General features: G+C 35.9%; 1 protein-coding gene across 1 annotated transcript; it reads left to right on the plus strand.

Annotated features, from left to right (window-relative positions):
- The first annotated feature begins 23687 nt into the window (after window positions 1–23687).
- On the plus strand, window positions 23688–55408 carry LOC131070928 (rop guanine nucleotide exchange factor 1). The gene is made up of 7 exons (XM_058006615.2): window positions 23688–24517; window positions 26784–26900; window positions 52641–52795; window positions 52931–53005; window positions 53180–53476; window positions 53592–53954; window positions 54470–55408. The coding sequence occupies exons 1-7, from the start codon at window positions 24181–24183 to the stop codon at window positions 54977–54979; spliced, it is 1854 nt and encodes a 617-aa protein (XP_057862598.1). The 5' UTR covers window positions 23688–24180; the 3' UTR covers window positions 54980–55408.
- The last annotated feature ends 16681 nt before the right edge of the window (window positions 55409–72089 follow it).

A 72089-nucleotide genomic window follows, 5' to 3' on the forward strand; every position in this document is an offset into this window, starting at 1 on the left:
GATGAAAGGGGGAATTTAATCAAATTGTTTAATGAATTCAATTAAATTAGGAAGGGGGATTAATTTAAATGATTGCTTATTTAATTAATTATCTTCAGACCATTTTTTAGGTGTATACATTTTGCCCCTCTTTGAAGCAAGGTGTGATGACACGTTGATTCAAAGAATAATCTCATTTTGATGATAATATTGTTTCGATAGGATGCCCCAACTATTGATTGATAAATTGCGATACGATGATGCCCCCTCGGGAGATCAATTAAGATAATTGATCTTTGGAGTTTTTGGATCTTTGCGAAATTGATATCCCGATTAGAAATGATTTGATGTCTGTAACTGTGGCTAATGAAAATGCGAGTTCTACGATCATGGTGATGTGGTTCTTGATTATTGATAAAGATTGATAGATTAGATTGATAATATCGAGATTCAGTCTAGTTTCACGAATGACACCTTCTGTATAAGACAAAGATGATCAAAGCGTCTGGTTACAGGAATGATATATCATGTATAAGACATGATCAGAATGTCTAGTTCAGGAAAGATACATCCTATGTAAGACATGAGAGAATCGATTCAGATGTGATTGATTAATAGAATTGATAAGGTTGATTGAGTAAAGAATTGACAATTTGTTGATATCAAGTTGCAGGAAGATTTAGATAAGCTGATGTTGGTTCTATTGAGGGCAGAGTAGTTTAAGATTTTCGCTGAGTCAATAATATCTGGATAGAGATGAGTCATCATTCTGATTACGTATACATTTATGGTGATACCTTGATGATTCTTGTGATAGATTTAACCTTAGATAAAAGGAGCATGCAGGATCCCATGCAAGAATGAAATGCAAGCTAAATGTAAATGCCAATGTAAATGAGATGCAACGCGATGATCAGATTAGTCACTGGGTTATTGTGTTTTGTCATCATTGAGCTTTTTAAATGCGGGAAGTAAGTGCAAACATCGATGGTATAATTAAACCAGGATGACTTGAGCACGACTTTTCTGGATTTTGATATGGCAAGTTAGCACAAGCATCGAGGCATAATTGAACTGAGATGACCTGAGTGTTGCTTGCGTAAAACATGCAGTATTAATCATTTCAATACACAAATCAGAAATGTCTTCGATGATACTCCGATGATCATGTCCTGAGACAAATTTGCACATATTAATGATTAATTTACAGACAACAGACAAGAAAAATATCATGTTCCTTCCTTGTTTCTCTAGTCAAAGACATCCTGGAGTCACTCAGAAATCATGATAGCAAAAATTAAGATAGAAAAATTGAACAATCATGTTAAAATTATTATCCAAAAGATATCATCCATGTGCTTAGACTGACTTTGTGATAGTTTGATGTTTGATAATTTGATCTCGTGTTCAATGTTGGATATGTCTCAGTTTTCACTTGATAAGAGTTGTCTAATTGTTTGTTCTACCTGTTTGATTAAGCTCAAAATGGTCAAAAAGTTTGCCCCCAGCTAGGTGTAGGATTTTGCCCCAAGCCTAGAAACAAATTCAGTATGATATACCCAATGATCCAAACCATGGCAAGAAGCCACCCGGGATGCCTGCATATGTACAAAGGCTTTATTATGCATATGAACAACACTGAATTAATGCAAGTGGAAGGATGCATGAACTTATAGATGGAAGAGCTAGCTGACAGATAGCGCTTGTTTGCCAGGTTTTCTCCATCTATTTTTATTGCACTTTTTCTCATATTTGATTTTTTTTTATTTTCTACTTTTTCACTGTTTTTTATTTTCTGCTTTTTCACTATTTTTTATTTTTCTGCTTTTTCACTTTTTTGAGGGATTTTTCTACTTTTTCAATTTTTTGGGATTTTTCTGCTTTTTTACTTTTTTTGGATTTTTCTGCTTTTTCAGACATAAAACTTCTTCAGATGCATGTTATTGATGGGTTCCTCGAGCTGATCTCCATCCTGTGTTGATAGCTGATATGCTCCTGACCCAAATACTGTTGTGACCATAAATGGACCTAACCAGTTTGGTTCAAACTTTCCTTTCTTTTCTCGATCTGCCTGGTTGCGTGAATTTTCTTATAGTACTAGTTCCCCAACTTGAAAGATTTGTGGTTTGACCATGTGATTATAACTTCAGCACATTCTTTGTTGATATACCTTTAAATTATCAAAGGCATTCTATCCTCATTCATGGATCAATTCTAGATACTCGTTGTTCTTCATCTGGGATAAGACCTTTTAATGATACTCGTAGAGAAGGTATCTCTACTTCTATTGGCAGTATTGCTTCTAATCCATAAACAAGAGAGAAAGGTGTGGCACTTATTGGCGTGTGGAAACTGGTATGGTAGGCCCATAGAGCAGGGTTTAATTGAATATGCCAATCTCTTCCAGCATCATTCACTATCTTTTTGAGGATTTTTAGAATAGTTTTGTTTGATGCTTCTGCTTGCCCATTCCCTTGTGGATAGTAGGGTGTGAAAAATCTATGTTGGACCTTGAATTTCTCACATAGCTCTTGTACATCCTGATTCTTGAATGGTCGCCCATTATCAGTGATAATGGTCATGGGTATTCTATAACGACATATGATGTAGCTCAAGATAAATACAACAATTTGTTTTCCTATAATATTTGTGAGTTGTACTGCTTCAATCCATTTTGTGAAATATTTTGTAGCTACCAGGATGAATTTGTGACCATTAGATGAAGACGGATTTATTTTTCCTACTAGCTCAAGACCCCATTGACAGAAAGGCCAAGATGTTGCCAAAGCATGGAGTTCTTGTGCCAGTGCATGAATCAAATTCTCGTGGATCTGACATTGTTTGCATGTTCTAGCTATCTAAAAAGAATATCATTCCATAGTTGGCCAATAGTAGCCCAAGCATATGAGTTTTTTCGAAAGGGTAAGACCACTTGAATGAGTGCCACAAATGTCATTATGGACTTCATGTAAGGCCTTCTCAGATTCTTCTTGTTTTAGACATCTTAAAAGAGTACCGTCTCAACCTCGTTTAAACAAGGTTTCCGCGACGAGAGTAAAATGGGAGGATTGGCGAATAAAATTTCTCTTTTGATTTTTCGATAAGTCAGGAGGGAGGATATTATCTTTCAGGTATGTGTAAGTTTGGCCGTAGCGGGAGGAATCATGCCCAACAAGGTGACTTATAGTTTGGGAATCAAGACAATTATGAGCTAGGTAAAACAACTTGTTGAGCATTGAATTTAAATAAATAGAATTTCGTGGTTTCAATTGAAGCTACAAAAGTTTTCTTAAAAAATAAATGAAATCAAGCATGCCCTTAAGAATTTCGATAGAATCCTTGGCATTTCCATCAATGTCAGAATCCTAAAGATTATCGCTCAAACCAAGGCCATCGGATATACATGCTAATCCTTCACCGAGATATCTAGTTTGACTGAAATGGTACACCTGTTGTATCGAAGAAACCTATCAGTGTTTCATCAACAAGATGACTTATCAAATAGACTTGGGCCTCGATAAGTTCCAAGAGTGGCTCATGGAAAACATTTTTTTTATCGATAGGTGGTATGTCGAGGAAACCACAGGAAGTTCTCATTGATATGAATTTTTGAGAAAATGAAGGTGACGAAGAGGTGCAAAAGTTATTGGCCGACGATCACAGTTTCACCAAAAAATGAGAAGTCGAAGGAGGATATTCTTCTTTCGTCAACATGAAAGATTTCATCAATGACCTGTGCAGAAGCCAGATAACGAGGGACCGTTATCGACATGCTAAAAAATGATAAGACAGCTACAAAACGCGATGGTGAAAGGATTCCCACCGAAAATGGGGTTTTGATAAGCCAACGGAGGATTACATTGACATTGACGCGTGAGGTAGAGCCTTTCAATGAGAGTGAAGAAATCGATGAAGCCACAAAGCTCTTTAACGATGACGGTAGTTTCACCGAAACTAAGGAGACATTGATGAAACATGACATTTCGAGGAAGGATAAAGTTAAGCGGCCGAAGTACATGATTCCATCGAAAAGGGGTGCAACCATAGAATTGACGAGCATCGATGGAGCGACTTTGCGATAAAAGGATTTTCATCGAAAAGGAAGATTTCGATGAATTGATAAAACATTACACCGATACAAACACTTATAGCGAGGCTTCGATGAAATAAAGATATCGATGAGACCAAGAGAAGTGTCAATGATGATGTCAATTCCACTGAAATAAGGAATGATGTCGATGGAATATGTTGTTTCGGGGAGACATAAGATAAAGCCATCGAGACATATGATTTCATCGAGATACAACACAGGTGTAAGGTTGAATAAACGTTGGTGAAAAATTCAAAGCACTGCTAGACAAATGATTACCTGTTGCCGCGAAGAACAAAACAAATCTCAGTGAAGTCACATTACCATAAATTCAAAAGAAATATCTGTGTGACCGTTGCTTAACTGGAATTATTAACTCATGCAAAATGAATTAATGATGAAGGGACATGACTTCTCATAGAATAGGTGTTGCTCGTTTATTTATATGAGCATATTTTATAAAATGAAGAGGATTAGAATATTAGAGACTAGATAGATACTATAGCCTCTGGCATACTATTGTACCATTTTGAAGTTTTAAAAGAATCAGTCATTTTTCTTTTGTATATGTGTTGTGGATTATCTCATTTTTTGTAGGCAGTTGTTTGTGATATTATCTAAGGGAGATAAGGTTATTTGTATTCTTACAGTGAAGTTTATGTTTCTATATTATAAATTTGGATTAAAAAGATCTACTCGTGGATTGTAATTGTTCCTTTTAGTTCTTCCTTGAATGGTCCCTTAAGGTTAGGGTTAAATTCATTCAGGCGGTTTATGATATAAATATTTAGCAGATCTCATAAGAAACAGTAACTGACAGATTTACCAAAGGGGGTAGGTTTAAAAATTATCTCACAAATCATACATTAAGTCCTAGAGAAATATAAGACTCTGTAGCCCAAACAACAAAGAAGGCACTGGTCATCCATAAGCCATAATTATCATTATATGAACACACCTTTACATTAAAGCAATAGGGATTAGTTGAGTAAGAAGTATAGAGTTAGTTAGTAATAGTGTACATATATAGGAATTTCAAGCACAAAGATCAAATAGCTTCCATATCAACAATCTTAAACTCGTCTAAAAGACATATATTCTAAAAACTTGTGCCATTCTAAGATAGGGGTCAGTTAGATCAAAATAATCAATCTGCTATAAAAACATTAGTTATCAAAAGCCACTAGTGAATAGGTATACCCGTCTAGGTTTTGCAGAGCCTAAAGTGAGAGAATTAGTAACCAAATAGGTTCACTCTATAAGTTGGCCAAGTCAAATTGGAGGGTTTGATCATAGGATTTGAGATCCAACATATTGGCGACTTTGCTGGAGAGAATATTCATTTAAAAAGACTCTGCTGGGGAAAGAACTCATATAAAAGAAACAAATTAGTTCTCTAGAGAGAGGTGGCGACTCTGAAATAAAGAGAAGAAGTTTTATGTATGGGAGGAAGTCAATAACACAAGGCCATCCAATAATACAATTGAACTTTGATTAGAAAAGAAACAAGAAAAAACCAAACAAAGAACCGACATACAATCCAATGGAACACATGAATGATTTCATAAATGAGAGATATAACCAATACTACTCTGAAAATAACTCACATCCAGCTTGGAATAGACAGGATCATACAATTCCTTCATGCCTAACAAATGAAGATTCCTCCAGAATGTTCATAAAAGAAGTCAATAAAGTATCTAAACCAATGAATAAAATGATTAATACCCAAGATAGGGACTCAAGGAAAATCAAAGAGAAAGAGGTTCAGATAACAAAACTGCAAAAGGGAGAGAGGGAGAATATGACAGCTACTTCCCCAATACCCATTGCCACATCGTTTGACATTGCCAATGCTTTGACACAAATGAAGGTCTATGTACCATTACTTGAGATGATGAAGTTCCCAGAATACAGAGAGAAGACTCCAAGGATGGTCACATATGTCTCGGGAGGTAAAGTGAAAGAACACAAGTAGGGTGGTCAGGATAATAATGGTGAACATGATCCAGCTCCAGCCATGTATTTGGGGTCAACAATAACAAAAAATCCTTCCCAAGTAGATCCCTTTTACCTAACTCTATTAATCAATAATAAGATGATAAAAAATTGCATGATTGATTCAGGAGCAACAATAAATGTTATGCCTGTGGGAGTTATGAAAGAGCTTGGAATAGGGGTGGATATGACGTTTGGCAAATGTTATGCTATGGATAACAAATCTGTTCCAGTTGTGAGTGTTATGAAAGATGTAGAGTTCAAGCTAGAAGCATGCCCCGAAGAATCCTACAAGACAAACATCATGGTGGTGGATGTCCCTCCAAATTATGGAATGTTATTATCCAAACAGTGGTCAAACCTGATAGGGGGACATGTCCAATTGGATTTGTCATATGCAACCATACCAGTGAACGGACATGAAGTGAGAATTGAAAGAGAGCCTCATTCCTCATATATCATTGAGGATGTGGAAACGCCTGAGCCAATATGTTTTATTGAGTCAGACATGGATAATTATAAAGTACAATTGATGAAGCCAAAGACTGAGGATTTGTCTCCAGTTGAGTCTTGCATCAAAGAAACAAATGATCGAGTGTGGCACATGTACTTTGATGGCTCGTGCAATAAGGAAGGAAGCGGGGCTGGGATTTTGTTCATTTCACCAAGTGGAGAAACATTTAAGTATTCTTTCAAGTTAATGTTTGAATGTACCAACAATATTGTTGAGTACGAGGCTTTAATCACAGGACTGAACCTAGCAGTTAAGCATGGAATTAAAATCCTTAGTGTATTTGGGGACTCAGAATTGATAGTGTCCCAAATTAAAGAAAAATATGCCTCTAAACATATATGATTGAAGCAATACAGGAATACAGTCTGGGACACCATTGAATTGTTTGATGCCTTTTAGAAAAATTGGATTGATAGGTCAAAGAACATAATGGCTGACTTTCTGGCAAATGTTGCACTAAAAGAAAGTGATGTGACATTGAATGGGATATCAGAAGTGGAGATAAAAGTCAGACCTTCTATCCCTAATAACCTATACAACTGGCAAATTTTTCAAGATGATGTTGACTTGCTAAACTTCTTGCAGTGTGTGGATCATTATCAGGCATGGGCTATTAACTTTAATGACTTTGTGGAAGAGACTGATGGGAAAGAAACCTTGTTTGGACAGGAGATCATACAGTTGAAATCGAACAAACTACCAAGAGGTTTGGTTGCATTAGAAAGAACCTTCAATGCATAAGACATAATAGAAACTAAAGTGACTCTAGCTAGAGAAAGTGGCGTTGAACAAGTTAACTTGGGAAATGAGGAGTCACCAAGGCATGTGTTTTTTGGAAAGAAATTAACTCCTGAAATGAAGCAACAACTGATAAATTTACTCAGAAAGTATAGGCACATTTTTGCATGGTCATATGATGACCTCAAAGCCTATATAGAAAAGATCTTTTCCAGCATGAAATACCCCTTAAACCTGATGCCAAGACATTTAGACAAAAAAAGAGACCTATAAATCCAACCTTGCTACCTAAGATGAAATAAGAAATAATAAAAATGAAATATGCAGGGATAATCAAACCCTGTAGGTATTCCACTTGGGTTTCAAACCTAGTGCCTATCAAAAAAAAGAATGGAGATATAAGACTCTGTGTAGACTTCGAGAACTTGAATATATCATCTTTGAAAGATAACTACCCATTACCAAATATGGATATCATGTTGCAAAAGGTAACTAGATGTGAACTATTATCTATGATGGATGGATTCTCAAGTTACAACCAAGTAAAAGTGAGGGAGGCTGAGCAATACAAGACAACCTTTACAACACCATGGGGTACGCATGTGTATGCAAGGATGCCATTCGGCCTAACTAATGCTGGAGCAACTTTCCAAAGAGAAATGGATGTAGCATTTGTAGAGCTAATAGATGTGATAATGGTAGTATATCAGGATGATCTAACTGCTTACTCAAAAAGGGTTGAAGACCACTGCAATCACCTTGAAAGGATATTCAAAAAAGCTTTAGAATATGGAATCTCTATTAATCCAAAGAAATGTCATTTTGGAGTTGAGGAGGGAAAACTCTTAGGACACATAGTATCTAAGGAGGGAGTAAAAATTGATCATGAAAGGGTGGTTGCAATCAATGAAGTCCCCATTCCAAAAACTGTTAAATCCATTCAGTCATTTATGGGACAAATCAACTTTGTCAAGAGATTCATCTTAAACTTTACAAATATTGTAAAACCTATAATGCAGATGTTGAAGAAATGAGCCAAAATAGATTGGGATGCAGAAGCATTGGAGTCCTTTGTAGTAATCAAGAGGGCAATATCCGAGGCACCGGTACTGATATCACCAGATTTTAGCAAACCATTTCTAATCTTTACTTTTTCCTCTTGTCACACAGTAGCAACAGTATTATTACAGAAGAACCAAAGTGGTTGTGAGCAACCCATTGCATATTTTAGCAAATCGTTGAGCCCATCTGAGATCAAGTATGATATAAATGAGAAATAGGCCTATGCTCTGGTAAAAGCAATAAAACACTTCAGACCATACCTGGTAGGGGCAGAAATCACAACTTATGTTCCTAGTGCAATAGTGAGATATTTTCAGGCAAACAAAAGTAATAGGAAAAAGGTGCAAATGGATCAATCAAATCTAGGAGTTTAACATTGAGCTCAAGATTTCACAAGTCGTTAAGGGTCAGGGATTAGCTAAACTCATGGTAGGAGCAGATTCTAAAGGATTTCAAATAAATGAAGTGGGGCTTGAGGAAGCCAGTTTCAGTATCGAGCACACAGTATGGTACACATATGTTATGTATTATCTTAAACATATGAAGTGTCCAGACAATATGATTGATAGTCAAAAGAGGACCTTGAAGTTGAAATCATTAAAGTATGTGATCATTAATGGTGACTTGTATTGGAAAAATAGAGATGGAATATTACTACTGTGTTTGGATGAATGTCAGGCAGACAAAATCTTGCAAGAAATGCATGGTGGAGTGTGTGGTGGTCATTTTTCTACTAGAACTACAGCTCACAAGATATTAAGGGCAGGGTATTATTGGCCACATGTGTTTAATGATTCCTATCAGTATGTTAGAAAGTGTGAAGCATGCCAAAGATTCTCAGGAAAAATGAAATACCAAGTGGCACTCCCATTGAGACCAAAGCAAGTTGAAGAACCATTTCAACAATGGGGATTGGATTTCATAGGGGAAATATGGGATAAATCTAGTGGAGGACATAGATGGATCTTGGTAGCCACTGACTATCTAACTAAATGGGTGGAAGCAATCCCTACCAAATAGGCTACTAGTAAAGTAGTGATTAAATTCTTGATGGAAAATATCATTGTCAGATTTGGTGTCCCTACAAGAATCATTAGAGAAAATGGTATGTGTTATAGATTTGAAGAATTCAACACCATTTGTGGAGAATATGGCATTGAGATATCTCATTCATCTCCCTATCATCCCTAAGGCAATGGACAGGCCGAGTCTAGTAAAAAAAATATTCTCAAGATTATTAAGAGGATGTTAGGACAGAATAAGAAAGCATAGGATTCTAAATTGAGTCTGGCAATCTGGGCAGATAAGATAACAATGAAGAAATCTATAGGAAGATCTCCATTTGAGTTAGTTTATGACAAGAAAGCTATACTTCCTCTGGATAACCTCTTACCTGTTCACAAATTCATAGTACAGGAAGAGATTGATATCATTGATCCTATGCAAGAAAGACTTGTGCAATTAATAGAGTTGGATGAAATCAGGACAGAGGCCCAGAGGCAAAATGTTAAGGCACAAGAATCAAATGAAAAGGTTATATGACAAAAAGGCAACAAATAAGAAGTTTGAGATAGGTGATTGGGTCCTGATGGATGCCAAAAACTAGGACAAAGGTAGGCATGGAAAGTTTGAGGCCCTTTGGCTTGGGACATATGTGATTATAGAGAAAGCAAGGGAGGATACTTATTACATACAAAGTGCAATAGGAGACAATCAAGAATTGCCAGTACATGGACGGTTCCTGAAGAGATTTTTCTCTTAAAATATTATTCCATGTACAGTAGGTTAGGGTTCATTTTCCATTGTATATACCATTAGTAGGTCCCTATTCACTAGAGATTCTAGATTCTTGAAGGCATCCATAACATACCTCCATCCCCAGTCAGAGCCACTGTTGAGCATTGAATTTAAATAAATAGAATTATGTGGTTTCAATTGAAGCTACAAAAGTTTTCTTAAAAAAATAAAGAAATCGGGCATGCCCTTAAGAATTTCGATAGAACCCTTAGCATTTCCATAGATGTCAGAATCCTAAAGATTATCGCTCAAACCAAGGCCATCAAATATACATGTTAATCCTTCACTGAGATATCTAGTTTGACCGAAATTGTACACTTGTTGTATGGAAGAAACCTATCAGTGTTTCATCAACAAGATGACTTATCGAACAAACTTGGGCCTCGATAAGTTCCAAGAGTGGCTCATCGAAAACATTATTTTCATCGATAGGTGGTATGTCGAGGAAACCGCTGGAAGTTCTCATCAATAAGACTTTTTGAGAAAAGGAAGGTGTCGAAGAGGTGCAAAAGTTATTGGCCGACGATCACAATTTCACTGAAAAATGAGAAGTTGAGGAGGATATTCTTCTTTCGCCGACATGAAAGATTTCATCTATGACCCATGTAGAAGCCGGATAACGAGGGACTGTTATCGGTATACTCAAAAATGATAAGACGGTTGCAAAATGTGGCAGTGAAAGGATTCCCGCCGAAAACAGGGTTTCGATAAGCCAACAGAGGATTACATCGATATAACCACGTGAGGTAGCCTTTTGATGAGAGTGAATAAATCGATGAAGCCACAAAGCTCTTTAATGATGACAATAGTTTCACCGAAACTAAGGAGACATCGATGAAACATGACATTTCAAGGAAGGATAAAGTTAAGCCACCGAAGTACACGATTCCATCGAAAAGGGGTGCAGCCATAGAATTGATGAGCATCGATGGAGGGACTTAGCAATAAAAGGATTTTCATTGAAAAGGAAGATTTCGATGAATTTATAAAACATTACACCGATACAAACACTTATAGCGAGGCTTTGATGAATTAAAGATATCAATGAGACCAAGAGAAGTGTCGGCGATGATGTCAATTCCACCGAAATAAAGAATGATGTCGATGAAATATGATGTTTCGGGGAGACATAAGATAAAGCCATCGAGACATATGATTTCATCGAGATACAACACAAGTGTAAGGTTGAATAAACGTTGGTGAAAAATTCAAAGCACTGCTAGACAAATGATTACCTGTTGCCGCGAAGAACAAAACAAATCTTAGTGAAGTCACATTACCATAAATTCAAATGAATATCTGTGTGACCGTTGCTTAACTGGAATTATTAACTCATGCAAAATGAATTAATGATGAAGGGACATGACTTCTCATAGAATAGGTGTTGCTCGTTTATTTATATGAGCATATTTTATAAAATGAAGAGGATTAGAATATTAGAGACTGGACAGATACTATAGCCTCTAGCATACTATTGTGCCATTTTGAAGTTTTAATAGAATCAGTCATTTTTCTTTTGTATATGTGTTGTGGATTATCTCATTTTCTATAGGCAGTTGTTTGTAAGGGAGATAAGGTTATTCGTATTTTATAGTGAAGTTTATGTTTCTATATTATAAATTTGGATTAAAAAGATCTACTCGTGGATTGTAATTGTTCCTTTTAGTTCTTCCTTGATTGGTTCCTTAAGGTTAGGGTTAAATTCATTCAGGCGGTTTATGATATAAACATTTAGCAGATCTCATAAGAAACAGTAACTGATAGATTTACCAAAGGGGGTAGGTTTAAAAATTGTCTCACAAATCATACATTAAGTCTTAGAGAAATATAAGACTCTATAGCTTAAACAACAAAGAAGGCAATGATCATCCATAAACCATAATTATCATTATATGGACACACCTTTACATTAAAGCAATAGGGATTAGTTGAGTAAGAAGTATAGAGTTAGTTAGTAATAGTGTACATTTATAGGAATTTCAAGCACAAAGATTGAATAGCTTCCATAACAACAATCTTAAACTCGTCTAAAAGACATCTATTCCAAGCACCTTTGCCATTCTGAGATAAGGGTCAGTTAGATCAAAATAATCAATCTGCTATAAAAAGCATCAGTTATCAAAAGCCACTAGTGAATAGGTATACCCGCCTAGGTCTTGCAGAGCCTAAAGTGAGAGAGTTAGTAACCAAATAGGTTCACTCTATAAGTTGGCCGAGTCAAATTGGAGGATTTGATCATAGGAGTTGGCATTTCCTTAGAACCTATCCAATCTATTGATTTGAGATCCAACACAACTCTTCTACCAGGAATTCATAATGTTGTTGATTTTCTTGTGTTTGAAGGAGAGAAGCGAGTGTAGCCATGGCGTCTTCTAATTTACTGTCATTTCTTGGAATCTGTTGGAAAGTTATTTCTACAAAGTATTTCTTGATATCATCAACCATCTTTTTATAAGGCATCAATTTTTTGTCCTTTGTTTGATAATCATTATTGATTGATTGATGATGAGCTGAGAGTCTCCCAAGACTTGAAGTTGTGTAATGTTCCATTCTATAGCCATTTTGATACCTCTAACCAAAGCTTCATACTCTGTTGTGTTGTTGGTGCATGGAAAGCTTAATTTGTATGCTTTTGGGATTGTATGACCTTGTGGTGTGATAAATAGAATACCTGCTCCTGATCCATGTTGTGTATATGAACCATCAAAGTATAATTACCATGTTTTTGTTGTGACTGTTAGGATATCAACATTAGGAAATTCAATTCGCAAAGGACGATCATCTTGAAGTGGTGCCTCGGCTAGTTGATCTGCAATGACTTGTCCTTTTATAGTTTTTCTGTCAACATACTCAATATCAAACTCACTCAGGATCATGATCCATTTTGCTAATCATCCTATCAATGTTACCCTGCTAAGTAAATACTTCAGAGGATCGATTTTAGCTATCAACTTGACGGAGTGAGATAGTAGATAGTGTCTTAATTTTTGAGAAGCAAAAACTACCGCCAAGCATGCTTTTTCTGTTGGAGAATAGTTGATCTTGCATCCCACTAATGTTCTCCTGATGTAGTAGATGGCTCGTTCCTTTTCTTCATTATCTTGTTGTGCAAGCAAAACTCCTAATGATGCTTTGGTGGTCGATACATAGAGTAATAATGACTTTCCTGGAATTGGTGACATTAGGACGGGTGGTTGCATGAGATATGTCTTGATCTTGTTGAATGCGTCTTCACATTGATGGTCCGATTTGAAATGAACATTTTTGTGTAATAGATGAGTAAATGGTTGACATTTATCTGCCAATTGAGCAACAAATCTTCTGATTGACTGGAGTCTTCCTTGGAGTGATCTGAGTTGACTTATATTATTGGGAGATGTCATCTCCATGATTGCTTTTACCTTAGCTGGATCTACTTTGATACCTCTAGCTAAAACAATGTATCCCAATAGCTTTCCTGAAGTGACACCAAAGGCACATTTCTTAGGATTGAGTCGTAGCTTATATTGTTCTAACCTGTCAAAGATCTTTTCTAGTATTCCTATATGGTCTTCTCTATTGTATGATTTTGACAAGATGTCATCCACATAGTCTTCGATGAATGTATGCATCATGTCATGGAATATTGTTGTCATAGCTCTTTGATATGTAGCACTTGCGTTCTTTAGTCCAAAAGGCATGATGTTCCAGCAGAAATTACCCCACGGGCATGTGAAAGCTATCTTTTCTTGATCTTCAGGTGCTATTTTAATCTAATTGTATCCGAAGAAACCATCCATTTGAGAGAACATGGAGTGTCCAACAGTTAAATCTACAATGATGTCAATGTTAGGCAAAAGAAAGTCATCCTTTGGACATGCGTTATTAATATTTCTGAAGTTTGTGCATATTCTGATGCTTTTATCTGGTTTTGAAACAAGAACGATGTTAGATACCCATTGAGGATATGCTAAAAGTCTGATGAATCCTACATCCAATAATTTCTTTAGTTCTACTTTGACTAGGAGAGCGATATGTGGATGCATTCTCCTTAACTTCTATTTGACTCGTTTAGCTCCGGGACTAACATTCAAGTGATGCATAATAAGCTCTGGATCCAACCCTGGCATGTCTGCATATGACCAGGCGAAATTGATTTGTCGTCATTTGAACAATTTTATATATTATTGCATTTCTTCTTCTGATAGAGAAGTGGCTGGATGTCGGATCTTTGGTTGCTCTGTTGTTCCAATGTTAATTGCCTCTGTTGGTTCGATCAAAATTGATGACCTTTCTTGATAGTGTGCAGGTAAAGTGTCAAACCTCCCATCTTCCGATGCCTTGAGGAGGTTTTCACCGTTAGATGCATCCTTTCTTTTTACTTTTTTCTGATCTAATGTTGCAAAGCAATGGTTTTCAGCATTAGACTTGATATTGTTTTCTTTATTTTTCTTTTTGCGACTAGGAGGTTTGGCAACCCACTTGACTGGAAGATGCGTTACTGAAATTCCTGATGAGAGTTGTTGCGGGTTCGATTGCATTAAGATATACAGATATGGCATGATCATTTGGAAAGGTATCAATGGCAGTATGCCCTTCATTTTCCCAATCAATAAGTTTGGGGTGGATTAGAGGTAGCGGGTCATCGGGTTGAGATGTTTCAAAAGTATCAAGAGTCATGATGGATGTATCGAAGTTTTCAATATGTATGTCAATATCTAGAACGATATTCTCATCAGAATGACCTCGCACAAGAAGTTATTACTCGTCCTCAATTAAGTTCAAGTCAGCTGAATGTGATTCTAATTCAAGTGAACTAGTTCCTAATGTTTTCCCTACATACGTGCGAGCTACATCGACTCCTACATCTCCTTCAAAGTAATTTTCTTCAGCTGATTCTTCAGAGTGATAGGAATCCCATTCCCATTTATTAGAATCTGTATCACTTGCAACCTGCAATCTAGAGATTTGTTCATATAGTATTTGATTTGTTTCTTCAACTTTTCTTGTTATATCTTTTCTTCTTTCATATTCAACTTCTTCGGGACTGAGATTGAGTTCTGTTAACTTTGCTATGAGCTCTCCTTGACTTATATTAGCTTCTTTCTTGTTTTGATTGAGATTTAATGTTGCTTGGGAGGTATCATTGGTTTGTTTCTCTTGTTGATTTGAAGTTTGCTTCTTTTCCCATTTCATATTTGCTTGTGTTTGTTGCTTAGTTGATGTCTCTTCTCTTTCAATTGCCAATTGTTCTTGTTTGTTTTCATATTCCTCTTGTTGTTGGCTAAAAGATGTGTCTTCTAGTAAAGTAACTTGTCCATACCCTAAGCTTGTTTTGTCTGTAGCTTGTTGAGTGTAAGGTTGGATAGGTTCTGATATACCTTCTTTTCTTTTCCCTATAGGACCTGTTCCAATGTATCCCATTTTTCTGAGAATGTTAAATCCTTTTCCATACTTTTTTGTAGGTATCCAGACATTGTTGATTTTTTGTTGAACTTCTTCATCCTTATATAGCCACTGTAGCACATCTTTGTCTTTTGTTTCCTCTGATAAGGTTCCAGCACTAACAAATGCTCCATCAAATATTGGAAGATGTTTTACAATTGGTTGTTGTTTAGAGTTTGATGGTTTTCCAAAGGATTTAGGAGAAAGTGGTAATTGTGATATTGAATATTCTCCATTCCCTCGATCTCTTAGCTGTATTTGTTTTTCCATACTTGACAAAATTGAGGCAAATGATTTTTCTTTAGATTGTGTTTTGGAAGATGATGACTCCCTATTATGAGGAGCAATTACTTCTTGAGCTAGTTTGAGATTACTACAGTACTGAAATGGATTTGAATCTACTGAGATTGTGATTTCCTACCCATTGTAGGGAAAATTTAAGCATTGATGATATGTTGATAGCACAACTTGTATTTCATGTATCCAGGGTCTCCCCAAGAGTATGTTATATGATAAATCTAAGTCTAGAACTTGGCATGCTGTGTCTTTTTGCAAATGTCCCACTCTGATGGGTAGCATCACAATTCCTTTAGAGGAACGCTCTTCTTCATCATAGGCTTTTATGGTGATCTTTTTTCAGTGATCAACTGCATCTTCTGAATAACCCAAAGCACGAACTAGACTCAAAGAGCAAATATTTAAACCAACTCCTCCATCTATTAGGACGCGTTTAACTCGCGTCTTATGAATGATGACTCCGATGTGCAAGGGAGCGTTATGGCAATGTTGCAGGGAGATGTCATCATCTTCAGTGAATGATAAGCAGTGAAGGGTTGTGAGGTGTCCCACCATGGTTTGGAATTGATCTATATCCAGATCTTTAGACACTGTGGTATCTATTAATGCTCGTTCAAGAATTTCTTTGTGTGCAGGTGAAAGATTTAAAAGTTCCAAGATGGATATTTGGGCTGGAGTTTTCTGTAATTGATCCACTAGATTGTATTGTTTGGTAGTGGATGATGTGTTTGTCATTGGACCTGATAAAACAACTTTAGCTTTGCTTCTTGTGATAGCATGAGCAGGTTCTTGATTTTGCTTTTCTTTAACTACAATCATATTTACCACATTATCATATGTATGAGCGTAGTTTACCTTCACTTTACCCTTACCATTATTTGTTGTTGATGATTCACCCTTCTCATAGTTTGGAAGCAAAGTTTTAAAAGCTATATGAGATTCATTTGTTGTATGTCCATCCACAGTTATTACTCCATTATCAATTAAATATTGGATGACATGTTTCAATCGCTGACAATTATCTGTGTGATGTCCCTTGTTTCGATGGAAATCGCAATAATGGTTATCATTCCACCAAAGTGGTTTTGCTTGAGGTTCGTAGTTCCTTTCTTCTGGTAAAGTGATCAATTTGTTTGCGAGAAGTGTCTTTAGTGCTGACCCAAGGGGTTCACCAATGTTTGTAAATTGCCTTCGAAAGAAATTTGTGATAGTTTCTTTTTGGTGATGATTGTTTTGCTCAACCGCTACTGAGTGATGGGATAAATTAAAAATCGGTTGCTTTGGTTTCACATTGTTGTTATCCACTATTCCATCGTTGACGACGTTACGATTTCTATTCCAAAACTTTGGCTTATCATTGTGATTGTTGTTATTAGTGTTGTTAGGAGAATGAACTCCATCTTTGTATATTTTAAACTCACCTTTCTTTATCATGGCTTCCTCCATTTTGATTCCATTATCAATCATCTTTCTGAAAATTTGATTTCCTTGCATTTTTAGATGATAACTCATTTGATCATTTAGGTTGTCGATGAATATGTCCATTTTTTCATACTCTGGCATTTTACGAGGATATCGTGAAGCTAACCATCTCCATCGTTGTAAAAATGTCATGAAAGGTTCTCCACTCTTTTGTTTGGTGTTACATAGGTCTAGCATTGTTACTCCATGTTGTATGTTTTAAAGAGTATTGTGAAACAAACTTACCTCCCAATTCTGAGAATGATCTGATTCCAGGTGGAAGTTTGGAGAACCATTCCATAGCTAGTCCAGTTAAGCTTTTCGGAAATAATCTCATTAAGTAGGTATCCTCATGTGCAAACTCCATACTCATTGTGCAAAATTCTTGTATATCATCTTGAGAGTCAGTGCTTCCATCATATGTTTTTGTATCTAGGAGTTTTAAAACCTATAGGAAATGGTTTCATGTTTAGATTTTTGTCGAATGGATAAGGACAAATTTCTTGAAGTGAGTATCTTCTAACATTTCCTCTCTGCATATCTTGAATTTGTGTTTGCAGTGTTTGTAGTTGTTGCGTGAGAGTTGTGATAGGATTATCAACATGATTTGTTCTTGCATAACCATGATTTTGTATTCTAGGAGGATTTGGATCTCTTCTTGTGTCATCTCTAGTCCTTCTTGTATCTTCATTGGGTTGAATGGTATTCAAAATTTCCACTTCATCTCTTTTGGGAATGTAAGTTTCTTCATTGGTTCTAGTGTTACTAGGAATTGATGTGTCATTCATTTTAAGACCAAAAACATCCTCATATTGTTGATTGCTAGGAGGAGGGTCACTTTTCTTTTGTGTCAATTTGTTCACATAAAAATCTTGGGGAAGTGTAGCACCAATTCTTGCTAACATTAGGAAGTATTTTTCTTTGTCTCCCTCCAATATTTTCTCCATAAATTTATCGAATTGGGGATCTTTTTTGATGTCTCAACATGTTGTTCTATTATTTCTTCTTCAACTTGTATTTCATCTTCGTGTTCCATGGTTCTATGCTCTTTAGTTATTTCCAATGTTTCGGTTTCCGTATGCGATTTTTTCATCTCTGAGCTCTGGTTAAAACAGGCATACACGTGTCTTAGATATTGTGCTAGGATTCGAATGTCTAAAAGTTGTTTTTGATAAGTGGTCAACTATTAATGTAAATGTGATAGAGTGATATGACACGAAAAGATGGTTCAAGTGTTAAAAGTTTGCAAGTTTTTCGATCTTCAATTTTTTGAGTGCAATGACGATGATTTGATAAGAACCAAGTCCAATAGGAATGATATATCCTACGATGTGGGACAAGATTATCCTGACCAAACATTGTAGTTTCATGATAAAGGATGATAGATCCTGATGAGAAACTATGTTTTGAGTGACCAGTTTATCAAAGGGGGTGATGATGCACTTTGAGATGTTTAGACCTTGAACTTGTTGAGGGTGAGTACTTGAAAATATTGAGGTGTTTATTTCTAAAGTCTGATTTGACAGATGATAACTCGACCAAGCTAACCAAGAAGACAATCCAAGCATAAAATGACAGATAACAAGTGCTTATGATCACTGCAAATTGACCGAGCAAATATGACAGACTTGAAAAAGATGTGCAAGAAGACAACTCTGGACAATTAGAGACAAAAATTCGTACGACAGGCTACACAGCCTCGAACAACAATTTATATAGGCTCATACGACAAACCAAAAATCTCGCATGACAAAAGACATAAACTCGTATGAGCTTTCTCACAGAACTAGACGACAAATGATGGCATAAAATCCTCTGATAAGATGACTCGTATGACAATTATCACTGGACCGGACGATGAAAGATAACATAAAATTTTCTGCTAAACATGCTCGTACGACAATTTCCACCCGACCATACGACAAAGTAGATACCTCGTACGACAAAATAACAAACTTGTACAATAGAGGACATAACAGATATAAAAATGTTTGTTTGGATAGATTTTTGATCATTAAAGTTTGATGTTTTGCTTTATGTTTTCCAGTTTTAAATGTCTGATTTTCTTGTTTAAGGGATGAATTCACAACAAACACACGATATGATAAGTGACCTCAAGCATTATGTTACCTAAGGAAGTTGGCTGAGAGAGAAAACCTTTGCTTGCAAGCTTAGGTACACACCCAATAGCTAATCAGAATATGACCATTGAGTCTCACGCAATGGATTCTCAACGCCGTATTATCCGACTCCAAACACTAATGGGGGCACGATATGGCAAGTGTCTTGAGAGAGTTACTATCTCTCTTGCACAAAGATTATCACCCTTTCAGAGGTGAATTGGGTAGCTTCTAATTTAATCGGAACTAGTAAGGGATCTGTTTGGCACGTCGGGGTATAAACTCAATTAAGAGGTCTCCCAGCCTTGAAAACCAAGGTTTGATATACCCGAAGGTACGAAGGAGAGCTATTCCCGAGCACTTCCGTTGACTTGATTTTCATCAAATCACATTTATTTTATAGTGGGTTAGATTACTTAGCGTTAGTCGTTCCCACTTAGGTCGTTCCCCTCTCACCGACCTTAATGGCTAAGAGTTATTAGCTCCTCGGGAGGGCAGGCCCGCTAAAGAAATGCACTAATGAAAGCAAAGGATGAGTCTAGCTTTCTGATCACCTAAGAAAGGTGAGAGCATACTCGCCTATCATCAAAACACATAAAACATGATTGTTCATTTCCATTAGCAAAAACAAGTGTGCCTAGAAAACTTAAAGAAGACATAGAGTTTACTTGAATCCTCCTAGGCAACCTGCAAAATAGATGTATTAGTAGTCATGATGTGTTGTTGAAATGAAGCTTTTGACAAGCATAATCTTCGATAATCTTCCTGCAAAAACCAGTTAGGCTACCAAAAAACTCACAAAAAGACCAGGGTTAGCATTAGTAATAACCAAATTGAAGCATGAAACCCTTAAAATGCAAACTGCTTTGAAAAGACAGAAACATAATTTTGTACGACACAATTTACCTGACCGTATGAGTACCCTTCTGGGATCGTACAAGTGTAGAATAGAGTTCGTACGACACTTCAGTCTCCTTAAAGCTTGTACGAGTCAAGATGAATTATCGTATCACTGCATAAAGGAACTCGTACAAGACTAAAAAGGAGCTCGTACAAAAATTTAATTCCAACCCGACCAAAAATGAAGATTTGATGATGCTTGAGAGGCCAAAAATGAGATTTCCAGCCCTATGGTGGGTGCCAAAATGTCGTGCTCTGTGAAGTGTGATACTTGCAGCTGCAACACAAAACACTCAATAGATCATTACAAGCATGGTTAGAAATATAAGACCATGACAAAGCGATCTATCGCCTCCTAAGAGATGCGAGTATGGATTTGCTCTCAAATCTGGATAAGCAATCCTAGTGACTTGGCTACACCTAGATGGAGGATTTAAAATGATAATGATATGCAAGGATGAGATTGATTATGATAGATTGATCCAAGAGACTAATTAAGCTAATGATATGCATGATTAAGCTATGATGATGATGCAATTAGGATAGAAAAGAGATCAAATTAAACTAAATCTAAGATGCAATTGCCTATAATAACAATGCTCAAATGATATGCTAGGATGGGAAATGTCTATAGTAACAATGCATAAGATAAAAATGAGATGGGATCCTTATTGCTCCAAAATGGGGGATATTTATAGGATTTCCAAGGCTAGGGGTGAGGTGGCAGGAATCAACGATCAAGATTGAGTATGAAGATATCAAGGGTGAAATTGGAGGAGGTTGGAGGAAGAGACACTTGTCATCTCTGTGGTGACAAGTGTCAAGGAGCTTTGCTCATAAAAGGGCAAGTGTCAAAGAGAGGAGACATGTGGCCAAAGTGCCATGTGTCTCAAGAAGAAAATATCCACACCATAGGAGGTTAGGATGTGCAAGATAGGATAGGGTTAGGCAAACCCAAGGTTAGGTGGAATGAGTTAGGTTAGAGGGATGGTTAGGTTAGGTGGTTAGAAGTTAGGAGGCATGTGGGTAATTTGAATTTAAAAATTCAAATAATAGGAAAAGACTAATTAATTCTCAACAACTCATAAATTGATTTGTTTTAATTAATTAGGGGATTAGAAGAATTAATTGAAGTGGGGGGAGGATTAATTAATCAAAGGGGACTATTGAAATGAACCTATTAAATAAATCCTTAGATTTATTAATAAGTAGATGAAAGGGGGAATTTAATCAAATTGCTTAATGAATTCAATTAAATTAGGAAGGGGGATTAATTAAATAATTGCTTATTTAATTAATTATCTTCGGACCATTTTTAGGTGTATACAGGAATGATCTAAAGTGTGGAATTGATCCATAACTTGTGGATCATCTTGGTAAAATGTAATTTTTTGTAACCTTTGATATTTGAATGTACATAAGAACACCAATATTTAAAATGTCTTCAAGGAAGAAGTTGGATTGCTATGGTTGAATTCTTGATGGGCCAACTTGACGACCTAGGGTGAATATTTGAAAATAACATACACGAGTCTACAAATAGCCTACATGTGGACTATGATGCAATTGATTTCTTTTGAGTTCCAAACCAAAATGTTCTTGTAATGACCCGCTTCTTGTAGTTCCTTATGAATTAATTGTACATTGAATGTCTCTAAATACCAAACATAACATGTCTTATAAATGCACACCAAGTTGACTCCCAATATAGTGATAAATACAAAACTTAAGAATTTAAATTTTTTAGAGTCAATCTTGAAGCTCTTGATTTAATGTAGGGAAATGAAATGAAGATCTCAAAATAGAAATCAAATAAACATATATTTGTATGAGTACTAGCATACCTATATTTTAAAAAATTAATGTAAAATACGCCAAGCAATACCAATTTAAAGATCATTGTTAAATTATATTAAATTTATTTAAAAAATTATAGAATTGTATTGCATTAAAATAAAATTAAGAGTTTAAAATTTTAGTTGAATAGATAATTTGAATAGTTGTAAAAACAAAAAAATCTAATAGAAATCACCATTGGTGATAGTTGAAGCATTTATCTAAACTTTGTGATACAACTATTTGTTCAACATCAATTAAGAAGACAACTAAGGACTTATGTCCACATTACTTATTAAAATAGGGACCTTTAAAAAACTCCGGAGATGCATTTTTAACAAAGATTCACCATTTAATATATAAAACCATTTAAGGCATATTTGTAATGTTCTTCTTGAAGATGATCTCAAAGACTTCATTTTTGGCATCCTAAAACAAACAGGCTTAGGAGAATAGTACAAAAAAATGCAAACATAACGTTTACAACTTTGATAAGAATCTATTTCAAGAAGAAACTAAAATCTCGAGACTGTGAAGCCGCATGACAATCTGGAGGTCATTGTGGTTCAACAACAAATGCTAAGATTTCCCTCCACATGTCTGAAGTCTAGCAATGATATTCTTGTGACTTTCTAATGTGAAGGGGGGTTTAAAATGAAAATGCGAGAAAACTATTTTAAATAAACATGCAAGAAGAGAAGAGCATGTGTAGATTATAATGGTGGTCTCTATGACTTGCACTTGCACAATTTTAAGCATAGATTTACGAAAGTTGAAAGGTTTTACCACACCTATAAGAAATGCTCACATAAGGATGTTTCAAATGCTCATCACTATCATGTTACAAAATTGACTGTTACGAAAAGTGACAAAATAACAAATGTCAAATTTTCACAAACTTCAAAACGTTCACACAAAATATTTCAGTAGGTCTCTCAACATAATAAATTCAACAAATAAATAGTAATAACAATACAATATATGAATATTTCTAAATTTTACAATTCTAATTTTTTCCCACAACATTTAACATTGTACTTCATAATCGACCACGAATATATATATATAGAAAAAAAATAAAAAAATAAAAATTAGACTCCTCTTCCCATGTTAAATCAGTCCATTCCGAGAAGTAAACAAGAATCAAAATTGAGCTTTGCCCCGCAGTGATTAAAATATCTTTTTTCATTTCATTTCAGCGATACAGCAAAAGAACTGCTGCCAGTTGCCCCACCACGCCTTTATTCCAAAGTAGCTTTCCATTCTCCCAACACAAAACCTGGCCCACCGAAAATATTTCTGTACGGCACGATGCCTATGTACCCCAACTTGTTTGGAATGAATCGCCACCTCACATTAGACGGTTATGTGAGCCTCTTTATTGAAACGCCTTAGAAAATATGCATCAGAGTGTAGTGCCACGTACATTTGGTTGTCGCTTCTAGACGATTTATAAACCTCGGCTGACAGCACGGAAGAAAGCGAAATTTCCTTTTTGCTCCATAGCGGAATACGGTTTCCATGGGACCACTGGCCCGTAAATTAAAACAATGGCAGACTACCTACATATGTACATATACAGGAAGACAGAAAAATGCGATACACGACTGTCTCCTTCCTTTCAAAGTATAGTTAGGTGTATGTAGGGCTCAAAGAAAATCATGTATTCTTGTTCTGGTTGCTTGCATTTTCCTCCGGCATCGAGCAGCAGTGCGTCACACAATTAAATAGTCTACATATTTTAGTGGGCGGCCCCCCGGAGAAAAGCGAGTGTGCGTAAAATGGAGGAGACCTGGCACAGGCATTGATTGAAGTCGCAGGTCGCGACCTTCCCACACATTCTTTATCATTACAACGGTAATAATGGCGCCACCACTACCATTAACGCCAGCAGAGTAAAAGACGGCGTGTGCGGCGATGGAGTAAAACTGATTATCTCGTGTTGAAGTTTTGGTAAAGCGAAAATGGAGAAATGCAGGGCGTGTGGGAGTGGCGAGAGTGAGAATGTATCAAGTTGTTCTGGGGAAAGGCAGAGCTCTACTTTCAGTGCGGACGTGAGTGGTGATGGCGATGGGGATGGCTTCAGCTCTGAGACGCCGAGCTTCAGGCGGGGAGACGATGAGCTGGAGGTCGGGATGGGCACGGGCACCACTTCTGAGGGATCATCGCCCTTGGGATGGCCTCTGGGAAGGTCGGATACATCTAATTCCGGCTCCTCCACGGCTCCTTTGCCGCTCACCGGGGGCCGAGACACGGTCATATGGGAGGAAAGAAGTGACAAGCTATACAATGATTTATCAGGTGCCTTCGCTGTGTTTTAACATTTATAACTGTCAGATGTAAATATTCCATTATTTTGGCTTTATTATATTCTTTTAATGCCATAAAATTGTAGATGTTTTAGTTTTCCGCTGTATGTTTGATCTGCTGGCTGTGTATTTTAACATTTCATTTCTTCGACCAAGCGAAAACGGGTTTACAAATTATATAAGCTTAGTGTAATTAGCTAGATATTTCACAGCATTTTGACTTTACATGCATGTTTACTGCCTGGAAATTGCAGTTGTAAACATTTGCGTTTCCAAGTCCTTTTCTTTTTTCTCTTTGTGCGCCGTGACATTAATTTTCAGCATTTTTCTTTGTTTTGTTTCAATTCCTGAAAAATTTATGTGATCTTAACATTTCTTGTGTTTAGAGGAACATAAGCGTGTACGTTCTGGTGCCTTTTTCCCTACTTAATCGTATTTCCAATTTTTCATGCCAGAAATCTGCATTCGATTTGTCATCGGCGCGCCGTAATTTTAGCAATCCGCATTTTTTGGACTGAAAGCAAAGATTATACATTTTTCGTTTGGCTCCCCTTAATAGTCCAAAATTTTGAGCGTTTTGCCTTCTTTGTCCTGTTATAGTCAGGAAATTGTGGAGGTCTTTATTGCAATTTTTGTTTCTTTGTGCTGTGAATATTAACATAGCTTCCTCCTGTCAGTGTAAATGGACATAAATTCTTCAGCATTTTGCTTTACTATGCGCTTGTATTGAGACAAAATCTTGTATATTTGGTTGCACTTGTGAGTGTTCCTTGTACGCTACGATCCTTAAAATTTTTATCACCCGCATAAATCATCACAAGATTTATTATATTTTGATCTTTATGGCGCAGTAAGTCGCGAAGGCATATTACTGGACTCAAAAAATTAAAAGGGTCGAATGATTCTACCTCAATTTCTCTTGTTAAATTGCAAAAAAATTGTATAGTTTCTGCAATAGCGCCAAAATCTCTTTCCCTAGGTAGCAGACTTATTGGGGGAGTCACCACAAGGACTAGAATCTATTGCTCAACAATAAGTAAGCTATTGTCTGCTCACAGAAGAACTTCAGACCTCAAGCTTTGTTTTGCTACTTCTACCGCGATGTAAAGTTAGGCGGAATTTATTCCCGTATTGCCTTTATGGTAGAAATTGTATGCACCTAAAATTATTCCTCAACATTTGTCGGTTTTATAGTCTATCTTTCATATTGTCATTTAGTAACCGGCGGGCCTGGCTAACGTTCTGATTTCATCTAAATAATGTTTCATGAAATATTTTACCCATACGTTTGGATCGCTTTTTCTTCGAGGGACGTTCTGATTTCTTGTAATCAGGTTTAATCTAATATTTTAACAGCACTCCTACTTGGCTGTTCTTGATATCAGATAAGGAAATAAATTATAAAATTCTTGTTAATATTAATTGATGTTTGAATATGGGAGAATTCTACTTTTCTCCGTAAGAAAAATTCAATATAAATAAAAAAGGTGGGATTCGCTTTCTTTTTGTTTAATATAATAATGTTGAATCATTAGCTTTTCAACTCTTCATCGTCGACTGGAATTCTTTTCTTTTGTGTTATTGTTGTTTATATTGTGCGGTGAGAACTAGAAGCATATCGTACCTGAAAAAGCAGAGCTTGTATTTACTATTTTTTACTCGATTGGATCATTTGCTTCATTATAATTGATATGAGTCAGTAACTACTAAGAAACTTACGAAGTTTCTTTTATATGCTGGTCTATTTCGTTGAATAATGGTATGTCCACATTCTTTTCTTACCTTTTTCTCTTTTTCATTTCACGCATTTGAAACTCTGGTACATCTTTCCTCAAAATTTAGCTTTATTTTATGATATTGTTCCGAGAAAAAGAGATGAGGGTTCTTAGAATTAATTTGTTTTGTTTTTTTCTTGAGTTGACAATTGTCTTACTGACAAAAAAGTGATTCTTAAGTTGAAGCGCCAGGAAGAGCTTTAGTGTCTGGTTAGTAGTATTATTTATTGTTTCCGAATTTCTTTACAGGAATAGGATGTTTGGTTTTCTAAAATCTTGTATGAAAATAAAGAAAACTAGTTGCTCACTATTTTTTTTCCCCACCTTTGTTTATGGCTACAAACTTTCTTCAGATATGTAAAATAATAAGTTTTACATTTTTGCCTCTATGATGAGTTTTCCTTTTTTTTTTCTGTAATATGTGAGAGGGTAAGGTTTAGATCATTAACTTTAGTAACTCTTGTTTACTTTTATATGTTGCAGAAGTTGAACTGATGAAAGAAAGGTTCGCTAAACTGCTGCTGGGTGAAGACATGTCTGGTGGTGGAAAAGGGGTCTGCACTGCACTTGCTATCTCTAATGCGATTACAAATCTTTCAGGTATATTTGTTCTTGATGCTCTTAATATTATAGATTATATTCTCCAGTAGGGTAAGCCATTGTTGCTTGTTGGCAATTGTTCCAGAAATACAAGTTCTTGGGTATGAATTTGCTGAAATTTAAAAGAATGTGCAAGCTACAGCAATTATATAAAATTTCGGTTACCTATAACTAAAAACTTTTCCGATCAAAATGTAAGGTAAGCAAAATCTTTGGTATTGACAGATTTTTTAACAGATGTTATTTTGTAAGGCAAGCTGAAGCCAATGAATACTTTTCCAATCAACATGTAAGATAAGCAAAATCTTCAGTTGACTAATTTTTTACAGATATTATGTTGTAAGGCAAGCTGAGGCCAATGGATATACTGGAGACTATTTTTCCTGGTGATCATTTATAGGATAGAAAGGAGGTATCTATCCATCATCTTACGATGTTGATGCTCAAGCTGAATGCAGTCATGGCCTCACTTCCTGTCAGTTGAACTATAGAGATATATTAGGAGGTTTATTTTCCTAAAAATAAAACTACTTGTAACTGTCCTGTTTTGGGGGAAGAGAGCACATGACTGTTGCAGAATAGCTTAAAAATAATCTGCTAGTTTTGGTAATAAATGTATTAATTGATAGCAGATGATTCTGCGTGTATTGCATCTCCTTCTATGTATAAGGGATTTATTAGAGATTTGAGCAGTATTAGTGCCACGTTGACAGATTACACCAAGGGGAGCCATTTGTCTAAAGCAGTTGAAAGGAGTTTTAAACAAATTAAAGGAAGGTGACGGAAACTCCAATCCATCCAATGTTTGACAAAATCTTTATCATTGAGTGTGATGCTTCAGTGGTGGCAACTAGAGGGGGATGTTGAGTCAAAGGCAAGCCAATATGCTATTATGATAAAGAATTATATGCTGTAATGAAAAAACTTGCACAAGAGAAGAATACAACAGCAAATACTTGGAAATATAATAGAAATTACAAAAAAACTTGCAAAAAAAACCAAGGGACATCCCAAAAACTTGGAGATGCCCTTGAAAATTAAAGGGTTCAGCTGACCGCTCCCCATAAAAAGTAATATTTTACCAAAAAAATCTTTAGTGCATGAAAAGAATAATTTTTTATTGTTTGTTGGCAGGGCCCCTCACCCCAGCTTGCCCTTCTTGAGGAAAAACAACCTTGTTTCTCTTCTAACTTCATTTTTGCATGTTCAAAAATATTGCAGCGAAAAAGGAGGAAATATATTTTTTTTTGTAATATTTGAAGGAGCAGTTGGAAGAGAAGTTGAACCTAGGGCATAATTTATAGTGAGACAACAAAGTAGTGAAAAATGTAAGTCATTCTATCATTTTATTTATCTTTTTCAAAGTTTAAAACAAGAAAATTCTGATTTTTTAATTTATGTTTTTAGTTTATAAGTTTAAACTTGTATCATATTTCATAAAAGAACATGAGCAGCATTAGCAATGTGAGTAGGGGCAATGAAGTGGAAGAAGTGAAATCAATATAAGAGTTTCAGCTGAAGTGTTGGGGGTGGAGGAGAACAGCCACCAAATCCATTTGAGTGGCCTTTCCTTGTCTTGAAAACAAAACTTATGCAAAGGGCCCTTTTAACTCAAAGCAGCATCATCTCCAACTTGTGACAACTGACAACCATAGATGCCAAAAAGAAAATTCAGGGGGGAGTAGGGTGTGGTTGTGTCACATTCGCAAGAAAGATTTTGGAGGGAGCTTCACAAGGGTATAGTCTCATTAGCAATGTGAGTAGTGATAATGAAGTGGAAGAAAATGAAATAAATATAGGAGTTTCAGCCAAAGTGTTGGGGGGGGGGGAGGAGAGCAGCCACCAAATCTATTTGAGTGCCCTTTCTTTGTCCTGAAAATAAAAGTTATGTGAAGGGCCCTGCTAACTCAAAACAACATCTCCAACTTATGACAGCCATAGATGCCAAAAAGAAAATTCAGTGGGGAGTAGGGTGTGGTTGTGTCACATTCACAAGAAAGATTTTGGAGGGAGCTTCACAAAGGTATAGTCTCATTTCTTGGGTGTTACAAGCTGTGGAGTCAAACATAAAGAAGGATGAGAAGATAGAGTCTCATAGATTTCATATAGGCAGAAAAAAGGTCTTCTTAAGGTGTGACAATGCCAATACATTCTTTTGGACAATCATCTATGCCTATGTCATCCATGGTTGGTAGTGGTACTAATGATATTGCCATAAGAGGAAAGAGGAAGATTAGTGGTAGGAGAGGCTAGGGACAATTGCAATTGTGTTCAATGTGTAGGCATGAGATTGATAGTCTTCCATTGCCAAATTGTTTTATGAACATGTCATCCCATTTCATGTGGCCCGTTCCTCTTCAAATAAATGACCAAAGATGTAGCCTCTATTGGTCTCTCATTTGACCCCCTTAGAGATTATAAACTATGCACTACCCTCCTAGACAAAGAATATTTTAAGGTTACCCTCCTAGACAGAGAATATTTTAAGGTTAGTTTGCTAATGTAGGATATAAGGCAAACTTGGATTAGGACGAGTTGTTTTATTGTGATGGATGGGTGGATCGATATTAGACATCAATCACACATCAATATCATAGTTACATACACAATTGACTCATTTTCTTAGAGGCATTTGTTTAGGAAAATGTAATGATGTAGACTTCTAGTTTAACATTCTGAAATAGGCCATAGAGGAGTTTAGGGCCTCAAATGTCACGTGTGCAAATTGGTTGTTACAATAGTGGAGGGTGTTTACAAGTACATCTTTTGGGCCCCATGTGTTCATACATTGAACAATGCATTGAAAGACATAGGGAAAATAGACTGAGTGGCAAGCAGTGATATAAGCTAGAGATATTAAAATGTTTTTTTTGCAACCACCACTCTTCATTTTCTTTCTTTAGGACTTTTTCAAATAAGGAATTCTTCAAACTTCATTTTGTTAGAGAGGATGCTTGAGGTGCGTGAAGGTGCTTGGGGATAGTTGATATGGTGAATTCAGAGTGGAGTAGATGGCTTAATTCAAGCTTTTTTGAAAGAAAAGCCATTAAACAAAGAATTCTTGATGATGATTGGTGGTCCATTGTGAGGTAAGACATTGCTGATTTCATTAAATATAAATATAAGAATGTTGATTTTATTATTAATTTTTTTATTTTAATAATTTAATTTTATTGTTCAATGTTTCTAACTCATCAATTATTTTTTTTTGAAAATTTTGCTTGCATTTTGCAAATATGTTTGCTCCTTTATCTCACCTATTATAGATGTCATTAGATATGTTGAGACAATTTCTCCTAGTCTTGGAGAGATATATGAGACATTTGATAACATGCCTGGAAAGATAAAGCAAACAATTTTAGCTAAGGATCCTAGTTTGGAATTGATGCTCTGCAAAAAGGATTAGAAAATCTGTTTGATGGCAACACACACAAGAGCACAAGAAACAAACATTAGTGTTAGCAACAAAAGATTATCCTAAACAGGCATATCAAAAGAGATATTAAGCATGAAATAGAAAGCATATAAACATAGAATAAAATAGCTAATCAAGATGCTCATAGTTGCTCCTCCCTTGTTCCTCTCCTCTCCTCTCCAAGTCGCAAATGAGTGTAGCTCTCAGCTTTTAGCACTAGCCATGGATGCCATATGGAGATTCAAGATAGTTGAATATGATAAGCAAATGCTATGCAAGTGTAGATAGTGATGCTATGAGAAAGCTCTATGCTAATGTCAGTATAACAACAATACTCTAATGCTTCTCTCTTTTGCTTGAGGAGAAGGGTTCTATTTATAGAAGAAATGGGGAAATGAAGGGTTAAGATTGAATGGTTTAATCAAGGGCCAAGTTTGAAAGTTGGGGATCCATGTGCACAATTGGCACCAATAAAATGGTGACAAGTGTCAACATAGGATTGGGTTGAGAGAAGAGGTTGGAGGCATTAAAGGCCTGAGAAGACCTCATGGTTATCTAGAGGCTAAGGGTCAAGTCCAAATTAAGATTACCCACTGGATTAAGAGTTAATCCAAGGATAAACCTTTGTGCAAATGTTTAAGAGAGAATCATGGTCAAAGCATTAATGGCCTGATGAGACCTTTGGGTTGGGTAGAGGTTGAGTCAAAACAAATGTTTTAACCATGTGGGAGGGTTTGAGGTAACCATTAATGGTTATTGGAGACTTTGGGGATTAAGTGGTTGAAGGTTGAAAGCCTTCAATGGTTATCAAAGACTTTGAGCCATTTAGTGGTTGAAGGTTGAAAGTCTTTAATGGTTATCAAAGACTTTGAGGGTTTGAGAAGTGACTTCCCTTTTGCTTAGGAATGCGACAGAGTTTAGAGAAGGGGTTAGGTTATTTAGAAGTGATTAGAAAATTCTAGAAGGGGTTTAGGCATGCAAGTGGATTTTGTAGGAAAATGCAAGTGGGAGAAATTTTGGTATTTTCAATTAAAATAAAATTATTTATTTCAATTAAATGGTGTAATTTGCATTTGGATAAATATTCAAATAAATATTAATTTATTTAAATGAGAAAAATGAAGATAAAGCATTAAAATGCTTGAAGACTTTGAGGGAAACCATTAAAGGCTTGAAGACTTTAAGGAAAACCATTAAAGTCTTAAGAAGACTATAGAAGGAAGCCATCAACTTTGAAGACTTTAAAGCCATCAAGTTTGAATACTTTAAGGGAAACCATTAAAGGTTTCAAGTGGGTGAGGATAAATAGGATTTTAAATAAATAATTTATTTAAAATAGTTGTGCAACTTGCTTTTGTAGGAAAATACAAGTGGGTGGAGGATAAAGGTGATTTAAATAAATTATTTATTTAAAATAATTGTGCAACTTGCTTTTGTAGGAAAATACAAGTGGGTAGAGGATAAAGGTGATTTAAATAAATGTTAATTTATTTAAATGTGAGAGGTGGGATTTTGGGGGATTTAAATAAATATTAATTTATTTAAATGTGAGAGAAGATTTAATTAAACAAATATGATTTATTTATTTAATTAATGGTCTGAATTTGGTTAAGTGAATTAAATCAAATAAATTGAATAATTTATTTAATTAATAGGAGAAGAGGGTTAAGATGAATTAATTAAATATTAATTTAATTAATTATTAATTGATGGTTAAATAATTAAATAAATACTAAGTATTCATTTAATTAAGTGGACAGATTTATGTGACTATAGGAATTATATGAGCAACATATATTAAGTCCATTGTGATGTGGAAATAGAACACCATGAATGCTCCATTTCATATGACAACCTTTGCTCAAAATTCCAAAAGATATGCACTAAAGGTTGGAAGGTTGCCTCCTTGTGATGACAAAGAGGTGAAAGAAGGGTTAATCCTTTCAAAAGCTGTATTTAGTTGAGGAGTCTAAAATACTTTGCTCACAATGGCTTTCCTTCACAAATCTTAGTGATCCAAGATTTATTAAACTAGAGGCAAAGATAGATAAAGTTACATTAGCTCAAACTGACCCTATTGGATGGTGGACATCGAATGAGAATGATACATCCGAGTTGAGAATGCTTGCCATTTGTCTCCTTTCATTGGTTGCCAGTTCCTTTGTTGGAGAGAGGAATTGGTCCACATATGGTTTTATCCACTCCCTCAAGATGGATAGGCTTATCTCTAGACGACTGGAGAAGCTATTGGTTGTGCATAGTGCTCCTCGACTTTACTATCGTAAAATTCCAAAGTATCAATAGACTCTAGCTTTACGATGGGACGTTGATTCTGAAGACGCCACTCAAGTTGATGGGGAGGAGGCATATGAGGGGTTGGTTGGGATTCCATTGGATGAGGCAGACCCTCATACTGGTAGTGACTTAGATGCAAATTAGGGGCAGTGCTGTACTTCCTCTGCTTTTGTATTTTCATATTATAGTTGAAAGTGAAACTTGCAGCCTTTGGGCATTTTGTTGTAACTTGTATACTTCTTTTAAAATTGCATGCATATTGACAACGAATTATGTAAGTAATTGAGTTATGACAATCTATCAAAGACACACTTGGAAGACAAAAGTTTTCCAAGTTTTAGTTGATTTTCCTTTTGTGGTGCAATGTTAGAGGACGACAATGCCATCCTTTTTGGGGAGCATACCTCATACCTTTTGGTCTCCATAGATTTTGGGGACCAAAATGTTTTGCATTGGGGAGGTGTGATATGCAAAATGTGGTTTGATTTCATGGCAGCAAGGAAGAGTTTTATAATCAAGTTAGGAGCCATCTTGCCATCTTTGGGACCTTGGGACACCTTGGCGATGGCATGATGCCTCCTAGGGTTGTTGAAAAAAATTTAAAAATTGACTTCAAAAAAAATTGAAGAACAAAAAGTGGTCAAAACTCTAAACCAAACCTAATTTGGCCCATGCTCTTTTGCATTCTCTAAAGTAGTCAAAACTCTAATAATAAACACAATTTAAAGTTCAAACTAAATGAAAATTGTTCATGAACTTGTTTTCTTAATATCATCAAGTAGTAACTATTAAAAATGGTAAATGTGGTTCTCCACTAATAGTTTAGAATCTAGTTAATCATAAAAACAAAATGAAAATCTCTATTTATGTATGACTAGTGATTGTTCAAATTTTTTAGTTGCAATGTGCTAATCAAACATTTGTCTTAAGATTCTATATAACTCAAAGGATTGCAACTTTTGTGCATCCTCTACTTTTGCACTTAATGTGACCTAAATAAGGTAAGCAGGAGGAAAACACTTGTCATAGTGTTTAATTGCAATGGCTAATCAAATAATGTTCTAAGATTCCTAGATAACTTATAGAAAGCTTGTAACTTCTGTGTATACTGTACTTTTGTGCATCATATGACCTAAATTAAGAAAAACAAAAGGAAAACATAAATCAAGAAAAGCAAAAGAGAGATTTGTTTTTTTACAACCAATGATTGTTTTTAATTTTTGGTTGATGGGAACAATCAAACAATAGCATAGGCGTCTTAAATAACTCGAAGGATAGTGACTTTCACGTATCCTTTGTTTCTTTTGTCTAAGTGCAATTTGAAGTTAGAAGAATAGAAGGAAAATCTTGGGTTTGACATGTGTATGACTAGTGATTGTTTTTAATTTTTAGTTGTAATGGGTCAATCAAATTTTGTCTTAGGAGTCTTTAGATAACTTAAAGGATTGGAATTTTTGTGTCTACTTTGCTTCTACACCTTTGTGTGTTTTGAAGTACGAAAAACAATAAGTAAACATTGTGTCTTGGGGCCTTATTATATGTAATATTTCCTTTAGCTTAAGTGACAATGATTAAGAGTTTACTATGATGGAAAAACCAAAAATTGGTAGTGGAAGTGGGAGACGGGAAGGAAACACTAAGATTAAATTCCAACAAAACTAATAATTTAAGTGGGAATCGTATATGAAAATGCTATTTTTATGACATTGAATACCATGACATCATTACACGAGTGATGCACACCTCCCTATATCTTGCTAGCAAGGGGGGGTTGGGGTACATAGTCAACTCTCACTTCAATAGAGGGCTGAGATAACGAGGTTGTTAAATGGTGACATCTCCACACCTTAGTTACCTTGACATTGACACCCATTTTTATGATCACTAGTGCTCAAGATGTTCAAGTCTCTTTTTTTGCATTGAGTGCAACAAAGCATAAGTTGAAATGCAAGGCCGTATATTTAGCTTCAACATAGTGGTAGATGAGTTAGATGATGGTATTGATGACCTACTTTTATTGGCAATGGCATCACATTCCATGTTACTTGTTTTTTAAAAGTTTTGGAGGCCATGTCCAAGGTTGCACAAGTAGGGCCTTTATATGTGGCACTAGGGGAGACAAAACCAAGGACCACTATTTTGGGTAAAAACCATATTTTTAAAACTCATGATTATGCAAAACTTGGTAGATTCAATTTTAACTTGAACTTGACAAAATTTTCAAACATTAAAAACCCACAAATTTGTAAAAACAATCTTTAATGCATACATAAAACCGATTTTACATAAGTCACAAGTAGTTTTTCTTTCAATGCACATCATAGTGTCATGTGATTATAAATTACAAATTTGTGTTATTACTTTTACAAGATTCATTTGTGGAAAATGTGGGCCCAAATCAAATTTAATTTTTTGCTTTTTAAAACTAGACTAGGGGCTTAGGGGTGGTTGCCCCTAGTAGTGCAGGGTCGAGGAGTGCCACTCCTTTGCAAGTGTCAAGGGGCAGAGCCCTTCGTAGGGTTGAGGGGCATTATACCTCATGGGGCTTTGTGAACAGATCCCCCCATCCAAGAACATCCCTCAATGTGATATAGTGTAGGATTGAGCCTTCTTCACCAAGCCCAAATTAAGGCCTTCAAGATCACATGGACTTTCAAACTCACTAGTTTTTGATGATTTTGTCATTGCATTGAAGAAATCAAAGCTGGAGGAAATACTATGAAAAATGATTGCCGTGATTATGATGGTTTTTCCCATTGATTTACAAATTCTGGCAAGTAAATAATTGACAATTTCCAAGAATTCACCTGGGAGTGACATGTCAAAGTGTTTTTGCCTTGTGAGTTTTGTAACTGTAGACTAAGAACCATTCCAAGATGAATTTATTAATGGAGGAAATGAATGTGATCTGTCTCTCATGGGTACAATATTGTCATGAATGATTGAACAAACATTAGAAGCTATTGTCTAATCATGGTCACATGTATGGAGGAGCCTTACTCTCTTATGGCAATTGATTGTTTGAGGAACCTCAAGGATGTAGAGTTTCCATTAGAGATTCTTAGGTATGCCATTGAAGAGATTAACCTTGACAATCTGGTGTAGGTTGTGACAATGTAACATGTCTAAAGGCCATCTGGGAAGTTGGCTGATACTGCCCACAAGCATATCTATTGGATCTCTTTTTGTGTATGCCATGCATAAATAATTGATGCACATTGGCAAAATTTAGTTAATAAAATAGGTAGTAGCTAATGCTAGAGATGTGTATTTGTTTATTTGCAATTGCATACGTAAATCAGCCTCTAAGGGCAGTTATGTACATTGATTTCATGCACCAAGAAAAAATCTTGCTACCAATAGACATTTTAAACAAGTCAATGGCATAATCGAATTTATCAGCCTTATTGAACACCTTTTTGTTCTCAACCATTTCTCAAACAAAATGATACTATACATCAGAATGCTTTGTCCAAGCTTGATAAGTAGGTCTTTTTGCCAAATAAATTGTATTTTGACTGTCACTATCCTTACAACTTTCTGTGTAAAACCAACTTTTGAACACAACCTCTATAGCTATTTAACTTCCTTGGCTGCCATGCATTTGATTTTTGTAGTTCAAAGTGCAACAATTTCTTGCCTCTTGCTTATCTGTTCCACCAAACAAATTAAAAACATAGCCATTTATAGACCTTTGACAATCAATGTCTTTTGCCTAATCAACATCATCAAAACCTTGTAATCTACTAATTTGTTCTTCTCAGATTTTGCTTGGTAACAGATTACATAATTTGAAGTACCATGTAAATCTGAAGATCCCCTTTACAATTGTGCAATGTTCATTTCTTGGGTTTGACTTTAACTTTGACATACATTTGCTTGACACTCCCACTACATGACTGATGTCTGGTTTGACACATACCATGGCACACATTAGATTTCTAATATCACTTTCGTAAGTAAGATGATACATGTTCTTTATATCTTATGTCTTGGGACACTGCTCTATAGATAATTGTAAACTAATAGCAATAGGAATATTAACAGGTTTGCATTCATGCATTTTAAACTTTCCCAATTTAGTCTCAACTTATTTCCTGTAATTCAACCAGAATTTAATGTTTAAATGGTCTCTTTTAATTTCAGTGCACCCACAAAAGTTTGAAATACCAAGATCATCTATATTAATCAAAGAAGACAATTGAAATTTGACATCCTTGAACATTTTTCTATTTGTTTCCAATTAGCAACATATCACCAACATACACCACTATGAAAACAAAATGGTCAACAATCTGTTTGAAACAAAGTTGCATGGCCTCGGATACGGATACATATATGGATACGTCCATTTTTTAAGACCCCCAATATGGATACATCTGGATACATCATTCATAAAACACATAATTGCTACATAAATGAGATAAGTTGATTTAACATTTTACAATATGCAAAAATAGTAGAGTTGCATTGGAAAATAACCCAAAAAATGGGTCACTGAAATAGAAGAACATTTCATCTGTTTTTCTTATTTGGTGTAGGTTTTGTTTATACCATTTTAAAAACAAAATGCATGAATAAAGTTTTTAATTATTCAATTTATAGGAAGATTTATGTCAAATTTTAAAAAAATCAGATCACATAGTATCCGACGTGGTTGGAAATTCAAGGTTTTTTGGGCACACGTGGTTACAGTATTTGATGTGCATCTGGGATGTATCAGATATGTATCCATTTTGGATGCGGCGATACGTGTGCCCAGGGAGGGACAAAGGAGTTTCCGGCTACTCTGGTTTGAAATATACAGTGATCAACTTTGTTTCATACAAATCAAATTGTCAAATTTTTGGCACCACATCCTTGGTGATGTTTTAGGCTATAAAGGGATCTTTGTAACGTGAAAACTAGATCCTTCTTTCTATTAATTATAAAATTTTCATTCTGTGACAAATATTTCTTCTTCAAGATCTCCACATGATTGTCTTCACATCCGTCTATTTTACATCAAGATCAAAAGTAACAGCAATAGCCAACATAAAATCAGAATGCAAGATAGACAAACACAAAATCAACACATGACACACAAATACCTTGGGAAAACCTCCCTCTTGGAGGTGAAAAACCCAGCAACAGTTCCTAATCTTTATTAGCAATAATCTGTAGGTATCTTTACACTCAGAACAACAATATATATTCACAGATGAAACCAAGCTAGGGCACAACAGTGTGATGAACTTATCTGGTGATCACGAAGGATATAAATATAGTTCGCTGATACTGGAGTACCTGCTGCCCCTGAGTAAATTCGCTATCTCTTGAACTGGTTTGCTGTCCTTGGAATATGTTTGTTGTGCCTCTTATGGTGTTCGCTGTGCTGCTAATGATGTTCGCTGAAGTGCAAGGTATATTCGCCAGTGATTGCTGATGTTAGGCTGCGGATAACAAGTTTGTTATGTTCACCAAGAAAAGTCACAAATTCGCTGATGGCAGATCGCATATATGCAGAGATCATTCGGTGATTATAATTGTGTTGTAATGCATCAATGTGCCTTTGTTATATACAAGACACAAGTCTTCTTATCTCCCAAGTCTGCCTTGTATCTTGCCGCCAAAAACAATTCAAATACACGTGTTTTACCGCCCAGATTGGGCCTACCCTATTTACAAGTTACATGAGTTTGGGCCCAGCCCAATTACATAAATGATCTCTCAATTACATATTTGTTTAACTGCCCAAATTGGGCCTACCCTATTTACAAGTTACAATAAAACAATTTTGGGCCCAACCCAATGTAGATACATTTGTTAATATTTATTTGCTCATATAATCTGATATAGCTATCGGTTTTCAACACTCCCTCTTAGCTAGGGAGGATTCTAGCAAATATCAACATCCTTAATGGTTACAAGTTACATAATGCATTTGGGTCCAGCGCAATACAAGTAATACTTATATTTGATCTGAACTAGCTATTATTTCAACACTCCCTCTTAGCTAGGGAGGATATCTGCCACTTGACATGATCCATTCATGACTTTCATCTTGCATTGCCCGCAAGAATGAATGTATAAGCTTCATAGAGTATACCTGCAATAAAAACACATAAATATGATGAACTCATTTCATGATGTCCATCTTGCATTGTCCGCAGAGGATGGATCCACCTTGCATTGCCCGCAGAGGGTGGAAGAGGTCTTACACCTCAGCCTTCTCCCAGAGAAGGATACATTGTCACCTTGCATTGCCCGCAAAGGGTGACTCCACCGTGCATTGCCCGCAGAGGGTGGAAGAGGTCTTACACCTCAACTTTCTCCCAGAGAAGAATACAATGTCACCTTGCATTGCCCGCAGAGGTTGACTCCACCTTGCATTGCCCGCAGAGGGTGGAAGATGCAGTTAAATTGCATCACTAAGATTGAGACTCCCTCTCAATCAATGCTGTGTTCTCCACGATTCCAAGCTTCTCTCTGAAGTACTCAAACTTCACTCGAGCTAGAGGCTTGGTTAGAACATCTGAAACCAGTTCAACAGTGCTGATATATTTCAGCTGGATGGCACCTCTTTGTGCCATATCACGAACATAGTGATAATGAGTTCCCACGTGTTTTGACTTGTCATAAAACACGAGATTATTAGACATTTTTAATACAACTTTGATTATCACAATAAATAACAGTGGATTCCCAAGGTTGTCCAAACAACCCAACAAGAAGTTTGCGAAGCCAAACTGCTTCTCTACTTGTCACACTTGAAGCAATGTATTCAGCTTCTGTAGTACTCAATGCAACTGAGGACTGTTTTCTACAGGCCCAAGAGATCATAGCGGAACCCAAGCTGAAACAAATTCCAGAAATTCTTTTCCTGTCAATAACACTTCCAGCCCAATCAAAATCAGAGTAGCCTTCCAAATTGATCACTGTGTTGATTGGACACTTCAGCCCATAGCCAATTGTTCCACGCAAGTATCTTAGGATGTGCTTGGCTGCCACCAAGTGAACATGCTTTGGCTGGTTCATGAATTGGCTAAGTGCACTCACTGCAAAGCAAATATCTAGTCTAGTGTTAACTAGATACATCAAGGATCCAATCAATTTCCTGTACTCTGAGGGATCTGCAAAATCAGAATTAGCTGTGGAAATACTCAACTTATTTAAGTTAGTTTCCGTAGGAGTAGACATAGATTTACAATCCATCATATCAATGACATATTTTCTTGACTAAGGATAAGATCTTTGCCATACTTCTAGTCCTAGACAATAATGCATTAGGCCTAGATCCTTCATTTCAAATTCAGTGGCTAATTATTTCTTACATCTAATGATGAGACTATCTCCAACAGTTAGAAATAAATCATCTACATATATATAAGAAACAAAATTGGCAGTTCACCATTGAATACTTTTAAAGTAAAGGTTAGAATCAACATCATTCTTGCAAAATCCTAATTTAATCAAATTCTTGACAATATTCTCATACCAAGCTCAAAAAGCTTGCTTAAGGCCGTAAAGAGCTTTTCTTTAATCTGCACACATGAGATTCTCTATCTTGATTCTCATAACCTTCTAGTTATTCAATATAGACAACATTAAGAGAACAATCTTTATATCTAACTTCCAGCCTGCAACATTAGCTATAGTGGCTCTAATATTAGTATATCTAGCAGCAAGAGCAAATGTTTCCTTCTAACTATGAGCTACACATCTAACTTCATATTTTCAAAAACTTCCATATGGAACTCCCTCTTGATTCTTAATATAAAATTGTGGTAATCAAGTCTCATGAAGATTGCATAATATAAGAATCAATAAAGGAAGGCAGCCATAAATCAAGGATGAGAAATGCCAATCTTTTCCTTACTTCATTTTTACGAAATGGACCCATAGCACAATCATTATGATCAAGGCATACCTTCAAGTGAAGAAACCAAGCTCCCTCTTAAGCTTGTAGGTAGATAATTCAAGAAGCATCAACATGAGTAAACTTATCTCCTTATTGACTAGACTTCCACCATTGACAACATATGCCAAGATTGCTCAAAAGGATATTGCCAGTTTATGATCAACTTCAACCATAGTGTAAACCTACACAACATTCTAAAAATTGTTTTCCATATTTGAATAACAGAGAGTTAGCTATATCAGAAAACTAAGGCAAGTGTATGACTTCAGAAAACATCTTACAAAATCCATAAGCAAGGTATATAAGCCAAATTGTCTTTCCAGCCAATGGCTAAAATCAAATGTGAGTATCAACCACTCAAAAAAGGATACACATTGTAGTTGAGCACAAGCGTATGATCGAAAGGCATCTTCAATAAGTTAGATACCTCATTCATCTTAGGTTTCATCATCAAGAGAATACTTACTTCAAAGAATGTAATAGGCAGTATGCTTAAATTGAAGAGATAATGTCACAATGAATAAAGGCAATCCTCTACACAAAGAACATGAGAGCCTATTATGAAGGGCTGAAGAGAACCAAGTGTTACATAGTCACAACCTTACATGACAACCTTATCCAAACATAAAACAAAACAGAAAATGCAGTCCATATGATGTTAAGAGGTTTGATGCAAATCAAGAGACACACCATAAGAGTATATAATTCCAGAGCAGCAAGACTATTGAGCAGTTCAAGACTTAGATAGAATACAGTGCATCAAAACTATGTAGCAAGTATCATAAAGGATCATATCATAATATGAAGATAGTAAGGTCAACATTGGGCATAGATACTAAGTAGGATGTCTATCACACCAATGACTGAGGTTCCATGTTTCTAAATCTCCTATAAATTTATTCATCTTCCTATTTGTGCTTGCTGTTATTTCCATCATAATACTCCTAGATTTATATCTGAATACACATGCTGAAGTCTTAAGTGCCAAGGATGTATTTAGATCAATGCATCAATTTGGATCATTACATATTCATACCAAACCACATCAAATAGGTTGAGAGATAAACATACTTAAAATAGAGAGTAGGGCATAAATAACTTCAATAATTCAAACTGGATTAGAACAAATTCTTAACACAAGAACAAGGCTCGAACTAGGGTGATTGTTCCAAACCTTAGGAAGAAAGCTAGGCAATACTAAGATCTGAAAACAAGTGCACAAACCGACATATGAAAGCACCCTCAGATGAAGTAGTTAACAAGCAAGAAAACCTTGTGCAAACTAAGACGCTAATAACAATAAGGTAATCAGATGCAAATCTCCAACCAGGTGGACCCTACAATTGAGAATAGAGGAATGAGAGCACCTGAAATCTTATTCTTGCTATCGTCCCATCAATGCCTTCAATTTGTCTAGCAGACATTGCTGTTGAACTTACTGATTCACAGTAGACTTCTTGAATTGGTTTAGCTCATCCAGATCCGAAGGCTCAGTCAGATCCTTATCTTTCACAAACTGTAACGGACCTTCCATGATGTAAAATTTAGGGCACCTTCAAGTCTGTCTTTTACTTTCAGACCTGTAACCATCTTGCAAAACTAACAACAAACTGAAAGTGAAGGACAACTAATAATCTGATTATTTAGAATGAACCTAAAACTCTGATACCATGTTAATTTTAGTAATCAGATAAGCATTAAGAGACAGAAAATCAGAATGCAAGATAGACAAACACAAATCAACACATGACACACAAATACCCTAGGAAAACCTCCCTCTTGGAGGTGAAAAACCCAACAACACTTCCTAATCTTTATTAGCAATAATCTGTAGGTATCTTTACACTCAGAACAACAATATATATGCATAGATGAAACCAAGCTAGGGCACAGCAGTGTGATGAACTTATCGGCTGATCACGAAGGATATAAACACAGTTCGCTGATACTGGAGTACCTGCTGTCCCTGAGTAAATTCGCTCTCTCTTGAACTGGTTTGCTGTCCTTGGAATATGTTTGTTGTGCCTCTTATGGCGTTCGCTGTGCTGCTAATGATGTTCGCTGAAGTGCAAGGTATATTCGCCAGTTATCACTGATGTTAGGCTGCGGATAACAAGTTTGTTATGTTCACCAAGCAAAGTCACAAATTCGCTGATGGCAGATCGCATATATGCAGAGATCATTCGGTGATTATAATTGTGTTGTTATGCATCAATGTGCCTTTGTTATATACAAGACACAAGTCTTCTTATCTACCAAGTCGGCCTTGTATCTTGCCGCCAAAAAAATTCAAATACATGTGTTTTACCGCCCAGATTGGGCCTACCCTATTTACAAGTTACATGAGTTTGGGCCCAGCCCAATTACATAAATGATCTCTCAATTACATATTTGTTTTACCGCCCGAATTGGGCCTACCCTATTTACAAGTTACAATAAAACAATTTTGGGCCCAGCCCAATGTCGATACATTTGTTCATATTTATTTGCTCATATAATCCGATCTAGCTATCGGTTTTCAACAATTTGTCTATTTGCCTTATTTCTATAACTAGTCTCGTTGAGATTGGATTATGAGGTTTGTCCTTTTCTAGTTGACCTTTCTCTATTGATTCATATTCAGATACAGTTTCTTCCCTTAGTGGTTGTTTTTTTCTGTTTTGGATGCTTTTAAAATTTAAACCTATTGAAAGATTACATTGTGACTGTAAATAATTTTCCTTGTTTCTGGATTTCAAAGCTTATTATTTTATATACCGTGGCTATACACTTCTCTGCTTTATAATCCATGATCTCATTTCCTTTAGAACATGAATACAAGCATCACAACCACAAACTCTCAGATGTCAAAGAGAGTGTTTTTAACTATTCCACACCTGCAAAGTTTTATCAACAAATGCTGATGTAGATGATCAGTTGATTAGAAGACATGTGGTCTTTTAAATTTTTTTTAAGACTAGATGTTCTAAACTTGCACCATTAAGCATACAAAATTTTTCCACCAGCATCTTGTTCTTCCTCTCTTCAATTCTGTTTTTTGTGGTATGTATGGTGTTGTCTTTTAACTTGCTATTCCATGTTACTTAAAAATCTACTCGATCTCATTTAAGCAAATCCTTCCACCATTATCTATCTTCAACACTTATATCTTTTTCCCTGCTTGGTATTCTACAAGAGCTTTAACTCTTTGAATTTATTGAAAACCTCATATTTGTATTTGAAGAAATATGCCCTTGTTTTCTTGTTAGAATCATTTATAAATGAAATGTAAAACAATGTTTTTCCAAGTGATAGAATAGGGACAAGTCCAAACATATATGATAGTTGCAAAACCTCATTTGCTATTGGGGAATTTTATTTGATTGTGCTAAACATACATCCAATGTTCGCATATATGAAAACATGAGGAGCAACCAAAATTTCCTTCAGCCCTATCTTTAGTGTGCAAAACTAAAAAGTTTTTATCTTCAATGTGCCCCAAAGCATTACTTTTTGTTAGAGGCAACATATAGGTTCCTATCTCAGGGACAATAGAGCTATTACGTCTATCACTCATAGTGCTTTCCTCACATTAATAGTGTTCTATTGCAAACTTCTCTTGCCAACATCATTGCTTCTTGAACTTTTTTGCAATCATCTTTGTTGAATATTATCTGCACGCTTGCATCACTCATTTTACTTATAAGATTTCAAGACAACTAAGGGATATTCAGAACCGTAGGGAGGGGTTCCATCTTTAATCATCAGCTTGGCTCTCCCATTCATTAGGACTTGAGTTCTCTCATAAGAAGACATCATCACCTCCATTACGCCTCATGACTTTATATGAGTTGTCTCATTGCTTCATTATAATTTTAGTAATCACAAAACCACTCCTTGTTAGGAGCCATATGAAAGGAAGTGCTTGTGTCCAACCATGTATCATGACAGTAGTGTGTACTCGAAGATTGCTTCTCTAGTGGAGGCTTTAGTTTTTGTCAACCTTTTTAAATCTTATTAAAATGCCCATTTTTTATGGTAGTTCCGACATTTCTTGATCTCCTTGGAGGTATAGTTTTACCTTTAGACTTTGATTGCTTGTCTCATAGCATGTTTATATTTTTCTCTTAGGAATAACAATTCACAAACAAGCCATCCTTTGTTAAATTCGCCATGGAATTCTCAGTGCATTTCTTCTGATTGCAAGGATGTGACTAACTTATTTGAGATTTACATGGTGTACTACTTGATGAATTTGGTAAAGAACATAACAAAATAAAACATTTATCTTTATCCATTTCAACATCATAGGTGAATTTACCCAGCATAATGTTAAAATCATTCATCCTAAGAGAATACAACTTCTTTTGAAACAAAAGTTTGTTTACTAAGGACTTGGGACTAAATGGGAGTGAGTACAGGAAGGCTAGGGCATGACTCTGCTGCTCGGATGTACCTACAAGGTACCTAGGGCCTAGGGCTGCAAGGGTGTGCCTTGGCTGTCCCATGACGTGCTTGGGTGCTCCCAACCATAGACCTTGGTGCATAAAAAAAGAAGTGTTCTTAACTTTTAAAAATACATTATTATATATATTATATATTTAAATATATTATCATATATATTATATATATAAATATATTATTGGTGATCTAATTTATGAAAACCAGATTACAATACCTAGTGTGATACTTGCGGTATTGTAGATTTCAACAAAAAGAAATTGACAACAAGAAGATTGCAAACCAAAAACTGTCTCCATTCTATTCAAAATTGGAGTTTATACAAGTCGAATGTATCCCAAGGGTCACACAAATCCCTTGGAATTTGAAATGAAGAGTCATCATAATGTTTATTACAATTAAACTATTAAAACTATCAAAATTATCAAAAAACTAAATATAAAATTTCAGTCCACTTTGAGAAGGCATAACTTTCTCATCCTAGCTCCGAATTACAAACCGTTTGATGCGTTGGAAAGGTACTCAAATAATCTAGAACCAAATTTCGGAAACATCAATGATGTCTCATCGTGTTTCCGGGCACCATATTTGTCCAAAAATGCACCGAAGACCCTCAAAATTGCAATTTACTAAAACATATAAAATTTTGGAAAAATTAGATTTCAATATTTTCCCAATTTAATCCTGATCATTCCTCCCCCCTTAAGAGGCAATGGGCCCCATTGCACTAATCTGCTGCAACAGATGAGGAAATTGTTCTTCAATTTGTTCCTTAGTAAGCCACTTGCCTTGATGAGAATGCTGACCAGCTCGAACCACCCGATACAAAGGGATTTTCTGATTTCTCAAAGTCTTGAAAATGGCTTCAGTAACATGGTCACACTGGACTGGAGCAGTAGTAGAGGGGTTTAACTCTGCAGCTTGAATGTATTCAGTAGCTTGAGAGATATCCAATAAAGGAGGAAAATAAGGTCTCAACAACTCCACATTGAAAACTGGATGCAGTCCCAAAAAGGATGGCAAATTAAGTTTAAAAGCATTCTCACCAACTTGTTTCACAATAGTGTATGGTCCATAACGAAGAGGTCGAAGCTTCCTATTTGGTCCATGCAGGCGCTCTTTCTGAAGATGTAACCATACCTTGTCACCAACCTGAAACTGATGGGGAGTTCTATGTTTATCATGTCTTTCCTTATACTTCTGATTACTCTGCTCCAATATCTCATAAACTTGTTGTTGTAGGTGTCTAATGTTATCAATGAATTTTTCTGCTTTATCTACCTCCTTGTCACCATTCAATGGACTACTAGACTGTAGAGATGGTATTGCTACATCCATAGGTGCCAATGGCTGGTACCCAAGAGAAACCTCAAATGGACTGTGCCCTGTAGTACTATGGAGTGCACGGTTGTAGCTGTGTTGCACATAGGGTAAGCTTTCATCCCACGTGCGAGGATGTTTTGAATGATACATCCGTAAAATATGAATAATCATTCGATTCACCACTTTTGTCTGCCCATCTGTTTGGGGATGGAATGCTGTGGACTTTGTCAGTTTCGTGTCCATTTTAGCCCATAGTGCAGACCAAAATTTTCTGATGAACCTGCTATCCCTATCAGAAATAATGGTTTTTGGCAAACCAAAATGAACCCACACATGTTCAAAAAATAGCTTGGCAGTATCTTCTGCAGAAATCATCTTTTTACATGCCATCATGATAGCCATTTTAGAAAACCTATCTACCACAACATATACACAATCATGCCCCCGCCTGGTAGTTGGAAGCCCAGACATAAAATCCATTGAAATAGACTGCCATGGCTTATCAGGAATAGGTAATGGTAAGTATAGACCCAACTTACGGTTTGCTGGTTTTGCAATCGCACAGGCTGCACAAGCTTGTATATGTGAAATGACATCTTGCTTCATTTTTGGCCAATAGAAATACTTTTGAAGGATAGCAGTGGTCTTACCAATACCAAAATGTCCTGCAACACGACTGTAGTGAGCTTCCCATATCATTTTCTTCCGTTCTTCGGTGGGTACACATATGTGACCATTATGGCAAAGAAACCCATCCTGCAAGTGAAAATCAGAGACAGATTTTCCTTCTACCAAATTACTATAGATGTTAGCAAAATCAGGGTCAGTACTATATAGTTGTTCCCAAGTGGATGATTGATGACCGCATGAATCCAACACTATTGTCAAACCTGCAATTGGAGGCCTACTCAAACAATCTGCCACCTTGTTACTGCTTCCTTTTTTATGACGAATGTTGAGGTGAAATTGTTGTAAATAGACTGACCACCGTTGATGTCTATCATTCTGTAGCTTTCCTTGTGTTTGCAAGAATTGGAGTGGTTTATGGTCTGTATGTATAACAGTTTCTTTTCCCAATATATAGTGTTTCCATTGTTTGCAAGCCTGAACAATGGCATACAACTCCTTATCATAGGTGGGATACTTACGTACTGTATCAGAAAAAGTTTCACTGTGATAGGCAACAGGATGCCCATTTTGTGTGAGTACCGCACCAAGAGCATAATCTGATGCATCTGTTTCTATCTCAAATGCTTGGTGTAGATCTGGAAGGACCAATACTGGTGCTGAACATAGTCTTTTCTTTAACTCCTCAAATGCTTGTTGTTGTGCCTCTGTCCACTGAAATTTTGCTTGTGCTCCACCCCTGAGTGATTGATTAAGAGGCCATGATATGTGTGAGAAACCAAACACAAATCTACGATAGAAGTTGGCTAAGCCCAAGAAGTTGCGAAGCTCTGTGAAATTTTTAGGGGATGGCCAATCTTGAATTATTTGAATCTTTGCTGGATCAACATGAACACCCTCATCGTCAATGATATACCCTAAGTATTGAATACTCTGCATACCAAAAGAACACTTCTCAATGTTGGCATAAAGTTTGTGTTTTTGCAGAGTTGAAAGAACTTGTTCAACATGCTGCAAATGCTCAGACCAAGTTCTGCTAAAGATGAGTATGTCATCCAAATAAACAACTACAAAGGAATCAATGAATGGTCTAAGCACATCATTCATCAATCTCATAAATGTGGCTGGGGCATTTGTTAGGCCAAAAGGCATGACCAACCATTCAAACAAACCTTCCTTAGATTTAAATGCAGTCTTCCACACATCTGCTAGATCAATTGGTACTTGGTGGTATCCAGACTTCAAGTCAACTTTTGTAAAGAATTTAGCCCCCCTAAGTTGGTCCAACAAATCATCAATTCGAGGGATTGGATATCTATTTTTAACAGAGATTTTGTTTAATGCTCTATAATCAATACAAAGCCTCCATGTCCCATCTTTCTTTTTAGCAAGGACAATTGGACTTCCACAAGGTGAAGCACTTGGACGAATGTGTCCTTTCTGAATCAACTCCTGAATTATTTTCCAAAACTGACCTCCTATATATTGGCTCATGTGGTAGCGGTGTGCCTGGAATTAAATCAATAGAGTGCTTGACTTGACAGTGTGTTGGTACTCCCACTGGTGGTGTAAACACACTGTGATATTCTTTCAAAATTTTATCTATTTGATTTTGTTGATTCTCTGTTACCTTAGCATGTGTATTAAGAACAACTGACTTTGTTTGTTCAGGGCGAATCATGAGTACAATAAAAGCTCCAGTTTGAGCAATCAAGCGTTTACATTGTTTAGCACTAATTAAAGATGTAGTTTGTGTTGGACATACCTCTGGTATTCGGTACCTCTTCTCACCAAGCTTGATTGTAACACTACGTGGCCTTGACTCATACACCCCATGCCTCTGATACATGTATGGCTGCCCCAGCAAGACATCGCATACATCCAATGGTGCTACATCACATATCACTTCATCCTTGAAAGGCTTGATTGAATATGGCAAACGACATTGTTGATTGATTTGAATATCTTGTCCCTCATTCACCCATCCCATAGAGTATGGTTGTGGGTGTCTTGTCACTTTCAAATTTAATCTTTTGACTGCCTCCCTAGAGATCAAATTCTTTTGACTCCCACTGTCAACAATAAAATGTAGAGGCTTTCCATCAACCCACATCTGTGAATGAAAAAGTCTCTCTTCATCTTCACGGGGAAATACTTTAGCAGTTCCAACTACGGCATATGGGTTTGCTTCTATGATGGAATCATTCTCCTCTTTCTTAGAATTATCTATTGGTGACGATTCAGGTTCAGCTTCCTCCCCTCGTATTTCTGTCATCAAATTTTTAATACTTCGAAAGTCCTTTGTATTATGGGTTGGGGACCTATGCATCTCGCACCACATGCCTGTGTCTGTCTTTTTAGTAGACCACCATGTGTTCTTGGGTGAATTTGAATGAGGTTCCTTGGTCACCTGTTTCCCTGCAAATTTATTGCCACCTTCAGCCCTTGGCTTGTTGTTTGCAAAGTAGTCCCTCTTCCCTCTTTGCTTGGATTTTTCTTCAATTTTTGTAGCATATTTATAGGCAGTTGCCAATGTCTCAATATTTAAAAAATCCATCTCTGTTTGAATATACTTGTGAAGTCCACTCCGATATTTCAAAATTCTATGCTTCTCTGAATCATTAATACCGAGTTTTGCTGAAAGTGAATGGAATGTATTGGTGTAATCTTGCACAGACTGATCCCTCCTTTGGCGAAGAAGCTGCCATTCTATGTATTTTTGTTCATATACATCCTCCGGGAGGTAGGCTTCTTTGATATATTCCACAAATTCTCCCCATGTGGGCTTCTTATCAAGAGATAGTATAAAACCATCTTCAGCAACTGATTCTTGTTCTTTATTTGCTACTTTGGTTTTCCATGCTAATTTCACATGGGTTTCAGCTTTGAGGAGAGCAAATGTTATCTTTTCAGCATCTGAGAAATTATTTACAGAAAAGTACCTATCCAACTTTGATAACCAGTTATCAACAGCTTCAGCATCGACCTTTCCTTCAAAATTTGGGATGTCGAAATTGACCTGCACTTTGAAAGGGGTATTTCCACGAAATGGTGTTTCAGATTCAGAGGGTTTTTGCTTCTGTAGGAGGTATGAAAATTGACTCATCATCTCCTCTCGTTGCTTATTTAAAGCTTCCTCGACCAACTTCTTAACATCATTGTCTGACATCTTCGATTGTGTGCGTCTCAAAGGTGGGTATTTTGACAAATCTTGTGTATCCAATCCTAATCTTTGGTAGGAAGACCTTGTGTAAATTGGCATAAAGGAGCGTTCCCGCTCTGATACCACTGATCTGATTTATGAAAACCAGATTACAATACCTAGTGTGATACTTGCGGTATTGTAGATTTCAACAAAAAGAAATTGACAACAAGAAGATTGCAAACCAAAAACTGTCTCCATTCTATTCAAAATTGGAGTTTATACAAGTCGAATGTATCCCAAGGGTCACACAAATCCCTTGGAATTTGAAATGAAGAGTCATCATAATGTTTATTACAATTAAACTATTAAAACTATCAAAATTATCAAAAAAACTAAATATAAAATTTCAGTCCACTTTGAGAAGGCATAACTTTCTCATCCTAGCTCCGAATTACAAACCGTTTGATGCGTTGGAAAGGTACTCAAATAATCTAGAACCAAATTTCGGAAACATCAATGATGTCTCATCGTGTTTCCGGGCACCATATTTGTCCAAAAATGCACCGAAGACCCTCAAAATTGCAATTTACTAAAACATATAAAATTTTGGAAAAATTAGATTTCAATATTTTCCCAATTTAATCCTGATCAATTGGGTGCTCCCAACCATAGACCTTGGTGCATAAAAAAAGAGGTGTTCTTAACTTTTAAAAATACATTATTATATATTTAAATATATTATTATATATAATAAGCTTGGATCAGAAAATGTGGATTGTATATTCGGTAATTAGACTTGAAGGGGCGATGACAACCTTATGTTGTTGCCATTTCTAATCAATTGGATCACAGATCTATGCCAAGTGAAAAAAGATTGTGAAAAGATCTTAGAAGTGAATTCGAGATGATCATAAGTTGACTGGAGGATTCTTCATTTAAGTTTAATGCAATGACTCGACTTATCATTCCTACGCTGAACAAGCTGGGAAAATTTTGTCCTAACGCGATACCATACCCAAATGATAGTGATGGATGCAGGATCTAAATATATGATTATAATTTATATATTATTATTATATATAATATCTATTATAATTTTATAATATCTATTATAATTTTATAATATCTATAATTAATAGAAATTATATATATTTTTTTATATTATAATTTACTATATATATAGCTGTATCTAGACCAGCAACTTAGTCTAATACAAAGGTCTCATTTTATCTAATAGTTCCTTAGCATTGACTTGTGCTAAGACCTTCAACAATACTGAATCTAAAAGGCACAACTGGATTGAACTTTTTGTATTCCTATCAATCTTTGTTAGTCTTCTTCCATCTCACCTGAGGGTTTCTCCTCTGACACTGTAACCCAATGGTCTTTGTCTACGAGAAGACCTTAGATTCCATAATTCAAAGTTCTGGCCATTAAATTTCTCAATGTCCATCCTTGAAGTGCTTGCTATTTTTCTTCACATGTGAGAGTCATGTACATTGAGCTCCCATTTAAGAAAAGGATTGTTGCACAGCCCTTGCTCTATAAGAACTAGGTAGTCCCTAGCTCTGATAACAAATGAAGAGAAAAATACTGATAAATTTATGCAAAGAGAATGAATGTTAACTTAATTTGAAATGCAGCAGAAATTATGATAAACTCATAGTATAACAAGAGATTTTGCCGTAGGAAATCCTTTTGGGAAAAATAGCAAAAGCAACAAGTGTATAAGTCTACCATTCACAATACAATAAAATACTTCCTTTTTGTACTTAACCGGTTAACCCTCTTCCATATTCGAGTATTTATAGGCACATTGGTAGAAGAAACTGCTATACGTTAGTACAATACAATGAGTATAAAACAATGGGGTAAGGACCCTCATTTTTTTTTCATAGGCTCCCACTCCCAAACCCATGAGCCAGGGCATAGTCCCAGGCCCCACTAATTGTGGTGCTGTGTGCAGTCTGTAAGGGGTGGAAAACATAAACCTTTTTAACATATATCCAACATGAGGGAGACTTTTATGGGGAAGGCACAGTAGGGAGTTGGTGTGGGAAAAAGGTTGTAGCTTTTCTGCCCAAAATACAGTTGTCATATTTCCAGAATCAAGGTGTTTAGTCGTTTGTGTGTGTGTGTTTTGCACCATTCTCTCCTTTCCTTCTATCTCAGAATTCTGCTATCTATTCTTCTGGTTTTGTATTTTTTTAACAAAATAGCAGGTGTTTATTTGTATTATAAGTTCTCATGAAAAGGTTCTGTTTCTGGGATAGCTTAAGTATTGTAAGGCACACATTTTCTGTGGCAAATTAACGAGCAGCTAGTTAAGCTGTCTGCATCAGTTACCTTTATAAATGTTTACATATAAAAAAGTAGCTTGTTTTGTCTGACAGATTCATCGTCACTGATTTCTCTTGAAGTTCTAGAAATGTCCTTCTGTGATTAAAACTTTGATGATTAGATTTCCAGTGTTCGTCATTGTAATGGCTCGTGGTTTAGCTTGAATAACATTCAACTCTATTGAAAAGATTGGTCCCTAGTTTTAGGAAGGTGTAACTCCCCCACAAGTAACAGATATTGCATTAACTGTGGCAGCTTCTGTTTTTGGTGAACTTTGGAGGCTGGAACCCCTAGCTTCACAGAAGAAGTCAATGTGGCGCAGAGAAATGGAGTGGCTCCTTTGTGTTAGTGATTCCATTGTTGAACTCATACCCACTTGGCAAGAGCTTCCAGAAGGTGCTAGTTTGGAGGTAAAAGTTGGTCAATTTGGCCATAGGTTTTCGAATCATTCTTAACCCATTAGTAAAATTAGAGTGCGTGAAATCTGTGTTACAAAACAATGTAATGGTCGCTAACTAAAATTCTTGATGCTGTCTATAAATCAGGTCATGGTGAGCAGGCCTCGATCAGATCTTTACATCAATCTCCCAGCATTGAAGAAGCTGGATGCAATGCTACTTGTATGCTGATCAGACTCTATAGCTGTGTTATTTCAATAAATTCTTCTACTTGTATGCTGATGATTCTTTATAGCTGAATGTTATATCAACTTAGCCAGGAAATTCATATGATTTTAGCATTATTGTTAGTTTTTCCACGAAGACTGCCTCTCAGCTAAAATTACCTTTTTTCAGGAAACTTTGGATAGTTTCAGTGATACTGAATTCTGGTATGTGGATCGAGGAATTCTGTTTGGAGATGTAAATGATAATGGGCGCATTCCACTCAGGCTGCCTTCTCAACGGCAAGAAGAAAAATGGTGGCTACCCACCCCCAGGGTTCCTCCAGATGGCCTGTCCGACAGTGCAAGGAAGCGATTGCAACATCATCGAGAATGTACCAATCAGATCCTAAAGGCAGCTATGGCAATCAATAATCAAGTCTTGTCAGAGATGGAGGTTCCCAACAGTTATTTAGAAACTCTCCCAAAGGTATATGCTCCGTTGAGGATTTTCTTGGACCACAATTAATGGACTGGACCTAAGGCATTGTTTCTGTCCTCGAGACATAGCATAACTTGTAAGTCTTTGTTTTCTTGTCTTTCAGAATGGGAAGGCTAGCCTTGGTGATATCATTTATCGCTACATAACAGCAGAACAATTTTCTCCAGATTGTCTTCTAGATTGCCTAGACTTGTCATCTGAACATCACACTTTGGAAATTGTGAATCGCATTGAAGGTGCTATACATGTGTGGAAGCAAAAACTTCATTCTAAACATACAACTAGTGGAAGGGATAACAGGTCCACCTCCAAGTCTTCCTGGGGCAAGATGAAAGACTTTGTTGGAGATGTTGAGAGGAGAGAGCTCCTTGCAGAACGAGCGGAAAGTCTCCTTTTAACTTTGAAGCTCAGGTTTCCTGGCTTGTCGCAGACTGTTTTGGATATGAACAAGATACAGTACAATAAGGTGCTTTATTAGCTGAACCTGTCTTTTAGTAAGTTTATTTTAAAGCACATGTAGGATCCTTGGCTACAAATGGCTCACATCAACAGTGCAAATTTGCACTGTTGATGTGTATCAATTCAGAATTTTCATCGGTAAACTATTCCACTGCTGTAGCAACTTTCCTTTCTTCAAATCAGGGGTGCTAATTTCCTCCTAAAATAAAAGCATTGAAAAACATGCTTCCTTGATGTGAGCCAACTTGAAGGCTGGGTACACTGAATCATTACTTTTAGCACTTGACCTCCAAAATAACTCACATCAATGGCCCAAATTCATTTCTAATAGCATGGAAAAAACCTGCACAGTTGAGTTGGCCGTTTTGAAGGCTGGTGAAGTGCATGTGACCACATTGACCATGATAAAAAATGTAACACAGATAGGTTAGTTGTAGACAAAGCTATTGATATCACTAGCACAGGGTTTTGATTTTTAGGCGGATTAAATCTGAACAAAAAAGCATGTTGGTATTCTTGCAGGATGTAGGCCAAGCAATTTTGGAAAGCTATTCAAGGGTGTTGGAGAGTTTGGCCTTCAACATTATTGCTCGCATTGATGATTTAATTTATGTGGATGATATGTCCAAACAAACTGCTCAGCGTCAATTTGCTTCCATCCCTCCTCCTGTCAGCAGCAGAGGTACTCTCCCTCCACATAAGATGGTTTATTCACAAAATCCAGTTCATGTCTCCTTAACTCCCTATACTACTCCTTTTGCTACACCAAACTTTTCCACCACACCCCTGGCTAGCCCTGGGAGGGCACCCGATTCACCTTATTTTAACAGCAGATCCAACAATGTCCATAGCTATGGGCCTCAAAACAGAGTTTTGTCTCATTTTCTCGGGGCTGAGAAGGAAGCTAGTGATAATACTCATACTAATGGGTACGTGGGTAAATCTGTTTTAGGAGAAATGAGTAGAGCATGGTCCTACACTGAAAATCTAGGAATTAGGAGAGACTTAAAAAGCCCTCCTGCACGTGACTGATCAGTGGAATTGTTAATTTTGGCAACTGTATGAGACACTGTTGAAGCATTTGCTTTTCGTGTGGGCTCTACGAGATTTGTATGAGTGGTTAATCAAACTGACATCCCCCGTGGGATGAGATTTGCTTAATTGCAGTTCATTTTTTCTCTGTACATAACACTTTTATGACTTGGCAATGGCGCAGCAAATGATAGATCTACTGCTAACAAAGGTATGTGGTGCTGTCACTGTTCTGTAAAAAATAATGCTTATGTTCCTTCAATTATTGCTAGGGACTGGAACTCTGTTTTCTTTCAAGTAGCATACTGGAGACTGGCATTTGTATGATATAGAATTTACCCTCTAGTGTACTCTTGAATATGTTGGAGGCTGACATTTTCACTTACGCTATTACCATCAAGTTTCAACGTGGTAACATTCTTCTGTGTTTCCGCTCTCCAGTTAAAATTCTGTAGAGACTAGAAAGCCAGCCTTTTCATTGTGTCCATTTTATTTTAATTCTATCCTTTACATTAATATCATTATCTGCCTCTTTTCGGGTTGAGTAAGTATATACTTGCAAGTTAAAGTCCTCCCAAGCGTCGAAATATTAAAAATTATCTTTATTAAAAAATTGACTTAAATGCTTGTCTAGCACGATTCAGACTAATTTAGCTTTTTGAACGCTTGCAAATCTAGCTGCAAAATCATTATGAAGATGGAAAAAATACATTAATTGAATGTAAAATTCTTTGTTGCAACAGATTATTTGCGCAACTCTTCGACGCTGGCATATATTTATGTCTGCTCATTGATAATTCTGTATGGAATCTTTTGTATTAAGTGCTATTTGTCAAGAGAATTTCCGATTAACAGAAAAATCCGAGGCATCAATATTGATAATTGCTGTGCACATCTCTGATGTTGAATTTAGAACAAGGATGGTGCCAACCTTGTATGTGTCTTTTATCGACTTTTCATAATACGTGCGAGCCTGAAAAATTTCCCAACAAATAAATAAACGAGAAGTAAATCAAAACAATATTATTTTTAAATAATTTTTTTTCGAAGTCTCAACATCCATAGGTGTTCAGTTCAAAAGTAAAATATTTTTGTAAAGGAAAATGAAGTAGTTTGCTTTAACAAGATGCCTCTTTGTTAGATAAAATGTTTTGAATTTTGCATTAGAATCGTGTTTTGTTACATGACAAGTTTACAGGTATGAGACAAGTTTGTAGTCATAGAGTAGTCCTGGTGTTCAGTTCAAAAGTAAAATATTTTTGTAAAGGAAAATGAAGTAGTTTGCTTTAACAAGATGCCTCTTTGTTAGATAAAATGTTTTGAATTTTGCATTAGAATCGTGTTTTGTTACATGACAAGTTTACAGGTATGAGACAAGTTTGTAGTCATAGAGTAGTCCTGGTGTTCAGTTCAAAAGTAAAATATTTTTGTAAAGGAAAATGAAGTAGTTTGCTTTAACAAGATGCCTCTTTGTTAGATAAAATGTTTTGAATTTTGCATTAGAATCGTGTTTTGTTACATGACAAGTTTACAGGTATGAGACAAGTTTGTAGTCATAGAGTAGTCCTGGTGTTCAGTTCAAAAGTAAAATATTTTTGTAAAGGAAAATGAAGTAGTTTGCTTTAACAAGATGCCTCTTTGTTAGATAAAATGTTTTGAATTTTGCATTAGAATCGTGTTTTGTTACATGACAAGTTTACAGGTATGAGACAAGTTTGTAGTCATAGAGTAGCCTTATAGTTTGGATCTATACTTGTGGATATCAAAATTTTGCTTTATCCATTGTTAGATGGTAAAATGTTTTGTTGTGCTATTCCCAAGGATTCCTTGAAGGTCTTCTTTAGACTTAAGGAGATGGTCTTTCCTAAATTTTAGGATTGGTAGGATTGGTAGGGTTGAGTAGGAATTGTTGGAGGTAAGAGGTAAGAGGTATGTAGGACAATATTAGTGCTCAAAGGACCTATTCATCTCTAAAAAGAGGAACTAGAATTGAAGGAAAATGTATACAATTTAAAGGAGGTTAATGAAATAATTTGTTGTTTAGGACAAACAAGTGAATGCTAGCCGTGGCACAAAAAAATGGGGCACATAAGCTTTGGGAATCTTGAAAAGATCAGCTCTACACATCTGGTTAGAGATATGCCAAAGTTTATCAAGCTTGCAAACACCTTGTGTAAAGAATGTCAAATTGGGAAGTAGACAAAAACAAGATTCAAGACCAAGGAGTTTTCTTCTACAACACCATCGAAGATGATTCATATTGACTTGTGCGAGCCTATCAGAGAAAAGAGTCTTTAAGCTGAAAGGTGTTTCATGTTACTTATTGATGACTTCGCTAGAATGACTTTTGTTACATTCTTAAAAGAAAATTCAGAGGCTTTTAATATGTTTAAAATTTTCAAATCAGTGGCTGAAAATGAAATGAATGATAGAATCAAGTGTTTAAGGTTTGATAGGACAGATGAGTTTTTCAAATGAATTTGATTTTCTTTTTTGAAAAACATGGGATAAAAAGAACTATTTGTTCCTTTAACTCCTTAGCAAGATGGAGTAGTAGAGAGAAATATCAAAATTGTTCAAGAAATAGCAAGAACAATGTTGAAAGAAGTAAATCTACTTGATATGAAATGGAAAGGGGTCCATATTGTAGTCTATTTTCTTAATAGAGGACAACTAAGAGTAAACAACATGACGACTCCTTATGAGCTATGGATGGAAGACTTGCAACTGTCAAGTACTTCGAAGTTTTTGTTACATCAAAAGAGATGAAGAAGATTTAGGGAAGTTTGATTCTAGATTTGGTGAAGGAATCTTTCTTGGATACTCAACCAGGAGTAGGAGATATGGATGCTACGATAAAAGATTGAGAAAGATAGTTGATAGGGCAAGTGACAAAGTGGATGTTAGGATTCCCAAAGATACTGAGAGGGGTGGGGGGGTGAATCAGTATCTTGCCGGTTAATAGATTTTCTAAACGTATTAAACAAATTGCATTCCAAAACAGTGTACCGGTAAACCAGAAATAATGCAGTAAATAAGATCAATAACCACAACATAGAAAACACACCATAACACAATATTTTTAACGAGGAAACTCGATGGGATTTGTGACACACTATATTCACTCGCTGGCCAATAAATGAATATTACTTACAATAGGGTCCTGCACATGCAGGAAGGCCAACTGCCTAAAACTCATTGCTTAATTACAAAAAGGGAAGTCTCACTGACTTACAAAAATGGATTATGCAAATCCAATATCATGTTCTGCTTCAGTTCAGCATTTGCTATGCCAGGTTCAGTACCGGTTTAAGCTCATACAACTTCCATAAACCTTATTCCAAAATCTGCCTTGTTATTCGCATGTTCGCATCTGCCTATTACATTCCATACATTCCTTCATTACATAAATGATCCTACAAGATCTCATACTTATATAAGTTCTATTAAAATTCGCCTTGTCGGCTTACAGAAAGATTTTACAATTAAATGCAAAATGAAATCCTATCAACTAGGGTCCCGGTAATCATCTTTGCCGGTGTCGGTGCTTGTGCCGGTGCCATAGGATTGTAAGGTGGCCATCAATGACAATACCTTCAATCACCTACAATTTTTCATTGGAGTGTGCATTTGCCAACAATGGATACTAGTAATGGAAGAAGAAGTAGATCAAATTGAGCAAAAACAAACTTTGGAATTGGTTCCAAGGCCTATTGACAAGAATGTGATGGGAACAAAATAAGTGTTTAGAAACAAACTGAAGAAAGATGGAGAAGTTGTAAGAAACAAAGCAAGGTTGGTGTGTAAAGGTTATTCTCAAGTGGAAGGAATTGATTTTGAAGGGATTTTTGCTCTGGTGGCAAGAATGGAAGCAATCAATTTTTTTCTTGCTTTTGTTGCTCATAAGAACTTCAAAGTATATCTGATGGATGTTGAATTTTCTTTTTTGAATGGTGGTTTATAAGAACTCTACATTGAGCATTTCAATGGATTTCAGCTAACGAGAGATGCAGACATAATGTGCAGACTTAATAAATCATTATATGGTTTTAAACAAGCTCCTAGGGCTTTGTATGCAATACTAGGCAAGTACTTACGTCAACAGGGATTCAAGAAAGGTACCATAAATACCAATCTTTATATAAAGAGTGAGCATGAAAAAATTCTATTTGTTGTTATAGATGATGATGATATAATGTTTAGTGGAGATGATGTAATGTATAACAATTTTTTTGAAGAGATGCAAAAAGAATTTTAAATGTCTATATCAGGCGAATTATTATTCTTTCTTGGACTTCAAATTGTTCAATTAGATGTTGGTATCTTTATCTCTCTAGTTAAATATGTTAAAGAGATGTTGAAGAAGTTTGGTATGGAAGATTGCAAATCGGTGAGCTCTCCTATGACAATATAGATGATGATAATATAATGTTTGGTGGAGATGATGTAATGTATAACATTTTTTTTTGAAGAGATGCAAAAATAATTTTAAATGTCTATACTAGGCGAATTATTATTCTTTCTTGGACTTCAAATTGTTCAATTAGATGTTGGTATCTTTATCTCTCCAATTAAATATGTTAAAGAGATGTTGAAGAAGTTTGGTATGGAAGATTGCAAATCGGTGAGCTCTCCTATGACAATATGTTGTCATTTGAGTAAAGATGACGAGTCACTTCAGGTTGATTAGACTCCGTTTAGATCATGATTGGGGGACCTATTCTACTTAATTGCATCCAGGCTTGACATTATGCATGCGGTATGTTTGGTTGTAAGGTTAGAAGCCAATCAAAAAGAAATTTATGTGAAGGCAATCAAAAGAATTTTTAGATATTTGAAAAACACTTCGAACTATGGGTTATGGTATTGAAAGGGAAATGATTTTGACTTAAGTGCTTATACTTATGTTGGTTGGGTTGGTAGTGTTGATGATAGAACAAGTACCAATAATGGAGCCTTCTTTTGGGAAATAGATTAGTCTCGAGGTTCTGTAAGAAGTAGGTTTCAGTATCCTTGTCAACAATAGGAGTAAAATATATAGCAGCAACATCTTGCTGTACTCAAGTGTTGTGGATAAAGTAGACCTTGAAGGACATCAAGGTAATATATGATGAGCCCATTCCCATTCTATGTGACATTAATATATCAAAGAATCCAGTATTGCACTTGAGAACCAAGCATATCGATCAAATCTCACTTTCTAAGAGAGAAAGTAGGAGATCAAGAGGTGAAATTGGAATATGTACCCGCAAAGGATTAGGTTGTAGACATCCTTACAAAACCTCTTTCAAATGACTCGTTTGAGCATCTCAGATTGAAGTTAGGGGTTGTTACCCCTCCCTCTTCCAACTAGATGCATAGATGGTGCATCTCTCCTCGGGGATCAATTCAAGATATATCCTTTTCCCTAGACTAATGAGGGCTACTTCTCAAAGGGAGTAGGTAGTGAGTATGCTTATGCTGATGTTGATAGGGGGAGTATGCTTATCCTCTTAAAAGATCATTTGTTGTTTTCCCTTGATATCAAAGTGGGAGATAAAATGTTGCATCTGGCATGTGTTTCCATCAATAATAAAGGGGGAGATTGTTGCAGTTGTGGAGATAGTGTGTTGCCATTGATGTCAACCTAAGGGGGACATTGTTGCAGTTGTGGAGATAGTGTGTTGCTATTGATGTCAACCTATGAGGGAGATTGTTACAGTTGTGGTGACAATGTGTTATCATTCATGTCAATCTATGTTTGTATGTTGGTAATTCATGGTTGGATGTCAAAATGTGTTGTTCCGATGTTCATTGTTAGATGTCAAATTGAGCTAATCAAATAGGTTGACCTGAATTTCATAGTTGGATGCCAAATGTTCCTTTAGTGACATGATGAAAACCATAAAGGATGATTAAGAATGATTAAGGATCACAAAAGGTCAAGGGGAAGTTTTAGGGACCCGCAGAATATTATTGTTACTATTCCCTAAACATGATAGATAGTTGCTCTGCACTTATCTTCATTTCAATATTTGTTATTGCAATTTGAAGGACTTGATCATATTGTTTGCATATAACCTCTTCTCAAGTCTCAAGTGTTCAGGTGTACTGCAAGTATGAACCTAATTGTTGTATCTCAAGACTCTGTTTGATTCGCTAGTGCTGGTTTCAATATCTATTTGTTTGTGCTAGCTCAATTGAACGTGATAGTGTGAATGGATGACATATAAGTAATGTGGAAATTCATATGATGCTCTTATGTGCCCCACATAGTGGTTCATGACCTTTTTGATATTATTTGTTAACTGGAATTTTTGGATGATAAACAAAGTGTTTTATTGGGTGATTTGGGATATTTGCACCAATGCTTTAATGGTTGGCTCGTATGGATGTGTGCCAAAGTGTTTTCAGTCCTTCCTATTTGTTGCCTCGGTGTGCAATTATTTCCTTCTATGTTGGAAGTGTTTGGGGCCAACCTCCTTGGGTGTTGCAAGTTTTATGCCTACATGTTTCCTCTTGGTCGACTTAGAGAAAGTTTGTTGATGCTTGCAAAGGATATAAATGAAAGATCAAATCATTATCTAGTGTGCGAGAGTGTGGCATGACAAAGAAGTGCTTAATGCATACCAGGGGCAATGAGCCGAAGGTAACTAAACTACATTTGAATAAACCAAAAGGTGTGTTGGAGGTAGTGAGCCGAAAGAAGTTGATCTTATTAGATAGAAGTTCTTCAGTGGAAACTTATCAATTGTTTATGTTATTCTGAGGTTGTAGCCTCCTTCAATAAGTGTTGTAATTTTGAGGGAATAGTGAACTTCCTTTGTTTGCAACCAAAAAACAATATTGCAAGGTGTTGTAGCTTTCTTTGGATTGTATCCCATAAAACCTAAGGTAATGTTGTTTTAATTTGTGAAGCTGGATTTGGATAGTAGCTCCAAGCAACCTATTCATTGTGTTTTTTCCCTTGTTAGGTTTTCCATGTAAATTTGGTATCTACTTGTGCATTTGTTACATTATGTTTCGTTGTTGTTGATCTGGTTTAAGTAAGGGTTTAAATTTGTGATTAAGGGTTTGAACTATATTTGAATATTGATTGACCCCACCTCTTAGTATTCTAATGTGTTTAACAATGTTGAAGGAATTCTCCCACCAACATTAAAATGTATAAATATCTAATAGTTCATATATGAAAAATTAGGTTGACCACAAAAAAGAAATTAACAACTATGTTTTCTAGAATAAAATTCAATATACAATACCTTTAATATTTACTTTCAATCTACAATATGTACTCATTGAGCTACCAAATTCATATAATGCATGATGACAACTTGTAGTGAGAATCATGTCATCTACTTGTAGGAGACCAAGAATAAAAATGATAAAAATAATGCATGTAAATAAATTAGCTATAGATACGCAAGCCCTAACTCTAAATCATGTGATAAAATTATTATAATCAAGTTATTAAATTATATTATAGATTTTCATACATTTAGTTGATGTCTATCATAAGAAAAAGTATCTAGTATGTTATCACAAGTTGAATGCACAAGTAGTGGTCAATAATGCAATTGAGTTGTAGGATATTCGAAACGAAAATGATAGAAAATATAATAAATGCTAGAAAATAATTATATATAGATATGTAAGCCTCGACTTAAAGTCATAAGGAAAGTAATAATAATTAAAAAATGATTTAAGGTGAGGTAAGAGGATGGGTTAAGAGAAGGTAATACGATGGCTTAAGGGTGGATACCCTCACTCTAAATCTTGTGAGAAAATTAATTATAAATAAGAGATGACTTAAGGGGAGGTGAGAGGATGGCTTTAAGTCATTTGAGAAAATTAACTCTAATCAGAAGATGACTTAGGGGGAGATACATGAGCCTTGACTTTAAGTCATATGAGAAAATTAACTCTAACCAGAAGATGACTTAGGGGAAGATACATGAGCCTTGACTTTAAGTCATAATTAAGAGATAGACTTAAGAAGAGGCAAGCGAATGAATTAAGGAGAAATGCAATCACTTATACATTTTTTAAGGAACAACAATAAACTAATCAATAATATATTTAATATCAGTTAAATATACATAACTATATATGTACCTAGAGATTTATTTTGTTGTACCAGCTGCATCGTCTTTTTTTTGTAACACATTTATAATTGTCTCATGTTCTTTAATAGAAAATGTCAAAAGCTCTTTATTAGTAAGTCTCCCTTGATATCCACCTAGTTTTATATTTGTTACCATAACCAATTGTGATTAGTGTATAATCTTCTTATGCCTTTCATAGTTTCCAAATGGTGGAAAACCATTCTTTCTTATTACATTTTTAGGTAGCCAAGTGCAAACAACAACTACTTATTGGATACTGATAGTTATCATCATCTACTCTAGCATGTAACAACTAATGTTTTATCTCAACACATCAAACCAACCAATACTTTATTTCCTCTTTATTGCCCTCAAGTGCAACAACATAATACACATATTGCAAAAAAATATTAATTAAATAAAGTGTGACATAATTTACATAAATGTATGCCCACATATGTAATAATATTTTAGAAAATAATGTAATAAAAATAGACGTTGAATTAATGTACCTTCGTGTACAAGGTTTAAAATACAATCATAGTTATCTAATGTGTTTGTGTAGGTATTAATGATCTTTGTTTCCATTCGTCAACCCATTTTGCATTTTCATATGCTTCTCACACACCTCCAATGTAAAAATGACAAAAATAGGCATGCTTCCTAGATCATATGGTCCATGTTGAATTTGAACTCTTAAATGTAATGTTCTTTTGGTGATTCATTAATTCTCACAATCATGTCAAAAAAATATTCTTTTCAACCAACCAAAAGAATCATTGAATTGTAGAGTTTTCATTTGATCTCATAGATAAGTTTGCATTAAAACTATCCAAAATTGCATGCGCATATTTTAAAGTTTGTTGCATCCTCAAATTTTAGTTGCTCTTTAACAAGAGATGTTTTCACACATGCTCTAGCTCCATCACACTCTCCTTTAAAAAAACTTAACATACTTAAACTTAACATACTTTGGATATTATTTTCTTTGTGAGCCCTATATAGATAACAAAACATTCAAACAATTTAAAATTTTATGTATAGATGTCCTAATCATATGAGATATTTTGCCATCTATTTTTTATTTATTTTAATTTCATATAATGAATGCAACTGCTTGTCACTCAAATTAAAATGGTACTACAAAAAATATTATCTTTTATATCATCATTTGCATATCTATACAATATAAACAATTTTGGCCATATGTATTAAATTATAATATTGAGATTGATTTTTCTCTTATGCAAAGTCAACCACTAATGATATAGTTTTGATTGATACATGTGCAAAATTGTTCATCAAGCCATTGAGCATATTTTGAGTGTTTCACATATCTGGATATAAAATATTTTTTTTGTGCCTAATGTACAACACTCTTATTTTTCAAAATTTTAAAAAATATTGCACATTTTTTAATCTTTTCACATCCACTAATTGTTGTCCAAAATTATGTGAAATACTTTCACACATATATTCCTCTAACAATGAAAGGTTTAATCAATTGAAATTTCAATTCATGGAGTTTGTCATTTGGAGGGAAGGAGAATTTGAATCAGGTAAGGCGAGAATCTTGAAAGATTGTAGGAATGTTGTAGATGTCCTAAGTGATTTTTTTGAGAAAGATCAAAATCATGCACCTATGTCGAGCAATGGCTCACCCCCCATAAGAAAATTGACTCTCCAGTGGCATCTATTCCTACACTTTTTGAAAATTTGCAAGAACCTCCCATATCATCCTTATCAAATGATACATCAAATAATGCATCATCCCAAGGGCTATCTGCAGCAAAAATACATGATAATCTATGTCTTTATACCAATCCCTTGTACTATTCAGAAATGTTAGATCCAATACCACCATGCACTTCATTTCCCATCAAATCTATTGCAGAGAGTCCCATACAAAGTCCATTTCTCTCATGTCAAAACGTTTATTCCTTGCCAGGATCCCTCGTGTATATCAAAAGTCCAACCCCATATCAAGAGGAAGATTCAAAACACGAAGAAATAAGTCTTGAAACAGATCAAGATCAAGACCCTAAAACTTTTCCATTACATACTACATTTGACCAAGATCTCATTTCCTTTGATGATCCCCCTATTCTTGTCCATTCTATCCAAGAACACAACACTTTTTCAAGTCCTATTGGCATCCCACTCCTTGAGCACTGTCAAGATATCCCTTTCATTCTTCCTAATGATCTCATTGAAATCCAAGAGCAAAGAACCTTTAAAGAGGAACCCAATGATCTTCCTCCTTGTCAAGATCAAATTATCTTTTTAAATCCCCCACAAGATCCCTTTGTTCCTCCATCTCCATGTCCTAATCCTCTACATACGCTCCAAGATCTCATTTCCTTTAATGATCCCATTATTCCTCCAATTCCATCTCATGAAGAGCCTGCCATTGATCCTGACCCCCCTAGTGATCCTGATCCTCCTCATGATTCTAACATGTTGGTGCAAGATGTTCATGAACCCCCTACAGGCACAATGGATTCCTCCACTTTGGTCTAGTCTGATCCGCTTCATGATCCCATCATTCCTATCATATCATATCCACCTCATAATGGACTCACATCTTCTTCCCAAAGAAAAGAGTATCCTACGGGTCAAAATATTCAAAAAGGCAAAGGGGTAGACCTTCATAAGCAGGAACCTCTCCATAGCAAAGAAAATCCTAATGGTCATGACCTCAGTGACATTCCTCAAGACGTTGGTATCCCTCCATCAAAATCCAAACATATCCCTTCCCCTTCATTGCTTCCATCCATTTTAGGTCCTTATGTCCCTTCGTCCCTTATGTAGTATCAACAAAGGCACACATCCTTGAGCACCTTCCATCCATCCAAACGACCTCCATTTCCTTCCTATCCATCCACACATTCTTTTCCCCTTCCAAGCAATTTGGATGCCAAGCATAAAAGTCATAAGTCCAAAAATCTACATGTATTCAAGGATCAACATGTCCCATCTAATCGACATGTCAAAACAAAGCAAAATATGATCCAAAAAGAAAAAGAGGTATCCAAAAGGCCATAAAGGCCCATTGCTCAAATTAACGGGTATATGGGTTCCTAAATCCCTTGCGCAAGCAATGCAAACCAAGGAACCACACAAAAATGAAAAATCAAAAACCATGTGGATCCCTAAGAAGCTCCTTGAAGCACAACGATTTAAAGAAAAATCCAACTTGGCATCCAAAATTGCTATTCCTCCATCCAAACCTTTCAAATCTATTCCTCCATCACCTTCTTCATCCATTTTGGGTCCTTATGTCCCAAAATCCACAGCCTTTTCTCCATCCAAATCTCAATATTCAAAATCCACTTTTCCTCCATCAATCCACCACCCCTCAAGGTGTGTGCCAATGTTGATCTTGCCAACATTTCCATTTGGTCAAGCCCAATTTCTCCAATACCCTATCCATTATCCAATGCATATTTTCCATCCTTTTGTACCTCTAATCCAATCCTTTGCATAAATCCTTACTTTAGTTTCATCTCATTTCCATGTCATTATCCTTCCTGCCAATGTCTTTTAGTATACTTTTATTAGTCATGGTCCATTTGTCAAGGCTACTATCTGAGTAACAAGATGCTTGAGTCCTTCTTCCATCCCCATCACGTGTCCATTTTCTGCCAAAAAGTCAAAAAAAAGAAAAGAAAAAAAGTTCATCCTCTAGTGAAAACTTGGCAAACAGGTGCCTTGGGAAAGTACCATGATGAAAACTTGGCAAAAATGCATCATGCGTAATATATGAACTTCTTGCATTCCACACTTGGGGGTAACTTTCATTATCCTATCATTCGTCATGTCCATATTTCGTTTTCCACCTTTGCTCTTGACAAGGATGAGGATTTTCATAAGAATGATCTCTTTATTAATACGGTGAGAGACCACAAAATGGATATTTTTCTCATTCAAGAGACCAAGATGCAGAGTGAGAAATTGAATATAATTGAGTTGTTTCTGTATAAGGATTGTGAGCTTCATTGTTGTGATGTTGATGGTGCTTTTGGTGGCATTGCTACTTTCTGAAATCCTAAGAAATTTAATAGTGTGGAGATCTACATTGATTCAAATCATCTTGTGACCCATTTTGGATTTTTTCCAGTATTTATGCTTCGAATAATAAGGGAGCTCCTTGTCCTCCTTTAAATCTCTTTACCGGTTTGAGAGATGGGTGGTTATGGGGGATTTTAACACTCCCTTAAGAGATGATAGGAGAAAGGATTGTTCTCAGGTGATTGATGATAGTAGATTGTATTTTCTACTCTTTATTAACTTGCAAGGGTTGTTGGACTTAGATTTGCAAGGAGCATTGTTTACTTGGTATAATATGCATAGTGGTGAGAATCTCATTTAGGTTAAATTGTATTGGGCTCTTATCTCACTTGATTGGATGCTATCCTACTCCTATGCCTTATTTGCTCAAGTTCTAGATTGGGTTCAGACCATTTCGCTATCGCTCTTTATGCTGATGTTGTGGGTTGAAATAAGAGCTTCCCCTTCAAATTTGAGAAGGTGGGTCCATCATTTGGGTCTTAGATGCAAAATTTGGGAGAGGAGGTGAATGTGGATGGTTTGGCCATGTTTCGGGTTGCTAAGAAGTTGGCTTCGGTGAAATCTAATGTGGTGCATTAGAATAAATCTACCTTTGGTCACATTTTCCATTCCAAGTTCAAGATTAAGAAAAACTTTGATGCTGTCCAGAATTTGATCTAGATTAATGGTGTTGTTCCTAGATTTATTGAGCAAGAAATTAACCTTTTATCTAGCCATCATGATATTATTTGTAAATAAGAAGAATTAGTTGAGATTTATTTAGTTCCTCATGCTTGCACTTTAGTTCTGCTAAATTTACTCTTTGCTTTCTTTATAAACACCTCATTGTACAATTGTAATTCATTGTGTATTCTTTTACTTTGAGTAATATAACATTCTTTTATGCATCTCTTGTTTGTGGAAGGTGTTATTGTTTGCCATTTGATCTTGCAGCTTCTATTGCAACATTCAACATGGTATCAGAGCTTTGAAAATTCAACATGGTATCAAAGCTTTGAAAATTCAATATGGTATCAAAGCTTTGAAATTTCAACATGGTATTCTTCCATCTTTCCACTTTGAAGCATCAAGATTTGAATACAGTCAAATCCCTTTTTCATGATTGAGCTACTCTTGATAAGGATGAAGACATCATTCTAGTGGCTTCAAAATACTTTTCTAATCTGCTTGTTGATGAACATAACCTTGATTTGGAGGGTCAAGACCAGTTTCTTAGGGAAAATTTTAATCTAATTTATGAGGATATGAATCAATCTCTTAGTAAGATTCCTTCTGATGAAGAAGTTTGGGATGTTGTGTTCTCTTTTGAAGACAAAAAAGCATTGGGACCAAATAGTTAATGTTCTTTCAAATGTATTGGGATATTGTAGCAAAAAATGTGGCTTGGGTTGTCAAAGAATTTTTTGGTAGTAGGACCTTATCCGAGGGGTTAAATACTACTTTTATTGTTCTCATTCTTGTTGGTTTTCGTTCCTTTGGTGAGTTTCAACCCATTAGCCTTTGCAATTCTATTTATAAAATCATCTCTAAGTTGTTGGTTTTGTGGATTAAGGAGGTCCTTCCGTGTATAATTTATGTTTAGCATAATGGGTTTGTTTCTAGTTTCCAGATTCTTGATACCATTCACACTGTGCATGAGAATATTCATTCTCTCTCGGTCAACAAAAACGCGGGTACTTTGTTAAAGTTGGATCTCCTCAAGGCACATGATAGAGTTAATTGGAAATTTCTCCTAGAAGTCTTGTTTGCTTTTGGTTTTGGCTACAAGGTGGTGCAAATTATTGATCAACTCAGGTCTACTTTGAGGTACTCTATTATCATTAATGACTCCTCTTTTTTTTTTTTAGCAGTTCGAGGTTTATTAGGCAGAGAGATCCTATTTCCCCTTTCATGTTCATTATTATGGTAGAAGCTTTGGACAAGTTTTTCCAAAAACCAGTAACAATTGGGAATCTAAAAGGGTTTTCTCCTTCCTCTTCTTTAGAGATCAACAATTTGTGGATGATACTAATATCATAGGAGAAGCCTCAATCATAGAAGCTAAATGTTTGAAAGGTATCCTATTGAAGTATGAGGTATCTTTTGGCTAGAGAATCAACCTGCCCAAAATTTTTATATTCTTCCCAAACACGCCTGAACGAAGGAAACATAAGATCACTTCTATTTTGGGTTTCTCTTTGGCGAAATTACCTTCTACCTACCGAGGGTTACCTCTATGCCCTAATTTGGTTCTAGATTCCTTCTAGTTTGGCTTGTTGGATAATTTCCAATCGAAATTGGCGAGTTGGAAAGGTGCTCAATTGAGCCAAGTTGGTAAGTTGCAATTGATTAAAGCCTCTCTTCATAACCTTCTTGTCTATGTTATGAGTTTGTTCTCGATGCCTAAAATATTCTTACTTAAGATTGAACAAATTCAGCTGAACTTCTTATAGATTAGTATGGAGGATAAGAATCAGATGCACATGGTTGTTTGGGATCAGTTTTTTCCATCTAAGAGGCTTAGGGGTCTAACGATAAGATAAATTAGAGAATTTAATTATGCCGTGCTTGCTAAACAACTCTAAAGAAGCTTGATGAAAAATGAGTGGACTAATATCATCAATAGCAATATCTAGGTAGATTTGATCAGTTTTTTTCTTCATGACGACCAAGTGATTCCAACAAGCTTTTCTCTTTGGAATTGTATCTTCAAGTCCAAAGGCATTGTCTCTAGAGGCCTAAGATGGTCTCTAGGGAATGGTAGGAATATTTTGTTCTAGGAGGATTAGTGAACCGGGGATTTCCGTCGCTCATTTTCCCTGGGCTGCTCCTCGAAGTGATGTCTACACTGGTTGGTCGTTGGGTTGCTGATTATATTATTGATGGTGTCTAGAAAAAAATAGCTATTTTGGATCTAACTCTTTCTATTCTGCAACATCTTCTTCCCAAGATTCATATCCCCTCTATTCTATTGGATGATAGAGGGGTTTGGGCTCACTCTTCAGATGGTCACTTATTACTGTATAATTCTTTTAACCTTCAAGCTGAGGTGTGTGTGCCCTCCCCATTTTAGGCAGTGTCATGGAACCCTAAGCTTGTTCCTAAAATCAACATCTTTTTCTGGTTGCTAGCACAACACAAAGTGTTGACCATTGATAATTTATGCAATAGGGTTTTTTTGATCCCTAACAAATGTTTTTTCTATGAGATGGACGCGAAAAATTCCTTCCATAATCTTTTTGGTTGTAAATATGTTTTGGAGATTTGGTCGCACTTCTTAGAACTCAATAACGTCAACTAGGTCTTTTCAAGCTCTTTTTTCTAAGGGGTGGTTGCAATGGGTGGCTTCTATTCATAAGTAACCCCTCTCTTTGTCTTTTGTGGTCTCTTGTCATGCCTCATATTGCCTAAGGTGTTGGAAAGAAACAAACAATAGAATTTTTAGAGATGCAGCTTGCCATGCTCACAAGTTGGCCTTCAAAATTTGTTTAGCCATTAAGGAGAACTTGCTTGCTAGCCTTCCCATTGTGCCCCATTCTAGTCCTAAGGTGTCAATCTTTGATTATGATAGGCCGATAGCTTAGAACTGGCGCCTTTTCTTGTGATCTTTTAATTCCTCTCCATAACTTTAAACAAATTAGGGATAGTGTTTTTGGAAAGATCCTCCCAGGGGTTGGATCAAGATTAACATTGATGAGCAACCAGATAAACCATTTTTCTGAAGCTAAAGTTGCCCACATTGGTCTCAAATTCGCTCTTGCTAACGGTTGTAGAAAGGTGTGGATCGAGGGGGACTCCATGAACATCATCAATTGTTTGAGAGGGATTCAAAAACATAGCTAGATGATTCAAGGCATGATTTTGGATTGTTTGGATATTATTAAGTCTTTGGATGAATGTTTTGTTTCTCATGTCTATAAGGAGGGAAACCAAGTGGTGGATTATTTTTCAACGTTAGTGTTGTTAGAGATTCTATACTTGGTGTGGGGGGGGGGGGGGGGTTAATGACTCCATCGCCTTTGAGATTAAAACTTTGATTTTTATTGAGGCTTGCAAATGCTAAGGTGATGTTTTATGGCTATTTATGATTATTCATTACTCCCTAGATTTTGTCTTAGGGATTTGGGGTATGGGAAGTCTTCTCAATCCTACCATTTATTGTTTGGATGTTAAGGTGACCTTGTCTTTATTGATCATGATTATCTCCTACCATTTCAACCTTTATTTCACACAGATTGTGGGTGTTTTATGCCTTGCTTTCCTTTTGCTCGCCACTATTATGGGTGTCTCTTTCTCCTCTTTTTTTTATTGTAATTCATTCTCTTTTGTGGTGCCTTGTCAGTTTTTGGGTGGTCCTCTTGAATTTATGGGTGGTGACATGTATAAAATGGAGCCAAACTCTTATGAAAAGTGACAGAAAAACCCCATTACTTGGGGTAATATCTTCACGAGTGAGGCTACTCCTTTGATGGAAAGCTCCATAGCCATGAATTGTTGGTTACCAAGGCCTTCTTGAGAGGTTGGAAGAATGGTACTCTATCTGTGTATAGGATGGAATTGATTGTTTTGGAGGATTTGATTACGAAGGTTACTAGTCTCAATTGTGATGGTAGAAATGCTTATAGAGATCATTAAAGCATCTGAGGAGGCCATTTTCTTGTTCTATAAAGAAGAGGAGTTCGATAAGGTGAAAAGGCATAAGTTGGGAGGCTATAACTGCAACACCATAAAACCTCTCTAGACTGAAATGGTGGAAGTTATTATGAGGTATTTCACTCTTGATGGGAACTTTGCTAGTCTCTTTGGTCACCATTTTCTTCTATTAAACCATATTTGTCACAAGAGTTTAGTTTATTTATTTTTCTACTTGGTGTCGTCTCTTACTACTTGCGTCAATGATCATAAGAAGAGACCTACTTCCCTGATGCTGCATGGTGGCTAAATTTGTGTCCATTTCCCCGAAGCCACCGATGGGC

The sequence above is a fragment of the Cryptomeria japonica genome, chromosome 1, assembly GCF_030272615.1.
Source record: "Cryptomeria japonica chromosome 1, Sugi_1.0, whole genome shotgun sequence".
Taxonomy (NCBI): Eukaryota; Viridiplantae; Streptophyta; class Pinopsida; order Cupressales; family Cupressaceae; genus Cryptomeria; species Cryptomeria japonica.

Bases quoted from the DNA above. Each gene is read 5' to 3' on its own strand.
- LOC131070928 (XM_058006615.2), top strand. From the start codon at position 24,181: ATGGAGAAATGCAGGGCGTGTGGGAGTGGCGAGAGTGAGAATGTATCA. The intron at 26,901-52,640 runs GTATATTTGTTC...TAACTGTGGCAG, and splicing joins TGCGATTACAAATCTTTCAG to CTTCTGTTTTTGGTGAACTT. The intron at 53,006-53,179 runs GTATGCTGATCA...ACCTTTTTTCAG, and splicing joins AGCTGGATGCAATGCTACTT to GAAACTTTGGATAGTTTCAG.